Source organism: Taudactylus pleione, unplaced genomic scaffold (genome assembly GCF_031769625.1).
Source record: "Taudactylus pleione unplaced genomic scaffold, aTauple2 ptg000571l, whole genome shotgun sequence".
Classification (NCBI taxonomy): Eukaryota; Metazoa; Chordata; class Amphibia; order Anura; family Myobatrachidae; genus Taudactylus; species Taudactylus pleione.
Window position 1 is genome coordinate 821,715 of NW_028284973.1, and position 72,089 is coordinate 893,803.

Genomic DNA, 72,089 nt, shown 5'->3' on the forward strand with positions numbered 1-72,089 from the left:
GTCCCTAAAATGTTTTTTTTTTTTTCAAAATTCTTCAAAAATCCACCTGCCGCTACCACCCGCAATGAAGAAAACACCTGCCGCATACTTAGGAACCCCTCTGGAGTAAATTTTGCTATTTTAGAAGCTTGTCCCCTATTTTTTTTTTTTTTTAACCCCCAAAATTAAAGTTTTTTCGGGCGTTCTGATTTTTTTTTTTTTGAGACACATCACTTTTAGGGGACACTCCCAGGGCTGCAGGCTATATTTTTTAAGCCTGCACCCCTAAACCCCAATTCTGCACATTTTTTCGCCATGTATTACATGGAGAAAACTTATCCCCGATTTTTAACAAAGACTTTTTGCACCGACAAAAAGTATTTGCAATTGAATATGGGGATGATTGAAATAGGCGAAAATGACGTCATCGGCAATAAATTATCGGCGATAATGGACTTTTTGCCTCAAATTTAATATGGACCATTGATGGAAAAGCATAATCGAATAGTTTTTTTTTTGGGGGGGTTTACATGGTGCCTAGACAAGGAGTATAGCTCCGCCCCCGACACCTGCAATGCCACACCCCCCGGTTCTGATTGGTCCACGGGCTAGTTAGTCATAGAACAGGGATGACCATCGGTTGGTGAAACCATGGATGGTCATCCATTGCCAAGCCTTGCGACTGGGTCTGAATCATGCCCTGGGTGCCTTGGGGAACTTGCAGGGTGCCACAGGTTGGTGGGTAAGAACCAAATCAAATTATTTATGGTCCATGTGATTGGTAAAATCAGAGCTGGTGGCTGGAAATCATAAACAACATGGACAAACAGAGGGCCTGATTCAGAGGCGCTCACAAAAAGGCGCTCACAAAAAGTGAGCACTCGCTCTGAATCAGGGCGGGCGCTTGGTTTTTAAGTTGCGGCCTCTTGGCCGCTCGCATAGCTGTACGTTACCACCCACAGCTTATGCGAGAGGCCATGATGATGGTCGCGATGGTCAAGACCATCGCGACCATCGGGTTTGCGACGAGACCCTTGTGGTAGGGTCTCGTGGCCACAAGCCCCAGAGAGATTTTGGCTCTAACAGAGCCGGAAGCTCTCTCACTGACATTACTGGTGATGTCAGTGAGGCCGCCCACAAGCGGCAGGCGTTCGCTTGGGAACGCCTCCGTTTGTGAAGCCACCCCCCGGCCACGCCTACAAAAGGGGTAAAGCTGTCGATTAACATAGGCAGCCTCCCCTTTTGTAGTGAGTCCTGGTGCTTTTTGCGCTCGCTCCGGGGCTCGCACGTGCGCACTGGCCCACCATCGACCCGGTTGCCAGCGCACAGCGCTTGCGACTGGGTCTGAATCAGGCCCAGAATCCCGACCATGCCCAATTGCCCATTACCGCATGAATGAACCTAAGGATGACAGGTAAGCACAAGTTACTTATTAGTGTAATATTTTTTGCTGAGTTTCTCAATAAGAAATTTTTGGATTAGGGGTGCCATGAAAAAAATGCAGATACTCTAGGGCGCCGTGACTCAAAAAAGTATGGGAACCAATTTTATGTGGGGTATTGAAAATGTCAAATCAACAAATAAATAAAATGCAAAAAAAATAGCATGTTATTAAATTGCACAATTTGATTCCATTTAAGAATGCAAACCACACAATAAAGTACCAGAAAATGCCAGGTCTATCACACACTATGTAACAGGTGAGATAGCACAAACTACATGCTTTTAGAACAGTGGTTCCCAAACTTTCTTGAATCACGCACCCTAGGATATCACTATTTGTTTCATGGCACCTTTAGACCAAAGGTTTCTTATTGAAAAATTCTGCACAAATGATTAAATTAAGTAAACTGTGCTTACATGTCATCCTTAGGTTCAGTTATGTGGTGGAGGACAGGGTTGTGATCTTGTTTGTCCACATATTTTATGATCCTGTGTGTAAAACCTATTAAAGTGTTAACATTTAAAAAAAAGTGCCGTGGGGGCCCCTTCCTAAAAGCACAACCAGCACCAGGCTGTGTGTACCAGTCCTGGTTGTGAAAATTTTGGGGAAAAAAGATGTAGGGATCTCCCATATTTTCAACAACCAGCACCAGGCTCAATGAGCCAGTCCTGGTTGTGGAAATACGGGGGACAAAATGAGTAGAAGTCCCCCATATTATCCACAACCAGCACTGGGCTCTTTATAGCTGGGGTGTAATGCCGCAACCATGGCACACGCTTCACAAAGCATTCCGCACCCCACACAAGACAGCCAAGGCTGGGGATCCCTTGGGAGATGTGGACTCCCCAAATAAAAGGGTTCCCCCTCTCCAGGTCACCCAAAGCCTGGACTGAAGCCCGGGACTATCCCTGGCAGTCATGAGCGGTTGGTGCCGAGTTGGTAGTGTAAAAAATAATTAAACTAATATTGTCCTTTACAGGAGAACTAGAGGTCCCAGCAAGCCTCCCTGCATGCTGGTACTTGGAGCACCACAAGTACTAGCATGAGGGGCATTTAGATCACCTGCAAAAGAAATATATAAAAAAAAGACTCACACACCGAAGGTTGTAATATTTTATTACACATACACTCACTCACACTCACCTGCACTCACACTACATACTTACCTTGTCCCTAGCGTCGGTCTGTCCCCTTCTCTAGTTGAATTCACATCGGTACCTGTAAAAAAAACAAAACATACTGACCTATCCCTTGGTTCCGGTCCTCTTTGTTCCCTGTAGGCACCTACGGTCTTCTTAAGATAAAAAACGAGAAGCGCGGACCCACCGGACATAGGGCCTGATTCATTACAGGTAGCTATTGCAGACGGTCGGTTGTTGCGCACTGTGCATGCGTATGCATCGTACTGCAATCGCACAGACTACGCAGACCCATCGCAGAGTGATTGACAGGAAGTGAGCATTTGGGGGTGTTGAAGGGGGGCTGGTCGGCGAAACACAGTCCTGTCAGTATGTTTGAACGCCGTTACAGGGGCATGCATAAATTAGCCACTGCGACGGCATACGCAGCTTGTGTGAGGGGACAATATTACTCGATGTTACCGATGTATATGCAGGATTGCGAGGTTTTATGGATGTGCGAAAGCGCTAGTGGGCGTCTCCATGCTCGCTATGTGGGCGTCTCTATATTGGCTTTGCAACTGCAGTCATTAGCATATTTTTGCAATGGACCTGCGTGTGCGTAATCGCAGCTGCGATCGCAATAGCGATCTGCAATGAATCAGGCCCATAGTACCGTCCTCTAAGGACACGATTTTCAAACAAACTAACTAAGGCTATTTACTGAGTCCAAGGGGCTTATTTATCACTTAATATTTGCGGCATATTCCTCGAAAACACCAGTTTTCAAGGGGTATCCACTTTCAGCTTCGCTGGAATACAGATCGTTGCGTCTTCAGTTGCAGCATTGGTTACACCATAGAAATTTGCACCAGCCCTATGGCAGGTGAAGATTCTCCCTCCATGTATGGCGTCCTATATGAGCGGCTGAGCACCTGCGTACACAATCACTTTCACAGCTGCGCCTGCAACACTCCCATAAAACAACCATAAGATGGACCATCCCCGTACATTGTACATGTACTAAGCCATCTCCTAGTCACCGTCCAGGAACACCCATCACTTTTTGAAGACATTTATGATACCGCGCATCTCGATCGCAACAGCGCCTATGTGCACACACTCTGTGTAACACATGCACCGAAGGAGTTTTTAGGGATTTTAGTGCACTAACATCGGCATTGCATGCAGCTGAGTCAGGCCTTAAATCTCAATCTGTGCACAGAGCAGGCTGAAGTGTGATCATTAAGTGATGTGTACTATGACGCTGCCTGTTAATTATGCACGCCTCTAAAACGGCGTTGAAACACTCAGGCACGCCTGCGTTCACTCCCCCGTTACTACTGCCCTGCCCCTGTTACCACCCACAAACGGCCTCTCCTGTCACTCATTCCACTGGGCTGTCTTTGCTGGGCGAGCGAGCGCTTCCCGATCGCTCAAAGTAGTTCGCGCATGCGCACTGCGATGCATACGCATGTGCAATTGCATAACATCGGCCGCATACGTATGAGCGGCCGCTTGCGAGAGGGCCTGAATCAGGCCCTATGTCCACTGAGGTGGGGTTAGGGGAAGTGATGTGCAGTGAGGTGAGGCAGATGAGGCAGAGCCTTTCCTGTCATACTTAGTTATACTCCAGAGTTTTGACTATAAAAAAAATTATAAGAAAAATGTTACAAAAATATTATAAATATCTTCTTTGTATTAGTCTAATCATTTTTATAGTCAGAACTCTGGAGTAAAAAGTGTATGGCAGGTGAGGCACTGCCTCCCCTATCTACCTTACCACACATCCCTGATCATAACTCACCAAATTTCCAGCACTATATTCTGCTGCACCAGAGGCGTATTTATAATGGGTGTAGGGTGTGCGGGGCACATGGGCCCACACCGCACACCCTGCACCCATAAAACTTACCTCTCCGGAGTCCCACGTCGACTCCGGTGTCTCCGTCTGTAAAAACTGCTGGAAAATGGCCGCTGAGGCCATTTTCCCATCGTTTGTGTATGATCTGTACATGCGCTATAGACTCTATAAGTCTATAAGTGCGGCGCTGGCCACACACCGCTCAGTGCGCAGCTGGCCGCTAGATGGATAGGAGGGGGCCCGTGTCAGAGGGGCCCCCTCCTCTCTAGAAACACCCCTGTGCTGCACCCAGTGGCGGGCTGGGCCAGGGGGCAGGGTGCCATGTGACACAGGCTGCACTGCGTGTGTAGCACTGAACGGACGGAATTCGGTTAGCACTACACTGACTAACACACAGCCGCCGGCTCCGGCAGCTGTGTGTTTGTTTTGATCAGCAGCCAATGAGAGTCTGACAGACTCTCATTAGCTGTTGTTGCGCCCACTGCAGGAGCTGCTCCATCTTCCGGCTCCCGCAGTGGGTAATGGGAGAGGCGTCATGACGTCATATGACGTCTCTCCCATAATGCAGAGTGGGCCGACCCGGGAGGACAGACGGATGGCTGTGACAGGAGCGGGGATTCAGGTAAGTGGTTTTTTTAAATATTTTTATTACATATGTCTACTGGGGGGGACTGGCACTACAAGGGGGAGACCACTACTGGGGGCACTACAAAGGGGGGGACTACTACTACTGGGGGCACTACAAGGGGGGGACTACTACTACTGGGGCACTACAAGGGGGGGACTATTGCTACTGGGGACTACTACTACTGGGGGCACTACAAGGGGGGGACTACTGCTACTGGGGCACTACAAGGGGAGGACAACTACTACTGGGGACTACTACTACTGGGGGCACTACAAGGAGAGGACTACTACTACTGGGAGCTCTACAAGGTGGGGCTACTACTACTGGGGGCACTACAAGGGGGGGACTACTACTACTAGGGGCACTACACGGGGAGGGGACTACTACTACTAGTGGCACTACAACGGGGGGACTACTACTAGGGGCACTACAAGGGATGGGGACTACTACTAGGAGCACTGCATAGGGGGGAGGGGACTACTACTAGGGGCACTGCATAGGGTTGAGGGACTACTACTAGGGGCACTGCATAGGGGGGAGGGGACTACCACTCTGCGCACTGCATCGGGGGACCGCTACTATATAAAGGGCAATACTGGAGGTACTGCATAAGGGGGAGACTACAACTGGGGCCACTATTTAAGAGGCACTGCATAAGGGTTACCACTATTGGGGGCACTGCATGGGGGGTGGACTGCTACTGGGGGCACTATATAAGGGGCACTGCATAGGGGGTACCACTACTGGGGGCACTATATAAGGGGCTTACTACTGGGGGCACAAAGGGCACTGCATAGGGGGGATCACTACTGGGGGCACTACTGGAGGCCTGCATAAGGGGGTCCTCTCCTGGGGCACAGGGTGGCACTGCATATGGGCACTACGACAGGGGTCTGCCCCTAATCTTTATTTTTACTTTACATTAATCCCATATGGACCCGCCTCCTCCCTGGAAAACTTGAGGGAGGGTAGGGGGTCTTGCACCGTAGCACGCACATTCTTCGGGCACCCTGGCTACACGCTACTCCTCTGCCAGGGCCGCCTGCATGCATTTGCCCCCAGGTTAAAAGTTGCCAGCCAACCCCTGGCTGCACCTTTGTATAATGCCCACATGAAAATCTATAAATCTGGCTCTGATACTAACCAGAGCCTCCCCAGCCATTTACCTCACCGCACGTCACTGGTTAGGGGATAATAAGTGGGGGAAGAGATCAAAAGCTAAATTCGTACTGGGATGATACAGGGGTTTGTTAGACACACCCCCTATGATTGTTTTTGGTAGAAAATATTATTATAAACAATTTTAAAAACAATTGGCATAGTGGTCAATGTTACTGCCTCACAGACCTGAGGTCATGAGTTAAATTCCTGACAAATGCACTGTCTGTGCAGGGTTTGTATGTTCTTCCCATGCTTGCATGTGTTTCTTCCTACTTTTCAAAAACATTCTAGTAGGTTAATTGGCTTCTGAGTGCTGAAGCAGAGCAATGCGCCATGTCGAGAGGGCAGGGCCAACAGCACCAGCGTAGGGTTGGCCATTGGTGTGGTTACAAGCGATGGTTCTCATCGATAGCGATATAGCAAGTGGCCATCGATGGTTACCAACTATGCAATGGATGACCATCAATGGTTTCACCCAAAAAATTATCATCCTTGTTCTTTGATTGACTGGCCAGTGGGACAATCAGAACCTGGGGGCAGGGCTATGAACTGTGTCCCGACACCTTGTAAACAAAAAACAACAGCATTTGGTTTATGCTGTGCAATTGATGGAGGGAAACCATCTGGTTATCCCCCATTGATGGTAAAAGCATTCAACATCGGCCATACACCATCGATTATTATGAATCATTGGTGGTCCATCTTTAGTCATTGGTGTTGCTGCTCCTCAGCAGATTCTTTTGTCAATGTGACACATCCAGCGCCCCCTCACCCACAACTCTGTCTCCTCCATGGCATGCCTATATTCTGTGTGCAACTGCGCGTGTATATGCTTGCGAAATTCTACATTGCTGTGTCAGCGGATGTGACCGGGGGGGGGCACCAAATTATAACTTGCCTCTGGGCGTCTGGGGTGAACTTATGCCTCTGGTACAGGCTGCTTGCCTGTAGCACCCGTAAGACACTCGATGCAGCTCTGCAGCAGATACTGGAAGGTACCTTTAGGAAGCTACTGTGCCGCCCCCAGTGCCCAGCGACTTAAGCGGTGACACAGCTTGCACACCACTAGTTACGGCCATGCTTCTGACAATGGCCCGCATTCAATTAGGACGCGAAAAGTCCGTGCTGGACTTTTCACTCCACATCGGAGCTTTTCTGGGGATAAAGTATCGGGCACGTGCCCGCTTTATCCCTGTATTCAATTTAAAATGGGCGAAAATGGGTCCCGGCGAATTGGGATCTACGAAAAAAACTTGAATTTTCCGGAAATAATTGTAGGACCCCCCTAAAGATGTCCAGACATGGGGGATCACTATGGGTACTCACGTTTTTGCCTGCAGAAGAAAGTTGGGTTTTTAAATAGCTGCGGCAGGTGTTTTTTTCCCGACATTGAAGAAGTGTTGCAAAAGAGCACAGGGTTTTTTTTTCGTTTTTTTAAGTGGTCCCATCAAATTTGGGGTACATGAAAATGGGTACTAGCATATTTTTAAGTCCCTAAAGTCAAGCCTTTTTTTTTTTCACCCAAAATTTTTAATGCATTTTTTTGGGGTGTACCTATTTAAAAAAAAAAAACTTTCTTTGACACAGTTTATTTTTAAATGTCAATCCCAGTGCCAGTTAAGTATAAAGTGGCCATGAAGAAATTAACAAAATTGGAACATTGTATTCCCTATCCGCTTATCGATGAGAGAGGCAGCATTTGCCCAGGTTACCGCTAGAGGGCGCTAAGCAGTAGCCGGTATCATGCGTCTATATGCAAGAGAGAGAAACACCCACTTCCATTATTCTCCACCTAAGGCGAGAGGTGGGGACTGGGAGACACTGGTCACAGCTGTCGCAGGATCCCAAAGCCTCACACATTTCCCTGCTGCCAGGAACAGGACTCCACACAGCAGAGAGGGAGACTGAAAGCAGCCAAGATGGTCTGTGGTGGCTTCACCTGCTCCAAGAACTCCCTGTGCGTCCTAAACCTGCTGTATATTGTGAGTACTGGTGCAGCCTCTCCCTGCAGCAAGGCTGGGCTGCTCACCTGCTGGGGCTACTGATCAGGCTTATTGAGCATGGGCTCTATAGGGGGAGTGGGGGCTGCTTCCATGCTCTGCACCTGCCATGGTCCCATTCATCAGCTGCTGGGGACAGTGCCAGCCCGGATTGGGTTGCAGCAGTAGCAGGAAGGCTGGGTTCAGTCTCCTACTGGAAGAACAGGATCTTCTCACCACACTGGTATCTGTAGATCTGGAGCTTGGATACTGGAGATGGGGGCTCGGGTGACCCTTCTCATTTCCCAGCAGCTCTTTAATGACTTTAGGTTTCATCATATGGGAAATACTAAGTGGGCTCTACCATTAGATTGCGCTGCATACTGCAGAGTCCCACAAAGTAATATTGTGCTATTTATAGTGTGTGTATATATCTATATCTCATCTATTTTCATTGTGTTCATGTATCTGTGTAGTCCCCAAATAGCAACATCTTCCTGCAAGTGCTTTGCTGTGGATGGCATCATGGCAGGTTAAATATTGGACTTGTCTCATAGGGTCCTTTACTGGACACATTGTATCAGCTGATCGTTATAAATCATATGGACTTGTTTATTTTTTTTCTCTCTCTTCATTTTGGATACAGATATCATAGGGTTAATTTAAAGGTACCCGTGAAATAAAATAGCAGAGTAGTGATAATGAATAAGATGGGGCCCATGTGCCAGGCTGCAGTACAGCTTAGTATTAGGTACTAACGGTTAATATATCACACTTACTGTATATGGCTGCACTGCTATGAATTATAGTTCGTGTATATGGTATTTGTGATGTCATATTTAAAGGGGAAACATCTAAATAGAATCAGGATGTTGACGGCAAACAAAGGACTTTAATGGTTTGGGAAATGCTTGTGCCGATCCCAGACTTGTCCTGTCCTTTTACTGTTCCATTTACATCTACTGGAAGTACATTAATGGACCTACTGCCTCCAGGTACAGTATATCAAATGGGCCATGGTTTCTGTTCTCCCATTTATAAATACCGATCTGACCTAATACACTCTGGTGGTATTTAATGGAAAGTAAACTGCCCTATTATTATTATTATTATTATGAATATTATTATATAATGTGCTTTGGAGTGACAGCTGCGGCTGGCATTTCAGTGCTTCAAGTGTATCTGGTCAATCCCTTGATTGCGAGATAATTTCTCCATCGATGCTTGTCACTGAAGGGTTCTGTGATGTCATTAAAGGGTTGTGTGATGTCACTGAATACAACATTTATTTGAACTATTTTTTTTAATCAAATCTGTTTTGGAATTTATACCAATCTTGTTGGCTCGGTGATCCTTAATGTACAGTGGGTTCCTTTTTACAGATTTATTTTACTTTTACCAGTATGGACACTGGGAATCGCTTGGTTACTTTCTATTATGTGTGGCTGGAAATGATGTCATGAGATGTAATGATGTCATGCAAAGAAGAGGTTCTGGTATTCTTTAAAGTTACTAATCCTCCTGGTTGGCTTACTGGTCCCCCCCAGCAAATGACAAAGTGCATGGTTACGTTATGTGCTCGCATGGCTACTTTGTTTCTTGGGAGGTGCCACGACATACAGTGGGGCAAAAAAGTATTTGGACAGCCACCGATTGTGTAAGTTGTTGCACTTTAAAAGATGAGAGAGGTCTGTAATTTCCATCATAGGTACACTTCAACTGTGAGAGACAGAATCAGAACAAAAAAATCCGGAAATCACATTGTTTTGACTTTTAAACAATTTATTTGTATATTCTTGCGGGAAAAAAAATATTTGGACAATCAAAAAGTTTTACTCAATACTTTGTAAAGTAACCTCGGTTGGTAATTACAGAGGTCAAAAGTTTCCTGTAGTTCTTGACCAGGTTTCCACACACTGCAGCAGGTATTTTGGCCCACTCTTCAATGCAGATCTTCTCTAGATGTGTCATGTTTTGGGGCTGTCACCGGGCAACACAGACTTTCAACTCCCTCCACAGATTTTCTATTGGGTTGAGGTCTGGAGACTGGCTAGGCCCATCCAGGACCTTGAAATGCTTCTTACGGAGCCACTCCTTAGTTGCCCGGGCGGTGTGTTTGGGGTCATTGTCATGCTGGAAGACCTAGCCACGTTGCATCTTCAATGCTCTTACTGAGGGAAGGAGGGTTTTGCCCAAAATGTCACAATACATTGCCCCATTCATCCTCTCCGTAATATGGATCAGTCGTCCTGTCCCCTTTGCAGAAAAGCATCCCCAAAGCATGATGTTTCCACCCCCATGCTTCACAGTGGGTATGGTGTTTTGGGATGCCACTCCTCATTCTTCTCCCTCCAAACACGGTGTGTGGAGTTTATACCAAAAAGTTCTATTTTGGTCTTATTTAACCGCAAGACATTCTCCCAATCCTCCTCTGGATCATCAAGATGGTCAAAGGCACACTTTAGACGGGCCTGGACATGTGCTGACTTAAGCAGGGGGACCTTTCGGGCGCTGCAGGATTTGAATCCATGACAATGTAGTGTGTTACTAATGGTAACCTTTGTGACTGTGGTCCCAGCTCTCTTGAGTTCATTGACCAGGTCCCCCCGTGTAGTTCTGGGCTGATCCCTCACCGTTCTCAAGATCATTGATACCCCACAAGGTGAGATCTTGCATGGAGCCCCTGGTTGAGGGAGATTGTCAGTGATCTTGTATTTCTTCCATTTTTGAATAATTGCGCCAACAGTTGATCTCTTCTCACCAAGCTGCTTGCCTATTGTCGAGTAGCTCATCCCAGCCTTGTGCAGGTCTACAATTTTGTCCCTGGTGTCCTTAGACAGTTCTCTGGTCTTAGCCATGGTGGAGAGGTTGCAGTCTGACTGTTTGAGGGTGTGGACAGGTTTCTTTTATACAGTTAACCAGTTCAAACAGGTTCCATTAATACAGGTAACGAGTGGAGGATAGATGAGCTTCCTAAAGAAGAAGTAACAGGTCTGTGAAAGCCAGAATTCTTGCTGGTTGGTAGGTGTCCAAATATTTATTTTCCGCAAGAATATACAAATAAATTGTTTAAAAATCATACAATGTGATTTCCAGGATTTTTTTGTTCTGGTTCTGTCTCTCACAGTTGAAGTGTACCTAGGATGGAAATTACAGACCTCTCTCATCTTTTAAAGTGCAACAACTTGCACAATCGGTGGCTGTCCAAATATTTTTTTGCCCCACTAAGTGCAGATAGGTGGGAAAATTTGAGGAGGTTTATTTCACTGTTCAGAGCAGACTGAGGGGAGAGTTATCAAAGCTGTGTTTGAAAAATTACAGGAGCTGATTGGTTTGTACTTTATCTCTCTCCACTTTATTTCTCGACAAACTTTAATAAATCTACCCCTAAGAAATGCAGCATAATGGTCCAAATTAGGTCCGAGTAAAATAAGCTAAAACGCAGGCGTGTTGCGACCGTTTCCAGGGCGTGTCATAGCATGCGGTTGCGATCCCGTCCGCAGTAAAAATGGCTCCGGTGCCTCGGGTCCTGTTGCCAATCTGCACGACTATAGGGTTACTCAGATGGCTGATTATCGAATGACCTGCGTCCGAGGTTGCGTCTTTGTACGCAGTTGCTTGAATTGTGTAGCGTCTCAATGCAAATCCTGGGACACTTGTCACATGTTTTTGCAGAGCCGCTGTGTACAAATTTGCAACTGCGGTGGCATTAGCGTTCCGCTCTGATTCACACCCTTAATCTTAATGTATCTTCTTATCATTTATATTACACAAGCTCAGACCGCCCACTTCCTCCACCTGGCTCCATTAGCCTGTGTGATGTGGCGCTATGCCCCTAGCCGTGTTGTGAATGCCCTATATGACAGGAGTCAGCTCTGTGACACACTTATCTGTGTGTGGCATTTTTCATTCATATGGGCAGGGGTGCAGGGGGCGGGCACAAAGTCCCAGGTTTGCCATAGAGGCACAAGTGTAGCCTGCCTCCCTCCCTTCACTGGTGCTGGCGCACAGCATCTATGGATGGGGCTTCGAGTGTCCCAACCGGCGAAAGGACATGTGCGCCTGAAAGGGTCGTGACCATGAGAAAAGGGGGGTGTCTTTAAGATGTGCCCCCCTTTTCATCACTCTTTAGGGCGTGCCCAGCACTTACGGACATGCTGGGCTGCCCCCAAGCTCTCCCCTCTCTGTAAATAGATGCCATGCACATGACATCAATTCTCTGGCGGTGAGCGCTGCGCTACAATGTTGTTTTAGCGGGGCGCCGCCAAAAGGAGAGAGTGCTTTCTGCTTTTTTTAAATCGGGCAGGGCGCGGCGTCCCACTAAACCGCCTAGCGGGAATGCTACTTTTATAAATTTATTGTATTTAGTACTTTTTTGTTATGAATCTTCTACTTTGTAGTATTTTTTGGGTGGCTTCTTTTATTTATTTATTTTTTAAACCTACACCGGTGTCGCTGGTGTTTTGCCTCGATCGAGGCTTAGTCGGAGACTAAAACCATTTCAAGTATGGCAACATATGAACAAGTAGAAACGATAGTCAGACCTATATGAGCTTCTCTAATAAAACACTCCACTTTAATTAAACTTTGTAATGTATGTAAGCAGGGAAACCTTTCATTTCCAGTTCTCATACAGGGAAATATAATGACATTATCTATAAGTGTGCGGTATAACTAGTCAATAGTCAGAATGTCGAACCCAGAATATTGACAGGTTCTGAATGTAGACAGTGCGGACATGGGCCCTCATTCAGAGCCGTTCGCTATTTGCGTTCGTTCGTTCAAAAACAAGGGGTGGCTATGCAAATGATCCGTTCGCACATTGCAGTCTGTTCACACCTCTAAGTCTGAACGAGCGAGCAAAACATACGCTCGTTTATTTGATAAAAACGCCCCCTGGCCGCTCGCACCATACGTCATGTCCGCTATTTATTAGATTAATCGAGTACATCGAACAGGATATGAACTGCTCGCTATTCTTGTGGTTGGTTTTTTAAAGCGCTATTTTGCGAGCAGTTCTGAGTTTAAAAAAACCAAGTGACGTGGTCATTGACGCTGCTGTATTAATTATGCACACCCATAAAACGCCCGTTTTGACCTTTAAGCACGCCTGCGATCGGATCTCCACTCCCCGTTTTCAAGCCCCTTCCCCTGTTACCACCCACATACGCCTCATTCTGTCACTCAAAATAGCAGGCACTCGCTATATTGCGTACAAATGATTTTCGGCCGCACTGACTGGTTCGCACATGCGTACTAAAAACCGTACGCATGCGCAGATGTGCGAACATCGCTCGGAACGAGCGTACTGTCGCTAGCGAGTGGCTCTGAATGAGGGCCATGGACTGTAGGTTGATATACACTTAGGTCAACATGGTTAAAATGTCAACACATTCAGAATGTCGACATTTAACTTGTCGACTCCAAAATGTCAACATAATTTTTGCTTATTTTAGCCTTACCCTAAAAATCGTTAACCCCCCCCCCTAATGTCGTTATTCTGATGTCTCAGCATGTTGACATATTAACAATGTTGACCTGTGTGTGTGGCAACATTGGTTATTGACTTAACGTTCATGTTGACATGCTGAATGTCGACCACCTGACCGGATACCATCTGTAAAGTTAAGATGCATGAAGTCCCTTTGGACAATTCTGATTTTTATTAATTGATATATTAACACCAGTCCTGTCATCCAAAGATAAACAATTAACATTATTATTATTTATTTATATGGCGCCACAAGTGTTCCACAGCGCCTTACAAGTACATAAACAGGTTGATTTACAGTGACTTACAGTACAGTACAATAAAATACAGGACATGGATAATATACATTGCTACATTTGTGACCATAACACCCAGATAAGCAACAATGCAAACCAACCAAGTGTTAGGTGCCCTAGTAGAGAGTAAAGTTGCGTACACACACAATGATTTTTTGAACGATTTAATTATAACGACGTCGTTATCGTTCAATCGTTTAAAAAAATCGTTGTTTTTTTTTAGCCTGAACGATTATCGTTCATGCGCGTTCACTTTTGTAGTTTGTAGTTTGTCGTCCATTCTGACTGAACAACTTAACGATTTTCATTAAGGGAAAATCGTTTGTAGTTCAAAAAAATCGTTTATTTAATTTAGTAATTGAACGATTTTAGTTAACGATTTTCGTTCATTTTTCCCTTGAAAAAGTGAACGAAAATCGTTTTCTAAAATCGTTCATTTATAAAATCGTTTGTGTGTGTGTGTGTATATGCAGCTTTAGATGTAGATGAAAGTAGAGTAAGGAGAAGCACAAGAGGGTAGAGGGCCCTGCTCATGAGCTTACATTCTAAAGGGATACTATGGCGTGTGCCCTTACCTATAATGTCATTATTTTTTATTCAGAGGTTAATACATCGTGGAGCTGTGACTCAGAGCAGGTGACGTTTGCTGTTAAGGAGGAAGGGTCTATAACGCTTTGCTCTGCATTAGTCACACAGGTCTTGTTGGCTACGGATTCTGTTCCCGCTACAGAGTAAGCAGAGCTACAACGCTGCTGATTCATCTCTTTAGGCAACAGGTGATCTCTGGAGAAATGTGCAGCGCAAGGTCTCGTAAATCCTGCAAGATGGAAATCCGGTCCGTCCTGTCTGGCTGCATTGCTGCAATAACTGCTGTAATAAAACACATTGTCACCAATTTGCTTTGCAGGAAGCGCACATTTTATATTCTAAGATCTCTCTTCTGGGCTTATTTAAAAACCGGAGGGGAAAAAGCATAAAATGTGCTGTGACTTGTAGCTAATCGGATATTACCATTGATCAATCTGGTGCAAGTTACACCGGTTACAGCAAATATAGGCCCTCATTCAGAGCCGTACGCTCTGAGCAGAGCGCACGCTCTGAATGAGGGCCGTCCTCCATAACTATGGAGCGTCCTCCTGGACGATCGTATAGCTGTGGGTCACCACCCACAGCCTATACGAGCGTGCAGTTTGATGGCCGCGATGGTCTTGACCATCGCGACCATCGAAACTGCGAGCCGGAGCCTGCGGTTGAGGTTATCAACCACAAGGCCCGGAGTGATTTTGGCTCTATCAGAGCCAAAATCACTCCCACTGACATCACTAGTGATGTCAGTGGGCCGGCTTCTGACGGTAGGCGTTCCCTTAGGAACGCCCCCGTCAGGGAGACACGCCCCCGGCACGCCCACCAAAGCGGGCGTGCTGTCAATCAACATCGACAGCATGCCCCCTTTGATCAGACACAACGAGTCTGGCGCATGCGCACGACGGAGCTCCCTCCGTCGTGCGCATGCTCAGTGCAGAACATCGACCCACTTGCGAGCGGACAGCCGCTCGCGAGTGGGTCTGAATCAGGCCCATAGTTAGTTAGAATGCGCTACACGGCTTTTTAATCTTTTTTTCATTGCAAGATGTGAAGTGTCTGGGGTAACTCTCCCAGACACTGAATAAGTGGGTGAGATCCTCAGCTGTGTTTGACCTAGGCCAGAGCACCCTTTTAAATTCCGTCTTGACCTCCTACTTGTGTGGGATGTCCCCAGATTATTATTTATTTGAATCTTTGGAATGTTCACAGCTGCACAGAGCATTTCAGCAGATGAGTGTGAATATTCAGTGGAATGCAGTGACCTGGCTACTTGTGTGATTGTGTAAATCTACCCACAAGCTCTCCTATTAGCTTCAGAGCTGGGCGGCAGGATCCTGATCAAATTTTCCTATACACACAAATGATTCCCAGCTTGGCTAGGACCATAACAAGATGACTACACACATAGGACCTCATTCAGGCCCGGTCGCAAGCGCTGAGCGCTCGCAACCGGGTCGATGTTTAGGCCCTGCGCACGCCCCGGAGCGAGAGAGCGATTAGGTTAGTGTACACTTACCTTAGACGATCGGGATTTCCTCCTCTGCCGGCTTCCTGGTGTCGGGATTCCAAACGCCGGCCAGGCGACCACCGGTAATTCGTATGTATTCCTTGCTAGGACCCTCTGCCGGTGAGAGAGAGACAACCATCACAGAGGTGCAGGGCTTTCACAGGGGCACCTAACAGAGCCCCGGATTGTAAATTATAGGGCTGCTTAAATGCGTACCGCTGTAGTAAATGACGATACGGTTTGTAAAGCCGGGTACTCACCTAGGCGACCTAACAACGTGTCGGTGCGATGTGACGACCTATAACAACGCTGTACAAGCTGCACAGTCCGATAATGGTGCAATATATTGTTACATGTCTGATGTAACTATACCGCATTGTTCCATCTGATGTGCAGCACATTCGATGGGAAGATGAAACCTCCCAGGTCATCGTACAATAAATTGGGTGGTTTTCAAGGCACACACTATACGATGGCTGTTCTGATCCGTCGCGGACGATATATGGTATAGTGTGTACACAGCTTTAGTTAGCCCTGACACTTAATAGAGACCATTTTCAAATAGATAGTTTGCGTCTGCTTTGTGGATGCTTACTATTAAACTGTTACATAGAAGTGTATGGGGCACAGTACTCGATAGTATCAGTATTTCAGTCCCAAGTGCACTCTTAATCATCTCTTGTATCAATCTTTCTCACAAAATGGCTTCCACTATCTTTTGGGCTTTATTCATTATTTTAATTATCAGTATTCAAACAGACCCCGATAAGAAACATTCCAACTTGACGCAAGCATCGGAGCAATTTATCATTGCCCTGGCGCAGAGATAGCTGATCTGAAAATCAGGGGTCTCCCTGAATGTGTTCCCTGCTTCTTTTGGGGCAGTGAAACTAGTGCGCCTGAGTGACCTACAGGTCACATGTGCACAAACGCCCCGGTGTCCGGCGGAGGAAGCTGGACTGGGCCGGATTCCTCTTCGCAACACTGACTCCTTCCCTTAGGGAAAGAGCGGTAGCCGGAGCAAACTCCATCTGAAGATGGCGAATGTTCCCGCAGTTGAGCTCCAAATGATGAATTCTGTCCCCATATTAGTGTATGGGGACAGCGAGCCATTCCAGGAGAGGAAGGTAAGCAGGACATATCTGTGATATTAGTGTATGGGGACAGCGGGACATTCCGGGAGAGGAAGGTAAGCAGGAGATATCTGTGATACTAGTGTATGGGGACAGCGGGACATTCCGGGAGAGGAAGGTAAGCAGGAGATATCTGTGATATTAGTGTATGGGGAGAGTGGGCCATTCCGGGAGAGGAAGGTAAGCAGGAGATATCTGTGATACTAGTGTATGGGGACAGCGGGACATTCCGGGAGAGGAAGGTAAGCAGGAGATATCTGTGATATTAGTGTATGGGGAGAGTGGGCCATTCCGGGAGAGGAAGGTAAGCAGGAGATATCTGTGATATTAGTGTATGGGGAGAGTGGGCCATTCCGGGAGAGGAAGGTAAGCAGTAAGATATCTGTGATACTAGTGTATGGGGACAGCGGGACATTCCAGGAGAGGAAGGTAAGCAGGAGATATCTGTGATATTAGTGTATGGGGAGAGTGGGCCATTCCGGGAGAGGAAGGTAAGCAGGAGATATCTGTGATACTAGTGTATGGGGACAGCGGGACATTCCGGGAGAGGAAGGTAAGCAGGAGATATCTGTGATATTAGTGTATGGGGAGAGTGGGCCATTCCGGGAGAGGAAGGTAAGCAGGAGATATCTGTGATACTAGTGTATGGGGACAGCGGGACATTCCGGGAGAGGAAGGTAAGCAGGAGATATCTGTGATATTAGTGTATGGGGAGAGTGGGCCATTCCGGGAGAGGAAGGTAAGCAGGAGATATCTGTGATATTAGTGTATGGGGAGAGTGGACAATTCCGGGAGAGAAAGGTAAGCAGGAGATATCTGTGATACTAGTGTATGGGGACAGCGGGCCATTCTGGGAGGGGAAGGTAAGCAGGAGATATCTGTGAAACTAGTGTATGGGGACAGCGGGATATTCCGGGAGAGGAAGGTAAGCAGGAGATATCTGTGATATTAGTGTATGGGGACAGCGGGACATTGCAGGAGAGAAAGGTATGTCTGTGATATCTCCTGCATTACCTTTTTGATGAATGGCCCAAAAACTCAATTTCTATGAAAGCTGTAAGAAGAGTTGTAATATATTGACATTTGTGAACATGGCAGGAAATCCACAGCATTCTTCCCATCAGTAATCTCTTCTAAAGGGGGTTTAACTAACACCTTCTTGCACCTATCGCATACTTTGCAGTGTCTTTGTAGGTAGCTTGTGTTCCTTCGAGCCATCTATTAATATGATCAGATTTGCGGCCCAGGGATGTGACTCTAATGTGTTCAGTCTTCGGCACTGAATAAAACTGTATGTGGAAAGCCGCTCAGTATGTCCTAAGGAAAGTTTACCTAACGCTATGACATCACTGCACAGATGATAACGAAAACTATTTACTAAAAGTTGCAGGAGGACATATGCAAAACAGCAGGGACGTGCAGTGTCCCTTGTCATACTCCTGAGATTTGATATAAACATGACTAGAATAATACAAAGGAGATATTTATAACTTATAAACATCTGCTTTGATTATTGTAATTATTTTTATAGGTGACACTCACCAGCATTGTGGAGCTCCCTGGGACTGCAGGAAGATGAGAGATGAGGCAGCAACAGCTCAGCTTAGCTTCTGTATCGTCAGACACTGCTTGCAGAGCTGGGGGTGGGGCTACACCACGGTCAGTAAGCTGCACAGAAAGAGAGCTAATAGAGGCATGCCTCTGAGTATGGGGGGTGTGCCTTGTGCACTAACGGACACCTTGGATGTGTCATGTGACAAGGAAATGCACTGCAGTGTTTAGAGATTGGTGCTCAGATTGGAGACTCAATGGGCACTGAAGCTTAGTGTTACAGTGAGTGGGGGGTGAGACAGGCTCCCAGCACTCAGACCCATCTCCATGTGTGCCTCCCCAGCAAATGACTTCACCGCATGTCACTGCTAGACAGTAAAAAAAGGTTGTTTAAAGTTGGAAAACCCCTTGAAGTTGCTCAACCAGTACATGGGCAGATACAGGTGCCCAGAAGTCAGGGAGGAGGTGGTAGTGGAGGTTTCAGTATACAAAAAATTATACAGGTAACTGTGTGAAAAGCCCTTAACCCCCTGTAGTCTGAAATTACGGGGGTGTGGCCTTGCGACATGGGGTGCGGGGTCTGTCCTGGAAAATCAGGATGGTTGCGCAATGGAGGCTGTTACATGTGACAGCCTCAGCCAATAAGAATCAGTCTGATTCCTGTTGGTTATTGCTGTCATATGTGACAGACGACGGTGACATAACATCTGCGGCTTCAGCTAGTCGCGGCTTCGGAGCAGATAGCCAATAAGAATCAGTCTGGACATCCATTGCGATCTACCAGTTGATTGTCCACGGTCGATCTCGATCTACGCTTTGGCCACCACTGCTCAATATGATTGACGGACTTAACTTTGTAAGTGAAGAAATTTATCTCCAAATCACCAGTCCAGTTCATTAGGACAAATTCTAACCATCTGCAGTTTACCAGTAATTAGAGACTGTACCATGAACTAGATTGTGCAAAACTGTACAAGTGTCAAAAAGTGAAACCAGTTCAAAGGACACTGGAGTCATTATGCTGAGCCGTATGTTTTATTGCTCATTTATTCCTGGTCTGTGCCACACTTGTCACTGGCACAGACCAGACATTGGCAGTCTGATGGTGCCGTCTCTAGCTGCATATTCAGGAGGGTAAAGATCCAACCTCTTTTTAGATTTTGACTTTTTGGCTTTTTAAATTTGTTTATTAGAAATAAACTTCTGATTTCCCCAATCCAGTCAGCCAGGCTGTAGGTACTCAGTAACAATCTCCTGTCTCTGTGACTTTGTCACGAGAACAAAATGCACCTTTATATGAGCAGTGGAACCAACAAGGCAGGAGGTAATTGTGGGGCAGTTTCCATGTTGTTCGATTTAGGCAAAAAAAAAAAAGGATGTTTCTGTGGTACCACAAAAGTGAGGTTTATGCCATAATGATGAATATGCTGTTATGTGAAGGGTTATTGGCACAGCGGGATGCAGTTTATATGCTGGCGGATGGGATGCCGGCAGTCGAAATACTGACGACGGAATCCAGCCACCTGGCATGATGCCAACGTCAATACTGGTGTTGGCATCCTGAACAGTTAGCCGCGGGGGGGGGGGGGGGGGGTACCCCTGGGGGAGATTAGGGTTAGGCACCACCAGGGGGGGGGAGGTTAGGGACCACTAAGGGGGGGTTAGGGTACTTACCTGCTCCTGTTGGGATTTTGTAACATTTGGGCTTCCAGCGTCGGGATTTGAACCGGCAGCTGAACAGCATCTCATACTGATCCCGGCGCAGCTTTCTCTTGGGTACTAAATTTTAGACTATCAACTGTCCCTCTTTACAGGGAGAGCCATTTTGAAACTGTACACCCATGAACCATTATCTTTCAAAGCTGCCCCTCTTTACAGGGAGAGCCATTTTGAAACTACACCCATGAACCATTATCTTTCAAAACTGCCCCTCTTTTTGGGTTGGCTGTACAGGTGTTTAGTTAAATTCCCTTCTTTGGCCACCAAAACGTGCTTGCAAATCATGAAAGCTGCCATTGTGTACGCTGAACCAATAATTGGTTCATCAATTTACTGAGAACTAGTGAATTTGCTGAGGCATGAGGCACTAAATGCCTCATGCTTCAGTAATGTCACTAGTTCCTAGCGAATGAATGGTTTGCGATCTCCTGAACAAATCTGTTATCACCCTTTAAAAGTGTCCCATCCTAAAGAGGATGAGCCCCTTTTCCCTGACCTCCAAAGGCCAATAGGCCCTGGCTGAGGTAAGGGTCTTCGGGTCATTTTCCACAAGACATGTGGGAGAGGTACCTTTTTGTGATCAATGTGATTATCCGGCAGGACTGTGCTACACATGATCTTAGACAAACTGGACAAAAAAATAATGGTAGGATAAAAACGAATCTAGTATTCAAACTTGGAACTGTATTAATTTAATATTTTTATATAAAACCGCAGCTATATCCCAGTGCTTCCTTGCACAGTTCCCTGTTCCGTGTTTGCTAGCGTACTTTAATGGTGTGTGCAGTCATCTGACTTCTGACGGATGGAAAAACACAGAATAAGCTATCTGATAACCGGCTGGTAACGTAAACCACCTTCTGTAACGCTGCCAGGTATTGTGCTGACAATCGGGCTGCAGTATGCAGATTCTCACAAGTGCACAGGCGGATGTCATGGGATCATTATATGATGTGCTTCATGCTGCAAGCTCTGCATTGTGTGACGCTTGCCTGTAACCACATACATGCTGGTGGCACATTCTGTTCATATGGCACAAAGATCCCTATATGCTGGAGATACTTCTGATCTATAAAAAGTCATTAGAAACTTAGACACTATTTTAAATAGAAGTGCTGACTAATACCACTTTCAGCTTTAACCTGGCTTGGACCAAGGACAGTGAGCAAGGGTTGAAGCCGTGGTTTTCTGTACATACCCCTTTCACACATGGGTTATTCCTGGGTCATCACCATTCGTACCGGACCTGTGTCTTCCAGTGACCCGGGTCTTCCGGCTTTCAGTGGGCGCTAGTAGATGATGTCCTCTCAAAGCGCTACTGTCCCCTACTTTCTTTTAGGCGTGACCTAGGTCATCAAGACCTGGGTTGCACCTTTCACACATAATCCAGGTCATGAAACTGGGTTGCAAGTCCTGGGAAAAACTTGATAGCGACCAGGGTCGTGGACCCGGCACTGTCAACCTGGGTCGGACTATTCAGACATATGCCAGGCATGGGTTGTTGTGTGTTCACGTGAAAACTGTGTCTGTGTGTGTCAGTGGCACTCAGGGCAAGATGAAAAATGGAGCTGCCCCCCTCCAAGTGTGTGCGCCAAAAAAGTGGCCATGTCCACATGCCACAAGGGGTGTGACCACTGGAAAATGGGGGCTTGTCAACATGACACACCACCATTTCCCTTTACCTTGGGAAGATTTCTTTCCATTCCATATGCACCTTAATGCCCCTAGTAGCTGTGCCCCTTATGCAGTTCCCTCAGTAGTAGTGCCCCTTGTACTGTGCCCTTATGCAGGGCCCAATATATAGTGCCCCCAGTAGTGCCCAATATATAGTGCCCCCAATAGGACCCCTTATATAGTGCCCCCAGTAGTACCCAATATATAGTGCCTCCAGTAATACCCAATATATAGTGCCCTCTTATGCAGTGCCCCCAGCAGTAGTGCCCCTTATAGAGTGCTCCTTACATAATGCCCCGATGTAGTGACCAATATAGTGCCCCCAGTAGGACCCAATATATAATGCCCTTTATGCAATGCCCAATATATAGTGCCCCCAGTAGTTCCCCTTATACAATGCCCTCAGTAGTGCCACCAGTAGGACCCAATATATAGTGCCCCCTATACAGTGCCCTTTACACATAAAACACACAGACACATACAGTCAAAATTATACTTTCCAGAATCCTCGCTCCTGCATCTGCCGCTGTCCACTACTTTGGCCCGCTCAGCGCTTTGGGAGAGACATCATGACGTCTCTCCCTTCACCCAGTGCGGGAGCCGCAAGGCTCATGAGTGATCTCCACCCTGGCCCTGGGTTCAGCAGCCAATAAGAGTCTGTCTGACTCTCATTGGCTGCAGTGCTAAAACACACACACACACACCACCACCGGCATGTTTGTTTTAATGTGTAGTGCCGTGGACCACACTGCCCTGGACTGCGGCCGGCGAAGCTGCGGCCGGGTCAGACGGCACCCAGGGCACATGCCTCGCTCGACCCTCCCCTCCGCCACTGGTGTGTGTGTATATGTATATATGTGTATGTTAGACCAGCAGTCTGCAAACTGTTGCTATCTGTGTACTTAAAACCTAAAAAGTGAGCCGGTTCAATATAGATCCACTTAGCAGCGGGGTTCACCCTGCGGTAATTTGTCTGCGCTAACCGACTACCCGTGCAGCCTTAGGAGCTTGCAAGAAAAGTCTGAGTTAAAATGCGCCCTTGGGATTCAACACGCGGGAAAACCCATAGATTCCTGCAATTTACCCAAAATCTATGGGTTACCATGGGGCACCGTGCTGCGAAAATGCTAAATAATTGAATAGCTCCAGGCATGAAATCCAGAGATTTTCCCCGCGCAGCAAACACGCGCCTAATTGTATATTTCCCATTACATTTAATAAAATGTGACACTAACAAATGCGCATATTGCATAGTTTTATTTACAGTAATATGTAATGCATTTCAATCTCCACAATTATACTATTTGTAAAACAATACACATAATTTGAGATACAATATACATAAAAACCTTTCCCAGTAGTGGGGGCTGCAGCAACGGGGGGCCAGCTCCATATTAATGGCCATTGTACTGGAATGTGATGTTCAATACGCACATATTATGGTGCGTACACACGGGATGATCAATAACGATATTGTTGTTCGATCTCCCGGGTGTGCTGGACGATCGATATCGATCATCCAGCACACTATGGACCTGATTCAGAGCCGCTCGCAAGCGGCCCAATGGTATGCGTACGCTTCATTCTGCGCGTGCGCGAACTACTCTGTGCGATCGCAGCCCGCTCGCTCGGCCAGCAAAGAGACAGCCCAGTGAAATGAGTGACAGGAGAGGCCATTTGTGGGTGGTAACAGGGGCAGGACACTAATAACAGGGGAGTGGAGGTGCGAACGCAGGCGTGCCTGGGTGTTTCCACAGCGTTTTTAAGGCCTGCATAATTAACAGGCAGCGTCATAGTACATATCACATGTCTGGTTGTTACACTGAAGTCCTCGCAGTGCTTGCGGTAGGTTAAGGCAACCACAAGCGCTGCGATTGCATCCGATGGTGCTCGATGTACCAATGTTTTAATCCACTTCCTGGAGATGACGTGCGCTAGTGGCCGTCTCTACATAGGTTAGTGGGTGTCTGCATACACAGTGGGTGTGCTTATGCCTTGGCGAACGAGCGCTTCCCATGGCATCACTTTGACAAATTTGCATACGCTGGATGCGAGCGATCGCATCTAGCGAGTGGCTCTGAATCAGGTCCTATGTACCTACCAACGACCCGCAATCAGTAACTTGCTCGATATCAAGCAAGTTGACCTGCATGGTATCATCCATACATGGCCACGTGTCGTTGGTGAGTTTGTAGGGACCTAAAAATGAGCAATTAAAAAGATAGTCATCGTTCAAATCGCTCATTTATATCACTCCGTGTGTACGCACCATTAGTGTGACGTTCGGATGTCCACATACCAATTACTGTATATCGGAATCCCCATGTAGATGTTTCTACTTGCCTTAGTTATAATGTACTGCAGGAAATTCAAACTAATAAAGGCATGGGAGTAAGGATTGGTAGAGAAACATGTATTTAATATATAGAAGAAGAGATGTAAAGCTCAGTTGCCAATTCTGAAAAATGGGGACAAATCTCTAAAACCTGGAAATGTTCCTGGAAACTAGGGACATATGGGCGAGAAATCCTGAATTGATCATACGGTCCTAGCTGTCCTAACTAGGGCAGAAACACTTCCAAAATGTCCTGCCTTCATCTTTGTCGCAGCAAGCTGGCTGTGCCCCCATTCAGAGCAGCGTTGGACGTATATTTTGGTGGGTGGTGGTGGGAGGGGTTTTGGGAAAGATCCACTGTTGGTGGATTCCTCATGCAAAGCACTGCGGACCAGTTTTCCATTTTTATTTTATTCTTTGTATATTTTTTACTAATTTATTTACATTACGATGTTGAACTGAAAAGAGACGGAAGTAGTTGTAGTCCCTATTTTCCTGGTTTTCTTTTATTTTCTAATGTTTGGAAAAGGGATTGCGCTATAATATATTTGGTTGCTATGGGCAACGCCACCTAGCCTGCGCCGTTACCTGTAAAATGCTTTTGAGAGATGTCTCTGGTCTCATGTTTGACATTAATGATGATATGCCATGTAGACTGGGGTATATTTACTAAAGTGCAGGTTTTTTTTTTGTTTTTTTTTTAGAAATGGAGTTGTTGCCCATAGCAACCAATCTGATTCTACTTGACATTTATCTAGCACCTTATAGAAGATAATAGCTAGAATCTGGTTGCTATGGGCAACATCTCCACTTCTAAAAACCCGCATGTTAGTAAATATATACCCCTCTGAATAAAGATCTTGTATCCTCCTTTCTTTCTATCTCTGAGTTTTATTTATTTTCTTGGCTTTTTCCACAACAGGGACGATGACATCATCAGGTCAGACCTTCGGTGTCATCTGAGTGTGGATGCAGCGTTTCCATGGCGACAGCTTCTGCAGCCAGCCACCCATTCGCAAATCGCTCTGATGGGGGTCAAGTAGCTGGCCGTTTTTCAGATAGCGAATGGAGAGGTGGCTGGGAACAGGAATTTATATTCAGGAGACCCTGGGATACAGCACTATCTGCTCTCTCTGGTAACTCTGCTTGAATGACACCTGTGACTGCTTCCCAATAAAGGACGGTATTCAAATCGTTTTGCACCCGCAATAAAGTATTGCATGACGGACTTCTCGCCTACATCATGTATTTTAGCCGCAGAAACTTATCAGGGGCGTACCCACTATTCGCCCTATTCAATTCCAAAGACGTGAAAACGGCGACACGTGAAGTCAGAACAGCCGGAAAGTGGTGTCAGAATTGGGGAAATCATCCTGAACCCCCCAAAAAGATGCAGAAACATTGGGGCTCAATGTAGTAGTGCCCGATTAGCCATAATAAAACAGTTTGGGGGACTTAAGTTTGCACAATTGCCTCTAATTAGCGTCTTTACACAAGTGCTGAAGAATGCCATAAAACAGTATTTTTTGGAGAAAATAAGTAGTCCTGTTAAATTTGGGGTACCTGAAAATGGGTGCTAGCATCTTTTAATGTCTCTAAAGTGCAGTTTTAATAAAAGTGAAATTACGCTCTCATAAAAGCACCTGCAACCCTGAAATCACTTGACCCATTCTTAGAGCACCCCCAGAATCTTATTTCGCTAGTTTGCAAAGGTGTCCCCCCACTTTGTGCTTTTTCGCACCCAAATTCAAAGTACTTTTTTTGGGTGTTCCTCACTTTTTTTTAGGGATTTGTTGGGGGCCTGTCCCAAGGGTTCTGAGTGGTTTCCCCATCTTTGCACCCCAAAATAAAAATGTTGCACTTTTTTTTCTCCTGCTATTCAGAGGCGAATCTTTTTCGCTTATTACATTGTATTGACTGAAAAGCGGATGGAATTGAATACGGAGATAAGTTCCCGAGAGGTGAAAAGTTGCAATCGGAGATACTTTTTTGCGTATCTCAGCTTTTTGCTTCTAATAAAATACAGCCCATAGATTGGTTATTTTTATCTATATTACAGGAGTGTAGACTGTGCATTCTAATATTCCTTGAACATCAGAACCACTCTTATTTACTAGGTAAATCTTTGATGTTGCTCCCCGAACTCTGCCATATTTATGTGAAAATCCTTCCCATATCCCAACTCACTAAATTAGATAATTTGCATATATTTAGAAAGAAAAAAATAGACAATTTGAGTCTCCACTCAGCAAAAATATTAAATGATTACACAGATAAAGCTTTTATAATGCATATTGCTGCTAACTGTTCGGTTGTTTATTGATCCAAGTCAGTGACTCAGGTTATTGGACTTTCTTCTCAATGATTGTTCAACTACTGTTGAGCTGTTTGGCGAATAAAGAGCTGTGGAAGATTCTGTAATGCTCATACAGTAAACAATCCAGTCTATCAAAATGATATCTTTCAGGTTTTAATTCCTCTTGCAGCAAAGGCATTTGTTGCCGGTCAATGCCTGTGACCTTTGGGAAGGAAACCTACGGTCAGCGGCTGCAGCAGCAACGTGCTTTGTTCTTTAATTCAGGGATCAGACACTCAGAACCGTCCATTGTCCCTGTAGGAAACGTGCCATGACTGATGCTATTAGTGATAGTGGTGTGACTTCATAGGCTCGCATTAACTTATTTATTTGCTCTAAACTTTTTTTTATTTTTTATTTTGTTTTAGAGGTACATTTTCAAAGCGTGTTTTATTTTGAATAATATTGTCATTATAAATCTCCTGCTACAAGAAATAGCAGTGTTTGCAACTAAATTTACCCCTTAGTGTGTTTCATATGTATCGAAACAGTATCTTCTGTCCAGATCTATCAAATCCTAACAGATTTTGATTATTTTTTTATTTAATTTTATTTTATTTAAAGTTAATATCTTTAAATAAAGATTCACTGTTTTTTGCCTTTTAGGCATTTAGTTGAAAGATGTACCTACCCGGACCACACCACACAGCAGATGACTTGACTATTGTCATCCCAGTTATATTTGCAGACTAAAAATGCAACAGGTTTACCAACACTGCAGGATGGAACCTATTTAGGCAAAACTGTAAATATATTCCCTGGATACATAGGTGCACCAGTACAAATCCAGACATGTGACGTAGTCCGTGCCCCCTGCATTATTTGCTATATACAGTTTATCAGACTCAGCTTCACACATAATGTACCAGTCATACAGTACTTACTTTCTGCCCTCACAAATTGTTTCGGTCCTGTTCACCCACTCATGCCAGCCTGTGTTCACTGATTATTGTTACAGTAACACATTGTACCAACCAACTGCTCGATGCACCTGTGCATGATGCCATGTGCCCAGATTGTGCCAGGCTGTGCTACCATTACAATTACCAGACAATTATAGTGTGTGCACCAGCCTGTGCCCACACTATAATTGCCCTGTGTCCACCAAGCAATCTGCCTCCATAGAATGTGCACGGGTACATTGTCCTCCTCAACACTCTAGTATACTGGACCTACTCATAATGGTCACTGGGTGTCCCATGTAGCACATTCTATAATACTTTGAATGTACGGGAAATGGAATGGATACTGGGCTATCATTTAGGATATTGCCCAATATTTTTACACTTGCAAAATCAGGACAACATAATCCTTACCCACAGTCAGCCAAAAATACTCTTGTAAGCTCAACCCCTTTCCATGTAAGCTCCACCCCTTTCCATGTAAGCCCCACTCCTTTCCATGTAAGCCCCACTCCTTTTGAAGCCCAAATATTCTCTTTGCTCGGTTTGTCTGTCCTGATGACAGATTCTGATTTAAGAAAAAACTTCAGGTAACATCAGGTACAATTTATATTTTTCTGGATTTATTTTTCTTTTAATATATTTACTTAGTTTTGTTAGCGTTCATCTTATGGGCCTGGAGAAAACTCAGAAAAATCTGGAAATGGAAACACTGGGCTTGCGATCTGAGTACTGTGGTCACATGGCGCAATTCTTCGTTACTATGGAAACCTGCATTTGTCTAGTCGTGCATATCATTTTTATTTATTTTTTTCTGCTTCAAGAACCCAATTTCTCTAACTTTTAGTAAATATGAAGCTGAAGTATAAAACTGTCCTTGGCTGAGTGAAAATAAAACCTCTGCCATAGACGCCAATGTTCGGGAATGCTTTTGCTCTTTTCAATGGACCTCTAGAACTTTTTTTTTTTTTTTCTCCTTGTCTGACTGAACCTCCTGATATATCATGATGCAGTTTTCTGAGCTGCTGCGTTATTAGGCCTCACACACTGACACGTGATGATGCGAATCGCATAACGATGAAGTGGGAGACTGATTGCACAAACCACATAATCCTTTTCCCTGCTCTGCTCCCATCACAAGAAAGGAACCGGGAGGATGGACTACTCTCCTGGGTGTTTGGGAGGACCCCCTGAAATTCAGGCACCGTACCAGCTTCAGGTTTTAGATAAAGTCGGTATGGACTCATTAATGGAAGCCAGCAATTCTATGTCCTACCAAAGTCCACTCTCTGGTGGGAATATCCCTCTGGGTTATGGGTGGACAGCTTTGGGATCGCACATTCAGACAGGGCTTCCCTCCATATTGTTTATCCTGTAAGAAATCACCGGTGAGGGTAATGTGTGTAACTCTAGCCCAGGGAAATCTGAGGAGAGACACTGAGAGATGTTTAGTACAAGCTGCGAGGAAGAAAGCACTAAATGATTCATGCTGTGTGTGACATGGTGTATAATACAACCGCGTCTCCTGTGGCAACAACTTGTATACTGCTGATAAAACTAGAAGGGACGTATTCTGTACGGTGCAGTGTTCTTTCCTACTAAAATGCTGATTGGTTTACTTTTGTTTAGGACTTTAATAATTAATGTCAGTGACGGGACATTGAGACCTGTCTTTATTACATGTAACACTTTTTTTGCCCATTACTATTATTATTATTATTATAATAATAATTTTTTTTTTACAGTTCCCCATGCTCGAAGTGCGCCTATATCTTGCGGAATTGCAAATTAAATCTACAAAATGTTCCCCAAAAGCGTATCTGCCGAGGAAAAAGGTCTATATTTTATTTCGCATGCCATGGAACGCCCCTACAAATGCGCCCTCACTACCCCCTGGGATCATTTTAATAATCTTGCTCTGCAGCATGAAATCTTATTTTTTGCACAGCTCCTCCCTTTGTGCCCTCTGCCATCTTGTTGCGCAAGCAATTTCCCTGGAAATACAGGAGCGCCAGTCCCCCATCCTGGCATGTGATGCCAATAGACGGTTCTGCAATGGCCACCGATTATCTTGGGTGTTGTAAGGAAGAACTGAGAGGAAGTATTTGAAGGAAGTGGTTCAAACCACAAGACTTGGGGCTGGCCCAAGTGTCAATCACACTTTAAGATCTGTTGCCTTATTGGGCCTAAGCCTCTCTATGGGGTGGATGGCGTGCATTTTCGTTATGTGGTTTTCTTTGGGGTTGTGTTTTATGTTCTGGATGGTTTAGGTTGGCGGGTGTATGGTGGCAGTTCGCGTTGGCGGAAAGCACGATAGAAAAGCAGATCGGGTGCAAATTTTGAACCGTAAGCACAAAGTTATATTTTATTTGTTTTGTGGGCACTCGCCTTCGTGACTGTTTTGTAGCTATGCCTTTATGGGGGCAGCAAACGCCTCCCTTACGAGAAGGGTAGTCCACGTTTAGAAGGAGGTTTTGATACCCATGTTATGTTTGTATTTTGTGCACCTTGTCGGTCTTGGCTTACAATGCAGGTTCGTTTAGGTTATAATGCTTTGTAGGTGTTTGTTGTGTTCTTGACTGACCTTTCTTGGACACCATACTTACTCCCCTATTTGTACATTTATTGTTATTTAAATACATAGTTGACTGAATTTGAATCCAAACTTTGTGTCAGTGTGTTATTTTAGAATAAGTTACATCAATCTTAGTGTTAATAATTATGCGATTGACATGAGAGATCCCTATCAGCCATTAGTAGGCTTATATCTTAGCGTTCACCCTGGATCCTCAATCTTTCCACTCCAGAGAGAGGTGGAAATTCCTTTACTGAAAGGACATCCTCCCCAGTCACACATTGTGCTCTTCCATAGCCGGCACTCGCTCAGCCAGGAAGGAAACAGATACTTTGCATGATTTTCAATCTGGAAATGTTTTATTGCCTCCATCTTGCTGATTTCTGCCAATCGTTTCATAGCAGTGACTGCACTTTAGCTGGTTGCTTTAGTGCAGTCTCCTGTTATTTATCAACGATTTTTATCATTCATATGAGTGATAAAACTCGTTGTGTATGATAAATGGTGCTGCAGCCAATCAGCTCTCAACTGTCATTTTTCAAACAGATGACAGTTGGGAGCTGATTGGCCGGAGCATCATTTATCATACACAACGAGTTTTATCACTTGATGTGAATGATAAAACTTGTTGATAAATGAGGCCCTATGGGGTCTATTCATGATGTTAATTATCGGGGTCCATTTGGACCCCAATAATTAACATTCTAACTCACCGCGGATGCCGGAGCAATTCATTATTGCTCCGGCGCAGAGACTGCTGCCCTGAATTAGGGGTGCCTCTGAGGGATAGGCAGAGTCAGGCGGAAGTGTGTGTGTGTGTGTATATGTATGTATGTATGTATATATATATATATATATATATATATATATATATATAAAATATAAAACCTGTTTTGCGATGTAGCATGTACTCCTAGTTCAGAGTAGGTGGAAGTGTGCGTTGATGAAGGCGAATGCTAGGGCATGCGTACAGATAGAGGACAGGCGCGCACCACAAGATGGTTAAACATGTCGTTGCAGTAATCATGAAACTCTCATCTAGATATTGTTACTTCAATTTGGTGGATGCTGGTGTCGGGATGTTATATAATGGTACACGATAAATTTGTAGTGTTCATTCTAAAATATGCCCTCACTGATTAGGTGCAAGGTGCTAGAATGGACACTAATATATCCGATCCAATTAGCAGCAAAATATTTTCGGCTGCAAAAAACTGAGTCTTTTCGCTGATTTTTTATTTTTTTGTGTTATCCAATTAAAACACAAATTTTCGGACGTAAAAAAAACGTATTTGTATTGTATTTTCACAGCCGTGATTGGTTTTTCATGCCTGAGGCAGACCAAACAAAATCCCTGAAAAGTGCCGGCATAGGGGCTAATTGGATAGCCTCGGGTGAGGTAATTAGCCGCGGTATTTTACTGCGACTAATTGGATACCGGCCATAGGGGCCTATGTATCAGAGCTTGGAGAGAGATAAAATTGTGAGCAATAAATCACCAACCAATCAGCTTCTAACTTACATTTTATAGTCTGTGTTTGAAAAATGACAGGAGCTGATTGGTTAATACTTTTTCTCTCACAATTTTATCTCTCATCAAGCTTTGATACATATGCCCCATAGTGTTCATTCTAGCACCTAATTGTAAGGGCATATTTTAATTTTGAAAGGCAAAATTTTAGACTTGCTGTATCGTTACAGCTACAGTAGCTGTAATGATACATCACGCATAAAATTTTGCTCTTAAAAATGTAAATATGCCCTACTCACTGATTAGGTGCAGGGTGCCAGAATAAACACTGTAATATATCCTATTTTTGGAGTCTAGACCATCTACTACTACAACGGGTCTTTTCTCCCCAGATGACCTATATGGTCCTTATCTTTCATGCCATTAGTTACTCCAACTTGCTTGTGTATTTTTTCAGGTGTTTTTTTTTTGTAGTTATGCAGATGTCATTGAGGGTTATTTAATAAATAAATATATATATATATATATATATATATATATATATATATATATATAAAATCTATTGCAACATTCACAGACTGGTTTAAACCAGGACAAACATATATTTTTACAGCCCAGCTGACACATCTGTTGTCCAAAAGACACAAGTCGCTGATGGCTGATGTTGTAACAATCACTGACTCACGGCTCTCGTCATTTTGAGCAGGGGTCATTGGTGTCCTAAAGTACAAACTCTGCGATTAAAGTGCACCGTAATTCTAAACATGTTTACATCATGACTGAACACGAGTGCATAGACGTGTATTTTTATATACTGATTTTTTTCCAATTTGTTTGATACCATGTATAGCAAACTACAAGTAATGAAATAAATACATTTGATAGGTGAGATAAACATCTGGGTGTTTTTTTTTTTGGGGGGGGGGGTTGCTTTTTATATGTAATTTCTATATATAATTTTCTTTTTATTGTGTTTTTTTTTTTTTTTTTCTTTTGCTGCAGATTTTATTGGAAAAAAATAAATAGAAAACTTTATTGCTAAAGCTCTGACTCACACGAACACACACACCCTCACTCTGCCAGATTTTTGTCTAACTTGAATTTGAAGCTGATTTAAAGTACCAAGCCAACAGATGTGTCTATGAAATATTTACTATGTCCTGTCACATTGTGATTCTCTTTTCTCCTGTGTGCAGATGGTCAGCCTCCTGCTGATTGGGATCGCAGCATGGGGAATCGGATTCGGTCTCATCTCCAGTCTCCGCGTGGTTGGCGTCGCTGTTGCCGTTGGGATCCTGCTCTTCCTGATCGCCCTGGTCGGTTTAATTGGAGCAATTAGACACCATCAGGTGTTGTTGTTCTTTGTATCCTTTTTTATGACTGATTTTAAACCTTAATATATAAGAATAATAATCCTCCTTAAATATAATAGACTTATAAGAATGTCATCGCCAGTAATGTTCTCTGCTTTACACTTTTAATAGTCTTTAATGACCACAGAGTAGGTAAAACTATCGGACCTTTTTGGCGCAGGACAGTCAGTTATATGATTGGATCAGTGAATCTGATAACTGGTGTACCGTTCCAGCGCTTATAGAGTTAGTCAGCTCCTAAAGGTGAATAATGAGGATGAGCAGCGCTAGGTACCACTGTACAAATATAAATTGCATAAAAAAAGTTATTTCACTATTCACGTCATGCCACATGATTAGAGCCGATATAAGAAACGGTGACCAAAAGTGCAAATATCGCTGCAATTTATGGACCATTCCTTTAACTGTGTGGTAAATATCCCGGCTCTCTTACATCTCTTCCAAATTTGGATAACTGGATATTCATCTTTATATTAACAACTGTGAATTATAATATAATATTCCTCCGCACAAATCTCTTTTGGGTGTCAGTTTTTTGACTTGACGAATTGTTCCTTCTATTGGCTCTTAATGTGGAATGAATTATAGTTCTTTGGGTTTTATTTTTTTTTTTTTAATGCAATTCAGTTACAGCAGAGCTGAAAATAGGATTTATGTCACCTGGGGTGAGGCAGTAATTTGGCAGCCCCCCCACAAAACAAACCAACCAAACAAAAGACAAAACAAAGAGTTCTCCCTAAGTGCATGCTCCTGAAGAGAGTGCGTGGTTTTCGTGACACGGTAATGCCCCTTATACATTGTGCCACACTGGGTAATGCCCCTTACAACACATTATCATACCTCCTAACATGACCCTCTCCAGGAGGGGCACAATGCTCTGGACCTGGACTTCCCTGGTAAGAGTTGGGGCTGCAGCACAGTCCAAAATTCAAATAGGAGTCACACCAACTGTCATTTCCAACGCTGCCAAACATCACTGGCTGGGACTCACTGGCAGTTGGTGTGACTCCCCTATTTGAATTTTGGACTGTCCTGCAGCCCCACCTCTGGAGCCACCACCAATCGTAAATTACCATGGAAGTCCAGGACAGGACCAGAGCATTGTGTCCCTCCTGGAGAGGGTCATGTTGAGAGGTATTCATTATGCCACACTAGGTAATGCCCCTTACAACACATTATGCCACAGTAATGCCCCTTATGACATTATTCCACACACAGTATTGAACCTTAAACGTTATGCCCCCCTCCCAGTGTCCCTCCAGCAGCCTCTCACCTTGTCCCCCTGTGCCCTGCATCAGCAGGCATGAATTTGGAGCCACACGTCCACACTGGCAGGTAGCCGCCTGCAGCCCTTGAGAGACACAGCGCCGACATCATTAGAATCTGGCGCCGGTAGCAAGCCAATCGGAGCTCGCAGACTGGCAACTGTTGCTGATTGGCTATCGACCAGTGCCACATTAAAATGACGGCGGCGCTGTGTCTCTCAAGGGCTGCAGGCAACTGCCTGTCAGTGCAGGCATGCAGCTCCAAATCCACACCTGCAGCCACTCGGGCCCGAGGTCTTCTCAGAGCCTCCTCGAGTCCAGCTCATAGCCACCTATTGTGGAAAGTAATGTACAGCAAGCAGCATGTGGCAAGTTTAATATTTCATTTAATCTACCTAAGCAGTGTGTTCATTGTTACAGGTGAAGACTTGAGTTTGTAACCTTCGGTATGACAAAGCTGCAGCAATGAACACATTGCAGGTGGGCAGGTCCCTCAGGTGCACTGTGGAATGAATACAGTGACTAGCTACAATTACACAGTGCGGATAATGTAGTATTGTGAGCAGCCTGAGGGTGTTTGACTATGGGGAGTGGCTGGGAGTCAGCCTGTAATGTAGCGCAGTGTTTGGTTAATGGGAGCAGCTGTCGTTTCCAGGGAATATTACAGTATGTACATACAATCGTAACCATTTTGAAGAAGGTGACTTCCCCTTTTCCCATTGAGTACACCTATTTATAAGCCATTAATAGGATGTGCCGCGTTGTCCACAAGTGGACGTAGCTCCATGCAGGTTGCAGTATGATTCTTGTGCAGATTACAGTAATGAGTGCATGTGACTTGTGTGTGCTGCTGTTGTGTTTTTGGTGAGCTTACAGAATGTGACAGACACAAGATGCGGCAAGCAAACAGGCAGCTGCCTTTATAATTAAAGCCTCGAAGGAGAAAAAAAATACTATATATTAATATATATAATATAATATTTTTAAAAGATATGTATATACAGGGCCGCCGTCAGGGGTGCTCCACACAGCAGGGATGCTCCGAGCAGCACGGCACCCTGATACCCAGATTCAGGAGCAGCGACAGTGATGTCCCCTGGGCCCTAGCAGTGAATGGGGAAAGCGTTGATTGGCTGAGACATGTTGCCACGATAGAATGACAGCCTAAAGTTCTTGGTGGCCCAGTGGTCACTTACCTTGTTCCAGCGGCTCCAGTGCGACTTCCGGGTCCCGGCGGTCATTTGACAGTCACTACCGACGCCGACCTCCTGACGGAGCGGCTGTTTAGGTTATCATTTCACCCCTATTTCCTTTGCTTTGTTTCCTAAACCTATCATACTTCAGACTGTAGTGGCCATTGTAGTGGAGTCACTGAAGGTTGTTTGTTATTATTAGACCTTCTAAAGAATGGAGAAGTTGCCCATAACAACCAATCAGCTTGTAGCTAGCATTTATTGAGGACATTCTATAAAATGAGAGGAAGAAGCTGATTGGTTGCTACATCCACATGTATCAAACCCTCTAAAGAGAGGAGAAGTGGACATCTGCCCAATACTCTGTTGGTGTCTGTTTAGCTTGTGTCTCATTTGTTGACCTGAGGGACCAACGTTTTGTATTTTGCAGGCACTTTCCAACCCATGCGTAGCCGTCCCAGTTCATGTGTGCAAATCGGCAGTATGTCAATTGACAACTTATTCATTAATCATATATTTTACAATCTTTTAATTTCATGTGAATTTGTGCCGGTCAGTGAGACGACTTATTTTTGTTAGAATTTGGCAACTGCATATATAGTTAAAAAAAAAAAAAAAAATTGTCATGAAACATCCTTAACTTATTGTATATAGTATATGATTATCCTGTTTATGGTGTTTGTTGTCCAGTTCTCTGTGTCCTGCGCCTCCCTGGCACTGAACAAAGAGCAGCAGGTAGGTTTTATTACGTCATATCGCTGTGGAGGTTAGACTTTAATTTGTTGATCATTTAAAGCTTTTATAACATGCGAAATGGTGTCCTTGTAAAAAAAAAAATCACTAAATCTATATTCCATTCGAACATAGTGATCCAAACGTCAGGGCAAACAATTGTGCAGCTTGTGTGGAATAGATCCGCCATTGCAGTCACCTGCGTTCCTTGCTCTGCGGCAGCAATGGAGTTACGGCCTATGGGAAGTTGTGATGTCACTTCCTGTTATTTAATGCAGCTGGCATCCTCTGATTCAGAACCTGCTGCCTCTATGGCTGTAGCACAGGTGTAGGATTGCCAAAAGACGTGTGGAGCATCTGTAGCGTACAATCGGTACAATCTGATGCCAGAGCGCACAGTCTTTGCAGATTTTCCTTACATATGTGTCTATGGAGCATACTTATGGGTATTTGAGCATACCCTGTGGGAGATCAGAGGGGAAGGTCCAAGTCACAAGTGCAGGTGGTGTGGCGGCACAGTTTGCATCATGGCCACACACCCACAAATGTCTATGTAAATTTTAATATATACGCATAATTCCGGCTTTTAGTGTTTCAGGGGGTAGAATGTTCCATTTAATATGGATTGTATTTCCTCAATATTGTTACAGTTTAGGACAGTAGAATAATATAGGACTATATTGTAGATAAAATTTACCTCATATTCCATTATGTGATCATTGCTTTGTCCATGAACCAAGTTCCCGTTCCGAAGTGGAGGCAGCCATTTTGCATGGTGATTCTGAGCCTGCACCTCTTCATGACCATGCGGAACCGATGCGCTGAGAACTAGTGACGTAAAGCGGCCTCCTTGAATATATAACATCCCTTTCAGACAGAGCCTTCTGACCCAGGATATTGCCGACGCTTGCGGCTCGACCCAGGTCTTGGCTATGTGTGAACAGACCTGACCCAGGTTGGTCCACGACCCTGCTCAGTACCAGTGTAATTCCCAAGACCGACACCTGAAGTGTGCACGATGTGACTCTTGTCCTTAGCTGAGACACGGGTTCAAAAACTCGTGTCGGATCCCTGGCTCATGTCTGAAAGGGGTATTCATGTAGAGGTTCCCAAACGCCATCCTTGTAGTCCATGCTTGAGCACAGGTGTCTTAATTAGTACCTCAGGGCCTAATTCAGAGATGGACGGAATTGCAGAGCCGCACACAAGCCGCTGTGCAATTATGTCCATCTTAAATGCAAATGCAGCAGGAGGTGTCTATAGGAAACAGACACCTCCTTGCTGCATCTGCAATCCCGTCGCTGCGACCGAGGTCGCATCCTGGGATCACCAACTGAACAGTCACGACCATCAGTTGCGAATGTTGTCCCTTTGGCCAGGTCGCGGTAACTGAAGCTTACCACAGCCTGACCAGGTCCTGGCGGCTTGCGAGGCCAGGAAGTCTGCGTCCATGGATGCAGACAATGGCCTCAGCAGTCCCAGACAACGGGGACAACACTCCCCCATTTCTGGGAAAGCAGGCCGTCCCCATCCCCTCACTGCCCCCGAAATGCTTCTGCCTGTTAATCAGCCAGAAGCTTGGGGGAACTGAGCAGGTCCTGCGCACGAGCAAAGAAGAAAACATTGGAGATGTGCGCTAACCATCAGTGAAGTTTCGGAACCTCTGCCTTAGTGAACTGATAGGGTGTTCTCTCATTAATATAGATGTTCGAAATTGTTGCAAATGGTTTTTCAAAGCATAAATCCACCTTTTGTGGGATTTTTTTTTTTAAATTTAGACAGATTTCATAAGAAAAATACATACATTTAAAAAAATAAAATAAATAAGTAGTTTGCTGAGGATTGAACCTGCTTGGGCACACTTGTGTGTTAAACTGTGTTTAGGTTCATAAACCTTTTTTTGTAAAAGTGAATACTGACATTTTAATTTGGAACCCTGTGTTTGAATAAAAAAATTGCTAAAATAGGGTTTTGTTAGAAACATTAAAATAATGTTTACAAATACAAATTTTCCTGCAAAATGTTGAACCGCAAAGCAAGTATTGGGACAATCGAAGATTGTGCAGCAAAAACATTCGTGGCCATCAAGGCAGTGAAATTCGATCACACTTTGAACCGGTTAATGGCCCGTACATACGGGACGATCAGATATCGCTGTCTGACCATCCTGCATGTTCGATATCGAACATCCAGCACATGCAGCAACCCCCAAAACTACTATAGTAACCAGGCTAACCTGGTCGATATCGACTAGGTTGACCTGCATGCATGGGCGATGGTCGATATCGACCATCCGGGCCCGCGCATCGACCATCGTTTGGTCGTTGGAAGGGGCTGAAAACAGGACGATATAAATGATCGAACGATAAACTATATCGTTTATATCGTCGTAAATATCTGACCGTGTGTATGCACCATAAGACTTTTCAACATCTCTACACAAAATGGATGCCTTCACTATGTGTAAGGTGGCAGATGCATCTTAGCGAAAGTAACTTATTTTATTAGACTATATCAACTACCCTTAACAATGTATTCTTGAATGTGGAAGGGAGTTTATTTATTTTTTTAATTTTAAAAATGATCTTCTAGAATGAGCTCCTGGAAGTTGGGTGGAACCACACAGCAACCGCGAGGTCGGACATTGAGAAAACCTTCAATTGCTGCGGATTTCTTGTCTTTGATAAGGATGAACATTGTGAGGCGGTGAGTATTAATACTCTGTAATATCACGGCACTTTAGCCACTATTATTAATACATATCAAAGGGTGTTTATTACGGAGCTGAATAATATACAGGAAGTGACTGGAGTGTTTATACTTAATTACACAAGTTGGCAATGCCCTCTGTGGCAGGTTACCATGCTAGGGTGGAGGGGCTTCTCTAACACCCCAGATTGTGACTGACCGTTTTGCAGACTTGCTCGACCGAAATGTGGTTTGGCGGATTCATGCACTCATTAATGAGGTATGATCAGCTATGTCACAGAAGCTAAGATGACTGGGAGCTCAGCTTTTTAGTATCTATAAAATCCCAGTAAGAAAGGGTCCTAAACAAGTGGGAAGATTCTCAGTGGTCTGTAATGTACAGATGTGTCCTCATGCATCTAGCCTCGATACGCCACGCAGTGCGACATGCCTGGCGTGAGTGAGCCGCCAGGTCCTGTGCTACTCTGCTAGCATCGGGCGTCTTGTTTTGCCAAAATGTGTTTAAGTCGCAATGCAATGCTACTAGGACGCACCAGCAGCCTATGCTGTTTAATTTGATATGCGACACTTGCAGTGGCGTAAGTTCATCACAGACGCCCGGAGGCAAGTTATAATTTGGTGCCCCCCGTTACAGCCGCTGACACTGTAATGTAGCAATTTGCATGCAGACAGGCTACAGATAGACAAAGGCAGCAGCGGATGGTCTGACATGGAGCTCTCCACTAGTGAATGTTGGCTTCTCAGGTGCCGGGAATAGGTGCCATGTATTGGGCGGCTGTCACGGTACACTCCGGGTACATAGTTACAGCCCTAAGTGGGGTGAATATGTTGTGGACAATGGAGGAGGTGCCCCTTCAGAGCTGGAGCCCGGCGGCAGGTGCCTCCATTGTCTCCCATAGTTCTTCCCCGGGACACTTGTATATCTGTGTGCACCTGAGTCTGTATATTAACTACATATAAAAACTTGGAATGAAAAAAGCTGCGGCCGCTACATTGCAGCATTTCGTATAATATTCAAAGACTCAGTCGCACACAGATATATAAGTGTCACATATCATATTAATCAGCACAGTCTGTATAAAAAGCACAACGGACAATGGCGTGGAAAAAAGCCGCTATATCGTATCACTTTGTATACAGATTCAGAGACTCCGTTGCACACAGATATACAAGTGTCACAAATCAAATTAATCAGCGCAGTCTCGTGAAGAGGTTTCTCGCATCCATTTGTGATTTAAGATGCATTTTCGTGTGAAAAAACCACTAGGCGCAAGCGGAGTCAGATGGAGGGCTGTTTTGGTGCGACTGCATCAATAGTGGATGAGGACACGTCTGTAGATGATGGAGCGGTATCCAGCTATGACAGTGACAGGTGTATTTACAAGCAACCTTTATTTAGTGTTTACTAAATCCAGAGCCGGATTAACAGGGCAGCTGGGGTGGTCGTCCCCATATACTGAGAGCCCCAGCACATAGCAACATCACCAGCGTGGGGCGCTGTGGCATATGATAACTGGGTCTCTCTGTGGGATAATGTGAACTGGAGGCAATACTGTTTGTTTGAAAAAACACTTGTGGTGCTGGGAGTAGTTACACATTCTACTTTTTAATATCATAGCCAGCATATCTTATTGACAGATTTATTGGCAGGGGCCCCCACAAGTTAGTTATTGTTAGAGGCCCCCTCAATTCCTAATCTGGGCCAACTAACATCTGTGAATGTGGGAGAGCTTTGTGTGTGCAGGTGAGGGTCTCCAGGACCACCTGGCCCACTGTGGTGTAATGTACGACAACGTATCCAAGCAAAGTGGGGAAGAAATATTCAGGTGCACTGCAGCATCAGAGTTTAAAGTGGTGGCATATACAAAGTAGTATAAAAACACTACATTAATGCTGACGCTATGCCTCGGCCAGTAGTTTTAGCCTATAGATACTCATTGATCTATTGTGCTGAACGTTTTATCATTCTCGGCATGAAGAGCCTCCAAAATTGTTGCGATTTAAGTCCTTTGTTTTCAAGAGGCTGAGAGTAATTCTGTGACCCTGCCGGTGACAACGCCGGGGGATACTAGCTGTCGGTAGGTATCCTACCCCTAACCCGCTCTCCCCACACCCTCAACCTAGCCCCCCCCCCCTAGTGTCTTACCCTAACTTCCCCCCAGTGTCTAACCCTCCCCCTAACCCCAGTAATTACCGGCGGGATTCTGGCGCCAGAATTCTGAGCGCTGGCATCCCGCACGCCGGAGTTACAATTTCATCCCCTATGTTATTACACGTGGGTCTCTCTTTGCTTAAATTTATTATTCTAATTTCTAATTGAGATTAAGGATAATGTGTGGCCCTTTTTGAAGGTGCCCAAGTGTCCCCTGTTGGAATCAGGTTGCCTGTCCCTGGGCTACTGACTGGTGTGGCCCTGTGAATGTTCTGTGGCTACAGTATTTTTCTACTCTTGCTCTCTCTGAACAAGCTAGGGATCCATACAGCAGCAATCACATGGGGTAATTTCCCATTCTGCAATTGCTTGAGTAAAAATATCTGCAATGTATGGGATTCACCAATTGCCAATTCTAACCAAAAAGTGTTTGAAATTGGTAAAGTCCAACTTGTTGTGGTTCACCGATTAATCGGGGCTATAGATTGCCAGGGTATGGTAACGATCAGCCGGTTTGCTGACTGTTACTAAAACGATGAGCCATTCACAATTGGCAGATCTGTTATTTGCTGTATTGGAGAATCGTAAAATCGGGAGAAAAAACCCAGAATCTTCTTCTTTTTCTTCTGATTGCTGGTGTGTAGGTCCCACACGACCGAAGGGAAAGAAGTGAATGACTGCAATAGGCGCCCGGTCCAGTGATCCTGGATCCAGGATTTTGCAAATCTTTGAGTAGAGCAGGATCCTCTCATGGCTCACAAAGTACATTATGAATGCCGCAAGCTAACCCTGTTTTATGAACCCCTTATTCCTGCAGGCGTGCTTTGCGTCCCCTCCTTGTATAACGTGTGGATCCATCATAGAGAAGCATGCGGAGGAGGTGCTGAGGGTAGTGGGCGGAATTGGCTTCTTCTTTAGTTTCACGGAGGTGAGTCCATACTGCACGGCTTTAGATTGCAAGCTCTGTTACCCAGTATTTCCCCACACCTTTGTCTTGTTATGTTTCTGATGCTCGCCTTTAATATGGAAGCAACACTGAGTGCAGTTTATAATAATATACTATATATAATGTGCAAAATACCATGCAACAAGTATAGTAAATGCACATTTATTTTCAGAAGCCCATCAGATATTCTGCAAGATACGACCATCCCTGTTGTGTAGTTTTCATAATAGATAGATCTATAGAGAGAGAATGTGTGTGTATATGTATATATGTGTATATATATATATATGTGTGTGTGTGCGTATATATATATATATGTATATGTGTGTGTGTTCGTTCCATGTTACTCGCACGACTCGCATTACATTTCATGATAAGTTTTTAGAAGTTTAAATGCACCTCATACGAATATTAAGCTAAAATTAAACAATTTAAAAATATGACAATAATACATGGGGTAGGCCGTCATAATTAACGCATAGAACAGGGATGGGGAACCTCAGGCCCGGGGGCTGTATAAGGCCTCGGGAATCATTTGGTCTGGCCCTCTGAGCTTTTTTCTACTAGTCTCATCTGGATAGCATGGTGCCTAGAATAGTACCCTGCAGCCAGAATCTATGCTGCAGTGCCGCCTGGAGCATCCTTAGGACACTTCAGATGGTCACACAGCTGCGCTTACAGCTCCCCGGAGCATCCTCTGGATACTCCGGGCATTGCTGTAATCACCGGTGATTGTGGCCCCACCCCTATGTGACATCACACGGAGGGGGCATGGCCTACACCAGTCCCGAAAATAATATTATATATCAAAATGGCCCTCAGCAGAAAAAGGGTTTCCCACCCCTGGCTTAGAAGTACACTCTTGGTAGTTACATTTTATTGACACATGTTACAACAGAATGGACAGAGGAACTGAGGGGACTTAAATATTTATGTAAACCTGCCCTTCTAATTATTTTTACAATATGATTGTTATACTATACACTTATACAACCATAAACTTATAATTGACCCACAAACAAAAAACTGAATGTTAATTGTTAACCAAACTATACTTAAAAGAAAATATATATATATATATATATATATATATATATATATATATATATATATATATATATATATCTGTACACCTATACACACACACACACACACACACACACACACACACTACTATGGCGCCACCTACTGTACACTGGACACGTAATTCATTGTAGTAGGAAGTTTAGTTTTTTTTTAAATGGTGAGCTGTCTCACCTACACACATACTTTCTGCAAATGGTATGCATTAAATGCAAATTGAATCCAATTTTGCCTAATGCTCTGCTTTTATTAGGATTAGAGCTGTTTTCTTTAAATATAATTCTGTATATATGCATTATACACTTTTTTTTTTTTTTTTCCTTCAGATACTTGGCGTCTGGCTGACCTACAGATACAGAAACCAGAAGGACCCTCGGGCCAACCCAAGTGCGTTTCTTTGATTGAAAACCTTTTTCTAAGACTGTTACCTCTCCGTTTACCTACTGACTCCTCTACGGCTGTCCTGATTGCTGTGGTTGATTTTGTTTGAAGATCACAAAACTTCAACTAATACGCCTTTTTTTTTTTCTCTCTCTTCTCTCTTAAAAGGGACATAAAAGAAGTACCACTATTCAAGTTGAATGTTTGGACTAGAGCGTAACGCTATAATAAGTAAAGTAAAATAATAAACAAAATCCAGTCTAGCCTCTGTAACCATAGAAACACCTCCTAGAAGGTGGTTAAATATGACACCAGATCATGTATACAACATCAATAGATTTTTAAATCTCACCTAAATATCATATGGTCTGTACCCCCCTGCTGGTCCCATCTGTCTTGGGCGAGTCCCAAATTCCAGCTGACTGCTATGGCCAGTTACTGGCACTAGGGGGGCCGACAGGAGAGAAGGGTGGGTGGGGTATATATAAAATATTATGCAGCTGCTGTTTATGAATCTGTTATCCGATTAGTGTGTATATTCTTATTTCATTATGACTTGCTGTAATGCTGTTTTTAGTGCACATTTTTCCTCAATACCACGTCAAGTCCAGTATTTTCTCAGCGAATAATGTTTGTTCTATTCTGGCGTTGGGTGTATTACAGAAACACTTAGTGAGTGCACTCAGCATTCCGGGTCTATCACTCGATCTTTTCTTTCTTTTTTTTTTTTTTCATCCATCTCTTTGCTTACTCAAATGGATTACTGCTCTATATTACTGCCTGAAGAATATATTATCAAAGAAACTTTGTATACTTGTGCTGAGACTACTGGTGTTAGTAAAATCAGATGCAGGGCCCAGTTCCATGGTACTCTCAAGATTTCGTTACATTTCATTATTCGTACACATTGAGCATTAAATAACAAACGATGCTGTTCACGGGCACTGTATAAAATATTGAATGGGACCACTGCTCTCTAACATGGCGTAGTGATACTGGGGATATCAGGTGGTCTCTGGGAATCGCTGACGCTGAGAACGTTGAGGCGCTTTGCACAACCTCTATAAAAGAATCGCGTCACACAGATCCTCAATGTCGCAGCAAAAGAAGTTCACTTTTTTAAATAAGGGGTGCTAATGCTAGTCTTTTCCACCCCATGTGACTGTAGTTATATGGGTGGCGGCAACACGTAATAGGGTTTTCCAGCACCCTATAGCCACACCTACTGTAAAACTAGCACCACCCACTTTTGCAAACATGTGGGTCTGACCATAGAGGGCACAGCGAGAGGAGCAAAAGTGATTTTGCTTAACGCAGGCGCTTTCCCACCAACCAAATTGCCATTACTATGCCCGCCCGCAGTATGGGGATTGATATTCATGTTTATATACTTATACCCGGAGTTTTAAACTAATATTTATGGAAAAATAATACTTGAAATAAAAACAAAAACACTGCTACTTTCTAAGTGTCCACTGCTACCATGATACCGGTGTCTGACGTAGGTTTTCCGAAATCTCTGAATTTTTTTTTTCTTAAATGGGCCACCTTAAGGGGGGACATTATTTTCCACTTGTTTCAGAGGATTGTGACGATATAAACTTTGTCATCTGCAGCAGCTTTTAAGGTGTGTGCCCACAGACTGTCTGCCTGGACTGTGCTTAGTTCTTTTCCCCTAGCAGTGAATGGCACAGTGGTTCACCTAAGGGCGAGCTATGGGGCAGTTGCCCCAGTGCACACAAATGTTCAGAGGGGCTGCAGGATGGCATATAAAGTCTACATTTCATGTCCCCTTAAGATCCCATTTGTTTTGTCCCTGCACTCCCTACAGAGATAAGACGAGGTCCGTGTACTCCATCCAATGCCAGGTGACAAGAGTGCCACGTAGATGGTGGCGCAGTGCTTTTGGCCATGTCCATGAGCTTCAGTGAACAGTAACAGGAAATCTTCACTACTGCCGCCCCCAGCCTCTCTCCTTTAGCCATCTGGCAATATTTTATATTGTTAAATTCATTAATGTTGTTTTCTTTTCGTTGTTTATTTCAATTCTGGAACTTATTACTGGGGATTTTCTGTCCTGTCTTAATGCTGTGAAATACAGGTTGTTTTGTTCAGAAACAGAATTGATCTCAATTTGCACTGGAGTAATGATTGATAAATATAAAATAAAAACTTGGAAGAATCAAGGCTGCGTACATCGTTTTACTGGTTACTAATGGGCGTGAATGTGCTGTGACTTGAACGCAAGTGAAATTGACATAATAATGACTTGTGTATCACGTCGTCAAAATACAAAGTGTCCTAAACCGCAGTAGATTTAAGAATCAATAGAATACGTTCGTTGGGGGGCTAATGATTCCATGACAAAGGCAGTAAAGTTCCTGATACTAGAGAACAGTAGTATCGCGCTTGTAATCATTGCAAATCTGAGGATTGTGTAAAATAGCCAGAGAGACTATGAATGTGCTTATCATAAGATTATAAATAACTGACACAGCAAAGATAGGAGAGATGGGATACTTAGGCTGTGGACCTTTGTACATGCACGAAAATATGAATATTGTACTATGCAAAAACCGTCTTGTCCTGTACTATACTAACTTATTAGTGGCATGATGTATTTACCTTTTGGACCTCAAAAATGTTTTTGTGTATATGTATGTATATGTGTGTGTGTATATATATATATATATATATATATATATATATATATATATATATATATATATATATATATATATATATTAAAAATAATGGGATGTTGACAAGCTAAAGCAGAGCAGTGCTGTATTTTTTTGTTCTATTGGAGTCTCACTGAGTGCCATCCCATTCTTGTTACTATTGACATACCTTCCCAGGGAAGTGCACAGGAGCATTCAGGCCACAGAGCTTGTGCTGGTCCTCCACGAGATTATATATATATATATATATATATATATATATATATATATAATATATGAATGAATGCTGTGTCTATATGTGAGTGTTGCATACTTTTGATTCATTTTTCAATCAACATCCACCCTGTGACTGAGACTGATAACGTATCCCCACCCTGGGATGCCTCGGGACACTTGCAGGTTGGTGGTCCAGCACCAAATCAAATTATTTATGGCCAATGTAATGTAAATATGTGGACAAACAGAAGCGCAAACCTGTCCACCACCTCATAACTGACCCTAAGGATGACAGGTCGGCACAATTTACTTCACTTTACTACATTTATTTCTTAATATCAAACTTTTGGCTTAGGGGTGCTGTGAAAACAATACTGATACTCTAGGCCACTGTGATTTTAAAAGTTTGGGAACCACTGGTCTAGATCATTGGTGTGGGGGATAATTTAAACATACACTCCCATACACCTCTGTATTGTGGCCAACCTATACGTTTAATTGTACATATGAGTTGTAGAGATACCGTGTGCGGGAGCAGAAGAGAAGATTACAGTACCTACAGGCCACATTGCTTGTTCTCAGTAACGTACGTACCCCCGGAACTTGTATAACTTATGTGGTCCTTATTAGGCTGCGTCACGTGAACCTTTTTTTAAAATCCATTTAAAGCACTATCCTACACAGGAAGGCATCTCCGTATTGGGTGGACCTGGCCATATTTCCTCCATACCATTCGGTGTAAGGTTGTCTCATGTGGGATCTCTTGAACGCTGCACTTTTCTAGCAACAAAATAGCAACAATTATAATGCATTTATCTCGGCAATGGGGACATGTGAAAAACAGAAAAGAAATGATCAGAAAGCAAAATAACCAATGTGCCTGTAATCATAAATGGTCAGATGCACTCAGTATTATTTAAAAAATATCAAAGACACTGGGACAGATGTACTAAGCTCTGGAAAGTGATTAATTGGAGAGCGATAAACTACCAACCAATCGGCTGTTGTCATTTTTCAAACACAGCCTGTAACGTGACAGTTGGGAGCTGAGTGGCTGGTAATTTATCACTTTCCACAGCTTAGTACATCCCCCCCCTTCTTAAAAGGCAAGAGAAAAATACAAAACGCATCTACTAGATAAGAATTAAATATATAGTTACCCATATTACCGGTGGTAACTTGGGTAAATGTAATGATACCATATAGCTACTCTAATAAACTGAGTATAAACAATTCATAGGGACCTCCAAGTCTAAAATCCAGGTATATGATTAATATAAAATTTCTGTAATATCAGCAGATAATAGCAAGTCCCCGTCCTTTGGATCAGATGGAATATGTCCCAGATGTGGCGCGGGTGATAAATTACAAATACATAGCAGATTTGATAGATAAAGGAAGCCCATTTCCAGGTACTAACAGGCAGGAGCTCCGGTTGCCGGTCATGCTGTATTATTGGTTACAGGACTTGATCTGCACATGCGCAGTCCGGCTCCTGCGAAAATAAAAATGGATTATTTACATAAATATTGAATTTATGTAAATATTCAACCAGGCCAAAGTGAGGTGTTCCCAATATCTGTTACAGTAAACCACAGCAGCTCCACCACATGGTGGCGCTGCTCTGCTTTAATTCACTTGATATCTGGAAAACCTCTCCAGGACACCTTTTCCATAGAGTGGTCCCAGTGATGTATGGATTTATGACCAGAGGGTTCAAATGTGCGGCCATCGATACAAGTATCAGGGAAGGATCCTTCTTCATGGATTTTTGCAAAAACAGTCCATACACTTCTATAGACAACAGATTGCGTTAGTTAGCGGACACAAACTCCAGAAAGTTGCTCTAGGATTGTATGGGGCTGCATAGCTATCCAGGTTGCTCCAGAGCAGGGGTGGGCAATAAGCGTCCCTCCAGCTGTTGTTGAACTACACATCCCAGCATGCCTTGCAACAGTTTTAGCATGGCCAAATAGCAAAACTGTGGCAAGGCGTGCTGGGATGTGTAGTTTTTACAACAGCTGGGGGGCTGCTAATTGCCTACTCCAGAGGATAGTATGGCGGCTACATAACATTCCAGGCTGCTCAAGGGGATTGTATGGTTCTGCGTAACTCTCCAATATCTGCTGTGGACCTTTTTTTAATACATATGGGGATCCTTATATATTGCAGTTCATTTGAGAATAACTGCAGTTTTTGGAGCATTTGCTGCATTTTTTTTCTTTGATATATCCCGGCCTTACAGGATGTATTTTCCTATTTATTTATATTTTTAGAATCTGGCTTTTTGCTGTTTTTTCTTTTTTTTGAAAAGGTGGATTAATGCCTGAAGAAAGAATCACAAAGTATTTATGGTGTTTTACAGCATAAAAAACATACATTTGCTTTTACTTCATTTTCTTGTCATTTCAATGAATAAAAATTCCCCCCCTTTTTTTTTTTTTTTTGGCCATTTTGTGTAAATGTGATTTGCCATAGGCCAGTGCGAAGGTGCTTGGACAAAATCCAACTCCTGGGGAAAAAAAAGGTACTGGAGAAGAGAAAATATGTTGGCGTGGCCAGTGCCAAAATTTGCAGTCCTCAAATTCTCATGCACGTTACAGACTCATCGGCTGCTGTCCCCACTGCTGGTGCAGGAGGCGGTGGTCACGACTCGGGCCGGATTTCCCGCTAGGCATCCTAGGCGCTCGCCTAGGGCCCGTCGGGACCCAAGGGGCCCGTGGACGGGGCCCCTTTCCATAAAGAAATCACCAGATTACAGCGTTCCCAGAGGAGCACTGCGCAACATCATGACGTCACGCGCTCCCACCTCCACTGCCAGAGAGTCCAGCACGGCTGTCGGTGCTCTCTAGAATGGGGAATGAGTGTGCGCAGCTGGTCATCTGCGCGCGGCATGAGGGAAGGGTAACTCACCGGGGACCCGCTGCCCTGTCCCTCCCAGCTGATCCATCATCTTCATCCAGCTAGCCCCGCCGCGGGCCTGCCCCAGCAGCCACTCTGCCAGCCTTCCAATTAATTACCCTGATGAGTTGCCATATACACACTATAAATTATATATATATATATATATATATATAATGTGCATCTATCTCAATGGGAATAATTATATACAGTATGTGTGTGTGTGTGTGTATATATATATATATATATATATATATATATATATATATACACACACACACATATATGTATATATATTATATATATATATATATATATATATATATAGTATACACACATTATTTTTGCACAGTGTTTTCATTTTCCATTATAGGGCCGTATTCAATTATAAGCGAAAAGTCCGTTTCGGCGTTACTTTTTTGCCGGTTTCAACTTATCCACGTTTTCAATTGTAGCGTCTTTTCGCCGGCGTGATAACGCAATACAATGTAATAAGCAAAAAAGTTTAGCCTATGAATACCCGGCAGAATTGGGGTTTTGGGGTGCAATGTTGCGGGAACAATCCTGCACCCTGTGGACACCTCCCCTTGACGCTAACTCCAAATGGTCGAAAAAAATCAAAGTGGGGGTACAAATTCAAAAACTAGCGAAACAGCCTTTGGGGGGATCTGCAAGTATGGGGGAGGTGTATTTTTGATTCCAGGTGTTTGCTGAAGGTGCATTTTTGCCATTTTATTTTAATGCTGGACTTTAGCAACTTAAAATATGCTAGCACCCACTTTCATGTACCCCAAATTCGATGGGAATACTTACTTAACAAAAAAAATTGCTAAATGCTATTCTTCACCCCTGTCCCAAAGACGCTAAATAGCTCCTATTGAGACCGTTCAAAGACCCCAAATACCTTCAGCGGGGGTACCCATAGTGAACCCTCATGTCAGAGCATCTGTCAGGCTGATTTCCCCAAAAACGACAGGACTTTTCGCCTGTTTGAGTTTCGCCGGGTCCCGTTTTCGCTGATTTGGAATTGAATACGGGGATACGCTTGCGAAACTTTTTCGCACCTAAAACCAGCGATGATGGCGAAAAGTCCGGTAACTGACTTTTTGCTTCTAATTAAATATGTTTAATGTCCGTAATGTTTAAAGCATTAAAGAGTTGAATATAAGGAGGGAAAACAAAAAAGTTACGTAAGGGCATGAATCAGGAACTCACATATAGTGCTATGGATTGTTTGAGGGAGGGGGGCCCCAAACTGGTATCTTGCCTAGGGCCCTATGAGGTCTAAACCTGGCTCTGGTCATGACATCCGCTATGGTTCCGCCCTGAACTCTGGCCATGGTGCATCGGGCCCATCATGCTCGTTGGGCAGGAATTCACAGTCGTCCCACTTACAAATGCTCTTAGCTGGAATATCTTGCCTCTGGCAGGTCCTACATTCTGCTGGCGGTATTCAAGCGTCGGAGCCTCCTGTGGGGGCGCCCCCTCCTAGTCCGGCGTCTCAGCTGGCACTCGGTGTTAGTTGTGACTAGGATTGTTCCCAGTCCGTCATTGACCCTCTTGAGCTAACTACCCCTGCGACCCTAGCCCTATTGCGCCAGCTGTGGCCTGGTGCAGTGTCCCCTATTTTATGTTGCAGCATGTTCCCTTTTACCAGGGTTCAGGGTCTACTCTGGATTGGGTGATGCCACCAGCATGGGGTCACCTTCTGGCAGTGCTCTCAACATTTCTTTTCTTTTTAGATTCACCAGTTCCTCCCTGATCTGGCTTGGTGCAGTGTAGACCTGGTTTGGTTAGACTATCATCTCCACGTCCTTCTGGGCCTGGTATTGTGGCTCTGATGAGCTATGAATCCCAGTCTGGGATGTATAAATGATTATAAAGCTTCATGTGGCACTTGTATGACAACCAGGATCGCAGGACTGCCGGCAAATCGCAGATTTCGGCTCCAAGGAAGTGGAAGTTTGGCTAGAGGTGACGTAGTCACACAGCACCATCCTGAGCGCCTGCCAGGGAGAAGGGTGCCGCTTTAGTCTCTTCGCTCCTCTATCAGGACTCCTGCGCATGCTTGGGGGGCTGCGCCTGCCGTCGGAATCTGCTGAGGTCCCTCCATAGTACATTTGGGGGATGATTAATATTTGCGGGTATCCCCCAAAAGCTGCTGTTTTCATGGGAATATCCCACACATTTTACTTGATAAATAGGCCACTTTGGATTTTTTTCTTTTAAATATAAAGGATAAGGGTTCCCAATATACGTTATATACTCCTTATGTAATACCCCACTATACGAGGTATTATGTTTGACTCTTTGAGTGACAGCAGGAGCTGCACTGCTAATGCGCTGAATCGCTGACAGAGGAAAGAGAGAGGAGAAACTCTTCATTGTGAGTACTATTGGAGGATATTCCCCTTACCTTCATTCTGCAGCATTGACTAGCTCTTACGCTCCCAACTGACTAGAGCAGCGATTAACAGAGACACGAGAATAGTTATTTAAGGAAAAGCAAGCTAAAGTTCTTCTATAGTAACAGAGACACTTTTTTAATGTAGTCTCCTATTTCACCCAATAGAAGTCTTGCAGTTCACAAAACGCTTTAATAGTAGTCATTGAACAAAGCCAGGATATCCATCGTATTGAGTTTAACCAGCTTCTCATTAATTGGAGGCATACAATCCTACCCTCCCGGTTTTCGCAGGAGGCTCCCAATATTTCGGGTAATCCCCCCCGCACCCCCGGAAGGGTAGGTACTTCTCTCGCATTCTGCCCACTTCATAATGAATTGGGCAGAATGGGGAGAACTTCGGCGATCGCACTTCCCCGTGTAGGGAGTGGGGCTTGATGCGATTCTACATGAATCGCGTCATTTAGCCCCGCCCTTTATTTAAATGTGCGGCAATTTGCCACAGAGCGGCGGGGCTTACTCCCGTGAATCGTCAGGTCCCACCCCCGTCGCGACCCAGCTGCTTCTCCTCCCCTGGGAGGAGATTGACAAGGTAGGCAAGTATGGTGGAGGACAGATGACACTGTGCACCCACTTCTTTGCAGGAGAGAACTATTTTACAGTACAGCGCAGATAACAGGTAACCACACTCTGTAAGCATAATAAATATATTGCTTCTTCTGAAACTGTATCCATACAGCCTATTATAATATATAGAGATTAATTGTTAGACGACCAGCTTCAGGAGATCGAAGGTTAGATACAGTTAATGTAATACCCATTACATTTTTCGAAAGGATTTAGAGAGATCAGCTGAAGTCAGGATTGCTACCCACAATATAATCTGTCAGAAAGCTATAATTTAAATAGACTCTTTATTCCAACAAACTAGTCATTACATCTAATGTATACCACCGACAGTAACTTGGCCAAGAATTGTAGACTTTAAGGGGAAACTAATTTAGTCCGGACTAAAGTTTAGAGTTTAATAATAGATTGGGCTAAAGATGTTCATTGTTTTCTTCAATAAGAGAAAGTTAGCAATTTAGTTGAAGGTTAAAATATTGAAACGATATGTACTGTTATTGTTAATTTTTCCAAATATTAACTTTTTAACCTTACCTAAAGTGTATTAAAGTTACCTAATTCACCAGCCAGTTCATCTTTAGTTAGTTTATTCCGTAATATGCACCGACGAAGGCCTGGGCAGGTAGGACTGCCAGGATTAGCCTGGGTATAGTGTATAAATAATTATTTGTATGCATACTGATGAGTAGAGTTAAGCTAGTCTCTATGGTTATTTAATGTGTGCAATTGAATGTTCTAATACACTGTAAGCCTTATATAATTCTATTTCAGGGGTATTAATAGTAGCAAAGTGTAGAGTTAGTGTATAGATATAGGAAGCATGGTTACCGTTTCTTAAAGCATTCATAATCATAAGTTAGTGTTGCACTTTAATGGAAAGTCATTTCATATCTGTTAGACTAGACATTTAATTGATCATTTTAATTCACAATTCCCGGAAATGTACATATGTGATGTATGTGTATCCTAAGTGTTACTTAAAGACATATTCAGGTAAGGAGATAAAAGGAAAACCCTCACTGTTGAGGAGTTCCTATGTAATAAAGCGATTGTGACTTTACACTGTGTCAATTGCTGTGTTGGGGGTGGGGACCACCTGCCTCTCTGCTGTGGCGCAGGAAAGAAGGAAGCCCAGGAACAACTTAACATCTAAAAATTCCATACTACAGATCCTAACCACGCTTGGGTATTACATTGGTAAAACGTTGCGTAAGTATAAAATGGTGGTTGGCGACGCCTTTCCTTAACATGCTTCATTCTGAGCAGTTAAGGTAACATCTGACGCATGAGTCTGTAAGGTCACCTGATCCTAAAACGCTAGCTGCTGCATATAATGAGTTGACGTCTATCGATGTTTATGCGGACTGTACTGATATAGCCTCAGTGTGTGTGGGCTGCTGCTGTGAATGAGTCTCCCTCTCCTGAGATAACACTGGAGCTCAGCACTGCTTCCTGTACCATAGCCCTCAGGTATTTCCTGCCACGGTCAGTTGAGCTGATTGCTTACTTGTCCATCCACTACACGATTTTAGCAGGCGATTGAATGATAACGACGTCATTATCGTTCAATCGTTTAAAAATTCGTTTATAAATCGTGCAGTGTTTGGTCGTTAACGATCAACGATGCGCGCTCCCGCTGGTCGTTTGATTGTCTTGTCAGTCGACTGAACATGCAGGTCAATTTCACTTGATCTATTAAAGATAGTTTGCAAATCGTTCAGACGGAAAGATAAAATTTCAAGGGAAAAAAATCAAGGGAAAATCGTTTAGAGATTGGACAGGGAGTAGATCGTCTAGTGGATGTGCCTCTTTAGCCTCTGGTTCAGTAACATTTTATGTTGCACCTAGGGGCCCTTAGGTAGCTTCTTGGATCAGTTCCCTTTAGTCTCTATTTTCTCACATAATCAATAGTTCTGTCACTATAGAGGTAAATGTGCTCTGCCACTAAGACACACTGCAGAGGGGAACAGTAGGTACTATACTCACAGAGCTACACTTCTTCAGTGACAGCTCCAGCGGTCAGTCCTCATAAGCTGCGGCCTATCCTTCCCTCTGCTGGCTGAAGGGCTGGTCCACTAAGCAACTGCCCACCTTCTGGGGCAATCTACTGCCTCAGCTCCCACAGCCGCGTGTTCCTGTCAGGAGCCCTTTACCACCATCTGCAGCGCCCTGTTCTCCGAACATTACCTCAGGCACTAACTGATCAACTACTGCTCGCTTCCAACCAGGGCCGGACTGGGTCTGAAAATAGGCCCTGGCATTTTAAAGCACACAGGCCCATCTTGGGGGTCAATCCTATTAGTCGTGATGATCTCGCTGGCGCAAGTCATAGTGGCAGTGGGCGCACTGTACGGCAGCCTGGATTCGCCTAGTATTGCCCGCAGCCCCATAGGGATTCCAGCAAAATTATACAAATCCTGGCTTGGGTAGTGAAGGGTGCGAGCTGCGGTGACGTTGGCAGCGTTTAAACGCCGTTGCAACGGCACATCGCACACTTCGCACCTAATAGGATTGACCCCTAGGTGTCAGCATCTGGTTCCTGTCACAGACTACTCCCCTTGCTATTCCTGACTCCTCCCACTGCTTAGTCCATGCTCTTACACATATAATTAATATTAGAACAACATTAAGGGCTGGGACACAGGGGGGTTACAGGGGTGTGGGTCTGGAACACTGATTTGGGGTTACTGGGGGGGTGAGGGCTGGGACACGGATTTGGGGTTATAGGGAGGGTGAGGGCTGGGACACTGATTTGGGGTTACAGGGAGGGTGAGGGAAGGGACACTAAATGGGGGTTAAAGGGAGGGTGATGGGGACACTGCAAGGAGTTACAGAGAGGGTAAGGGCTGGGACATTGAGGAGGGGGTTTCAGGGAGGGTGGGGGCTGGGACACTGGGGGTTAAAGGGAGGATGAGGGCTGGAACACTGATTAGGGTTACAGGGAAGGTGAGGGCTGGGACACTGGGGGTTAAAGGGAGGGTGAGGATGGGGACAATGAGGGGGAGATACAGGGAGGGTGACGGTGAGGGCTCAGACACTGATGGGGGGTTAAAGGGAGGGTGGGGGATGGGACACTGAATGGGGGTTACAGGGAGGGTGGGGGCTGGGACACTGAGGGGGGTTACAGGGAGAGTGAGGGCTGAGACACTAATTGTGGGTTACAGAGAGGGTGGGGGCTGGGACACTGATTGGAAGGTACAGGTAGGATGAGGCCTGGGATACTGAGGGGGAGATACAGTGAATATACATATAAAGCTGTCTGTCATTAGGGTAAAGAGCAACAGTTTTAAAAAGAAAATAAGGTGCACAATAGTGTTTGGTAGTGCCCCCTCTCCTCTTCACCAGGAGATGCAGCTGTCGCATTGGGTCTCCTCCTGCACTGCTCCTCTTCCACTTCCAGTTCTTCACATAAAACAGGCAGGGGAGGCGTGTCAGACAGTACTTGTTACTAGAGGTCCCGCTGGTCCTCTAGTGTCCTCTGGCAGAACATGGCCAGTGGGCACTAGAGGACTAGCGGGACCTCTAGTATCATTACTGTTCTTTTTGTGAAATAAAGATCTTCTTTTAGGCGGTGGCCATTTTGGGAAAGACATTTTGTATAGCATCCAAACAGATGGCCAGACCGGCCCACTAGACCATCGGCCCTTCTGGCATATGCCAGAAGTGCCCGAGGGCCGGTCTGGCCCTGCTTCCAACTGTCATATGTATGACCACCTGACACTGGTCATGTGACCTGCTGCTGACCTCTTCAGCAGCTGAAGAGATTGCTGGGTGTCTGCCTATGTAATGACTAGAGATGAGCGGGTTCGGATCTCAGAGATCCGAACCCACCCGAATTTTGAGATACAGGGCGAGAACCGAACATTCATTCGGTTCCTCCGCCGGCCCCGGATCTCAAGCCCATAAACCCAAAACCATAGAGACGTACATCTCGCGGCTCGCGTGCTTTCCTCTCTATGATCCATGCAGTATATAGGGACCATGCGGCGGACGCCATTTCACTCCGGCTGTGGAGACTGAGCAGGGAGGGTGGGTAGTGTAGGGCTGGGAGAGTTTCTGGTGCTGTGCTGTCTGCTGTGTCCTGGGCTGGTGCTGATCCATTCTGGCCCGGGCTGGTACTGTGCGGTCTGCTGTGTCCATCTGGGCTGGTGCTGATCCATCTGGGCTGGTGGTGCTGTGCTGTCTGCAGCGTCCATCTGGGCCCAAGTTCTGGACCCCCACCAAAAAAATACATATATATTGTCAATTTATTATCTGTGTGTGTGTGCGTGTTAGGCTTAACCGCACAAGATACAGCAAGTCAGCAACGCAACCTAGTGCTGCCCGACTCCAGTCATCATCAATCTGTGCTCTGGGCCCAAGTTCTGGACCTGAAAAATATGTAATTGTAATTTTTTTTTTTTAATATTTGTCTGTGTGTGCGTGTTAGGTTTAACCGCACAAGTTACAGCAAGTCGGCAACGCAACCTAGTGCTGCCCGACTCCAGTCATCATCAATCTGTGCTCTGGGCCCAAGTTCTATCTGGAGCTGAAAAACAAAGAATCAGTGTCTTTTTTTTTTTTTTCTAATATTTTTGTGCGTGCGCACGACTGCAAGTGTGTGAATTTTGTAACCGCACCTTGGCTACACTATTGGTGCTTGTGACACTGCTTCAAGACCGTAGAAAATATGGAGGGCTGACAGGAGAGCAAGGCCAAGAATCACATGTTGTAGCTGTCGCCAGCAGTGCAAGGCCATCAACTTCCTCGTCCTTTATGAAGGCCCATGCCCCAGGGCTTAAGTCACGCCATCAATATGGTTAAGCTACTTTAACTGATGTTAAGAAAAAAAAAAATTAAAGGAAATTTGCCATTAGATAGACAAAAAATTGGCAATATGCCATTCATTACACGAAGTGGCAAGGAAAGGATAAGGCCTTGGCCTTTCTTTATGAAGACTGCTGATTCTGATAGCACTTCTGGTTGTAGTAGTGGTGGTGGTACCAGTAAAAAAATTAAAGTTGTTCAAATGAGTAAGCCAGCTCCGGAAAAAACAACTGTGTGCCCTGAGAAATCGAAATCACAAATCCCGGAGGAGAGTGCAAGTGTGTCCATGGTTGCCATGTGTGAGCCAGACCTAAATACTAGTGTACTGGAGGATCCTCCAAGTTCCAACATTTGTATGCCCTCTGTAAATGTGGGTAAGGGCAGTCAACATCTTGCAGACGTAGTCAGTGAAGATGCTTCTGTGGAATTGCACATGGAGGAGGAGGATATTTTGGTAGTTGAAGGCGCTAAGGATAATGAGGATGTTGATGATGAAGATGCTCGTGATGAGGATGTTGAAGTCCTTTGTGTAAGTAAGGCAACAGCTGTTGCCCATGGATTGAAAAGCCAAAGCCCATTGTTGTCATGGCAAAAAAATCCACTTCTCACGTGTGGAATTATTTCCACCCCAATCTGGACAACAGTTGTCAAGCCATATGTAACCATTGCCCAGCAAGAGTGAGTAGAGGGAGGGACCTAAACCACCTGGGAATCTCCTCCTTGTTACATCACTTGGAGCGCATTCATCAAATATCAAAGTGTATGTCGCCAAGTTCCAAAACTCAAAACGTAACAAGTCCAGTGTCACCTACTTGCTCCCTCTCTGTGAGATACAAGCTACTTCGATCTCCAACACCTGCACCATCAACATCCTCATTCATCATCGGGAGTAGTCCTGCTGCATCCAATGTTGTTATTCGAAGCATAATTGACTCCTCTCCTATCCGTGATTCCTCAGAAGGATACTTGATGACTGCGCCTGTTGCTGTCAGTGGATCTTCATCCCAGAAGGGGACCAGGAGGAAGACTACTTGTAGTGTATCCTCCAAAAAACAATTAACTGTCAAACAATCTTTTGCAAGGGCAAACAAGTATAACAGCAATCACACAGTTGCACAGCGGATTACTGATGCCATAACAGCTATGCTTGTATTAGATGTGCGTCCAGTATCCGCCATTACCGCAGTGGAGTTTCAATAGTTAATTGAGGTCATGTGTCCTCGCTACCAGATCCGTTCTAGATTCCACTTCGCTAGAACAGCGATTCCAAACCTGTACAAGGACATTAAAAAAAACCTTATTAATGTCCTCAGAAATGCCGTTGTACCCACTGTCCACTTGACCACTGATATGTGGACAAGTGGGACAGGGCAACTAAGGATTACATGACTGTGACAGCCCACTGGGTAGGTGTATTGCCTACAACAGCAACTGCAGCAGCAACATCTCCCAAAAGACAGCTGATACAGAGGCAGACTACTCTTTGTATAACTGGTTTCACTAAGTGGCATACCGCTGAGATCCTCTTAGAAAAACTCAGGGAAATCATTGCTAAATGGCTTACCCCACTTGCACTCTCCTTGGGATTTGGGATTTCTGACAATGCCACCAATATTGTGAGAGCATTACATGTGGGTGAATTCCAACATGTCCCATGTTTTGCTCACACAATTAATTTGGTGGTGCAACATTTTTTAAAAATGACAGGAGCATGCAGGAGATGCTCTCGGTGGCACACAAAATATCCGGACATTTTAGACATTCGGCAAACACTTGTCAAAGATTGCATGACGAGCAGGTACTGTTAAATTTGCCCTGCCATCAGCTGAAGCAAGAGGTAGTAACTCAGTGGAATTCTACCCTCTATATGCTTCAGCGGATGGAGGAACAGCAAAAGACCATCCAGGGCTATACAACGGCCTATGAAATAGGGGGAATACACCTTACTCAAGTGCAGTGGAGAATAATTTCCGTGTTGTGCAAGGTTCTCAAACCCTTTGAACTTGCCACACTTGAAGTTAGTTCAGACACTGCCAGCTTGAGTCGGGTCATTCCGCTCATCAGACTTTTGCAAAAACAGCTAGAGAAACTGAAGGAGAAGGTGAAGCAGAGCGATTGCGCAAAGTATGTTGGACTGGTGGATCAAGCCCTTGATCCACTTCACCAGGATCAAAGAGTCGTCAATCTATTGAAATCTGAAAAATATATTTTGGCGACCATTCTGAATCCTAAGTTTAAGTCCTACCTTATGAGTTTTTTCCAACAGACCGAAATCTAAAACTGTGCAAAGAGCTGTTGGTAAAAAAAAATTGTCAGCTTCAGCCGCATGTGAAACGCCATCATCTCCTCCTTCAGTTTCTGCAGATGCAAGGAAAATACTCAATTTTCCTTACAGAATGCCTGCTGGTCATGCAGATAGTTCACCAAAAAATTACATCTGGTCGGGCCTGAAAGAACTGCCGACTAGTGACATGTCTTCTACTACGACTATGTGTGATACGGTCTCCATTTGCAGAATGGTGGAGGACTATTTCAGAGATAACATCATAATAGGCATTTAAATAGAAAATATTATCCTGCACCGGATATTTAGTAACCAGATAGATACATATAGAAACCAGCAATCAAAGCAAACAGATATCAACAGTTGCTCAAACACACATTATGTACTGTTCAAATTAGTAATAGCTGGAGGTGCTCCCAGGAATACAATAGCAAGTACTGAAAAAAACAAATAATTAGCCTAGGCTAATTAGAAAGCAAGAATTCCTTTGTGGAGCACACTTTTATATCATAATAATGTTTACTATAGAAAAAAAAATTAAATATAACTTTTATTGTTCCTGCCTAAAAAAAATGGGTATACTGACTCACATGAACCATGAAATAACAGAGTCACCCATATTGCAATGCACAAAACATAGTATATATACATAAAATACACAAAACATTTTACATATACATGAAATAAAATAAATGATTATAAATATAGAGTAATTTATTAAGGTGGTGAAAATATACTATCGATTCCTACCTACCTATACCTTCTAAAATTTTCGCTATTTAGCGATATGAGTCGCACAAGAAATAAATGCTTTCAGACTTTGAGTGTGGTTCCAAAGCACAAAAAGTTATTATTCAATATAAAAACAGATGGTTACATGCTGTGATCTAAATACAATTAGCGCAAATAAATCATACAGACCCAAGGTACAGTTGTTACATACGCACGCGCTCTGGACCCAGATACCGGCATCAATATAGAAACCTCCGTCAACAGCAAGGAAAGAAGACTGGGATAGAAGTTTAGAGAGCCCACATATATACACTAGCAGAGATAGGCAATACAATGGAACAGTTTGGCATGATTCCACTGGTCTCCTCCCGGCTGCAGGAGGGAGCCATACACGGCAGTACTATTTGCCAACAATACCTCCTATATTGGTATCTCAGGTATTTCACCTCCGGTGTGCAGCGACCGTTCCCGGCGGCCCATTTGACCAATGAATTGTTTTTTATTTAATTTATTATCAATTTTACAGCCAGGGGCTGCACCAATGAATTTAGTTTTATTATTAATTATTCAGCCAGGGGCTGCACCAATGAATTGATTTTAAATTAATTTATTATCAATTTTACAGCCAGGGGCTGCACCAACTATCAACTATCAATTCTTAAATCCTCAAGGGTATCCCAACCATCATCTTTGCACAGTCCTCAACTCTATTAATAATTATATCAATCAGTTTTGAGCCAGCAAGCTGGCTCAAAACCTTTTGGCCCTTTAACTAGATGAAATAAATCAATATTGTGAGCTGTGAGGTGGTCAAAATTGACTGGAAACAAGTGGAAATTAGTGTTATTGAGGTTATTAATACTGTAGGAAACAAAAAGGAACATTTTATGTGATTTTAGCTGTATTTTTTTTTTTAAGAAAAAATCCAGATCCAAAACCAAAACCAAAACACAAAAACACGGAGGTGAGGTTTTGGCAAACCCAATCCAGATCCAAAACCAGGGGAGATCCAGATCCAAAACCAAAACCAAGACACAGGGGTCGGCGCACATCTCTAGTAATGACTGACATGCACTATAGTGCAATGCACAGAGTCAGACATAATACCTCGTGTAGTGGGGTATTATATTTACACTGAATAAGGAGTCCTTAGTCAGTAAAATTTGTACATAAAGTATATCGGGGACCCTTATCCTATTATATCAGAGTATATATATTGTATAAAATTATTGCATACTGGTGTACACATGGGTCGCTGTATACAAGAAAGAACATGGACGCACAGATATATAATCTTTAATATGTAGTTTAACTTGTACTACATAGTAAAGCTTTTCTTTGTGCAGACATCTTCTCTCCATTTAAACATAGACCCAAATTTAATAGTAGCAGTCAGCTATTTTTTAATATAGAATGCCGTATCCTGATAAAGCTAAAAAAAATAAATCTATTTACCTATCTTTCAATCTATCGCAGTGGTTCTCAAACTCAGGACCTGATTCAGACCCTTTCATTAGATGCGTTCGCTCACTCCCTGCGTGTGCATATCCAGTGCACGCCCAGCAAGGCAGACGATCGCATGCCAAGACATCAGCACACCTACAATGTCTTGGCGTGCGATCACTATGTGTATGCAGACGCCAACCAGCCATTCTTAAGATGACCACTTGCGCACATGGACTATTGGTTGGGATATTGGCCCTCATTCAGAGCCGTTCGCTATTTGTGGTCGCTCGTTTAAAAACAAGGGGTGGCTATTCAAATGATCCGTACGCACATTGCAGTCTGTTCACACCTCTAAGTCTGAACGAGCGAGCAAAACATACGCTCGTTTATTTGTTAAAAACGCCCCCTGGCCGCTCGCATCCTACGTCATGTCCGCTATTTATTAGATTAATCGAGTACATCGACCAGCGTATGAACTGCTCGCTATTCTTGTGGTTGGTGTTTGCTACCACAAATTTGCGAGCAGTTCTGGCTATAAAATAACCCAGTGACGTGGTCACTGACGCTGCTGTTTTAATTATGCACACCCATAAAACGCCCGTTTTGACCTTTAAGCACGCCTGCGTTCGGATCTCCACTCCCCATTTTCAAGCACCTTCCCCTGTTACCACCCACATACGCCTCATTCTGTCACTCAAAATAGCAGGCACTCGCTATATTGCGTACCAACGATTTTCGGCCGCACTGACTGGTTCGCGCATGCGTACTAAAAACCGTACGCATGCGCAGATGTGCAAACATCGCTCGGAACGAGCGTACTGCCGCTAACGAGCGGCTCTGAATGAGGGCCATTATCCCTTATAAACTTATGGCAGCCCAAGGTCCACAGACGGAGCAACAGTGCATCATAGGGATGGCCATCGATGGTTACCAACTATGCAATGGATGATCATCAATGATTTCTCAACAGATGGTCATCCCTGTTCTTTGCCTGACTGGCATCAGAACCTGGAGGCATGGCTTCACAGGTGACAGGGAAGGATCTCTGCTCTGTGTCCCAGCACCTTGTTAAAAAAAAATTAATTTGGTTATGCTGTACCATCGATGGAGGGAAACCATCTGGTTCTGCCCCATAGATGGTAAAAGTATTCGACATAAACCATCGATGATTATGAATTATCGATGGTCAATGGCCATCAGTAGTGCATCACCTTATTCCTCTCTCCTCCCCAAAAGGGGTAGATGTTAACCCCTTCCAGCTAGCCCAGACTATTGAGGCTCGTGGCAAGGATCTGTTAATAGGACAAATTGCAGGGGGGGAAACTTTATTTACATGGTGAGTCCGCGGGGCTGAAAGTGCGTGGCTGTGGTGGGTAGAAGGCAGGAGGGAGGTTATAAAGCAGACCCTCCAACATGACCTGTTCCATTACTTACAAAATGCTGTGCTCCTGGACTTCCTTCTTATTGATGATTGCAGCCACCTGTGCTGAAACACCTGTCTCATCAATCACCTAGTTCAGCACAGGTGGCTGCAATCAATAATTAGGTAGTAAGTCCAGGAGCAGAGCATTCTGAACCTAATGGAACGGGTCATGTTGGAGGATATGTAAAAAGGAACCTTACTCTGGACTGTTAGGGAAGTCCTGAGGCGACGTTTGGAGAGGAGAGACCTGTATGGAGGGACTGAACTGGTTGCCGTCAGCGCGGTGTTTACGGAGACGGCAGCATAGCGGTATTGCTGAGAGAGAGACCTTGGGAGTGTGAGTGACAGCGGCCTGTGAAGGAGGAGTTGGAGGCGGACCGGAGACAGCAGTGTAATCCTCCCAACAGTAAAGGAGACAGTCCGAGAGACCGCAACTCTCCTGAAGTGGGGAGAGATGAGGACGGACAGGAGGAAACCAGCGTCTGCCTTCCCTGTATACTCCTTGGAGCAGGTGTGAAGTCCGGTGACAGGAGGGAGGCGGATCCCAGCACACTTCTCTTCAGGAGGCTGGTAAGCAGGCGATCCCCCTCTCAGAGATGCCCACCTAGAATGCTTTAGTGAAGAAAATGTGTGGATAGGTGGCTCACAGTACTTTACGCTCACTGGACCTGATTAATCACAGATCACAACTGCAACAGCGTACTCAGATCGGCCGATGGTGCGTACTGTGCATGCGTATGCACTGCGGTGCGCCGACCAGTATTGCGATCGCACTGCGATCACGTACGCAGAGCCATTGCAGAGTGAGTGATGGGACTTCAACGTTTGGGGGTGGTGACGGGGGAGTGGTCAGAGAAACTAAGGCGTGCTTGTGCATTTGAACGCCGTTTGCTGGGCATGCATAAATTAGCCACTGCGATGGCAATACGCAGTTTCTGTACTCATTGCTTGCAACGAGATTTGGAATTTCTGAGACCGGTCAGACCTGCTGTAATTCTGCATGAGGGACCGATGTAATGGTGCATACACACGATCAGATTTTTCCTTCAGATATGAACGATAACGATTTAAAAATCGTTCAGTCGTTCATATCTGAAGGAAAATCGTTCATATCTGACATGCCTGAACGATGGACGATCAACGATGCGCGTTCCCGTTTGTCAGATAACGATATCTGACATCTGATGGGTTTGCAGTCAGACTTGGACGATTCCATTCATTTTAATGCAGTCAAAAATCGTTCAATCGTTCAAATCGTTCAAAACTTTGGTGAAATCGTTCAAATCGTTCAAATCGTTCAATCGTTCAGTCGTTCATCTGACAAATCTGACAAGTCTGACAAATCTGACCGTGTGTATGCTCCATTACCGAGGTCTAACGGATGTGTGAAGGCGGTAGTGGGCGTCTCTGTGCCGTGTGAGCAGTTACAAACAGCATATTTTCTCAGCAGAACTGCGTGCCTAATCGCAGCTGCAATCCGTAATGAAGCAGGCCTACTGTACTTATACCCTCTGAAATGCAATTAGGGCACAGGGTATTCCTCATCCCCACCCCCCACTGTAGCATCTTTATAAAGGAACTGATCACTGCATGCCGTCATAGACTGAATTGCAGTGAAAAGCATTTATTAATTACAGGATTAAATTGCCTTAGCTGATTATCAGGATCCATGCACTAATCACCGCAGCATTCAGAGTAAGTTTTATTACATATAATTGTGATATGTTGTTCAAATATCCTCTATGCTATTGTATTATTTTTATCATTTGTACTTTGATTAACTGATTACTTCACAGTTCATCGAGGAACGGTGACATTTCGGAGATCCAGCTTAATAAAATATCTTTAGAGCTGAAGCGTAAGTTATTGGTTTAGGTGTGTAAGTTGCATCATTTCTGCATCTGTTGAAACGTTGCAATAAATCTGCTTGTTTGTGAAAGCATGCTTTGAATAAACTCACATTGTTATTTGAAGTGAATTTTGTGCACATTTATGCCTGTATCTACCTTCCTACCTAATAATCAAAAAGAACCAGGAGCTCCAAGTAGGTTCTAGAAAAGTGTCAGAGCATTACGGTACACCTGTGAATGTCGTTTAGGGGAGCATTACATATGGTCGCAAATTTATGTAAGCATATATAAACCGTGGGTCGGTCAGAATCCCGACGCCGTCATCCCGACCAGGTTAAGTAAGCCGAACCTATCCTCCCGCTAGTGCCTAACCGCTTACCCGAACTCTCCCTTAACCCTAGTGGTTGCCTTAGTGATTCCGGCGGTCGGGTTGCCTGCGCCGGTATTCTGATGAGTGTCGGGATTCCGGAATTGCCATTCTGACCGCCGGAATCCCAATGGTCGGCATTCTGAACGCATCCCATTAACCAGGTCACTTTGTTTTTATTTTACAGTGATGTGTGTGAGGGGATGTAAAAATGGGTAGGAGCAGGTGGTAGACTGACGTTTTGCCTAGGGCTCCAAGAAACCTTGCATCTCAATAAGGGTCCCTCCCCTGTTGATCTGGATGCTATGCCCAAGCGGCTAGCATGGTATCCTGATTGGAAGTCTGCCACATTTTTTGCAGAGGGGCATAATTTAGAGATAAGCCATTCAGGTTTGCAGAAAGCTGAAGAAACACCCAAACTTGGAGTTTCCGAGTAGAACTGAGTCCCAGCTCAGGCATTCCCTCCAAGTTTGGATCTGAAAACGAGGCAAAACATAATTTTCCGGGAAATTGCGGCACTCATGTATTTTGATTTGCATATAAGAATCCCTTCCTCATGATCAGACTCCATTTCACAGAGCAGAGTGGAAGGAAAGGATGTGGGATGTAGTTGTCCTTCAAATAGACTTCATTATAAAATACTGTGCTGTGTCTGAGTGAGCTGCAACCTAAAGAAGAGCTCTTTTCGTGTTTTATAATTCAATTAATTTGTGAGGCAGCGTATATTAGTTTACTTAATGGGTGTGGTTGTGTCCCTGTCAGCTGCACCTCAAAATAATAATTGCTAAAAAAAAAAAAAAAAAAAAACTTTTGAGATTTTATTTTTTACACCAAAAAACAAAAGACAAAAAAAGTATTTGAATAAAACTAGTTCTGGTGATCATAGTACCTCTTCAACATCTACTTTAAAGAAGGTCCAGGTTTAAGAAAGGACACTCCAAATCTACACAATGTTAACAATCTTTAAGAAAAAAACATCACCACTAACTATGAAGGGAAGAGTTACTGCCAAAAACGTAAAATTGCCATACACCACATGCAGTGGCACCATATCCTTGTAATGCACTTAAGATAATAACCACAATTATAAATAACCACAGCTTGTTTTTATTTTTTAAAAAAGGTCAAAAGGCAAGAGCCTGAACATATTAAAAACAAAAACAGGAAAAAATACAACTTTCGTTCACATACTAATTTTGTATGTTAGGACTTAAATATTTTATGTCAGACACATCCACAATATGAATATTTAATATATCTATAGTATACACATAGAAATGTTTTCTACAGCTCGGTCTTGAGCAGTTTCATGGACTTCTTCATGTTCTCGAACACTAAGGAGAAAAATAAAAAGCAACAAAAATCAATGTATTACAAAGTAATGTTAGGAATTAAAAAATATGCATATAAGCAAATATCCTAGCAACGTATGGAGCGCCTCCAAGGTTTCTAGAGGGAAAGTCATAACACTGTGGGCAGTGCTGGATTAACAACAGCGCAGCAGGGGTTGTCGCCCAGGGGTCAACCCCCCCTTACCCCCACACATAGCTACAACACCAGTGACATAGTGTGAACTGGGGTTTCTCTGTGGTATAATGTGAACTGGGGGCACTACAGTGTGTCCAACACATTTGCGGTTGCTAGGAGTAACTATTACACACTATATTATTAAATAAAATTGCCAGTATATATAATTTTTATGTTTTTATTGGTGGGGGCCCCCAAAACCTGTAATCCTGCCCTGTCTGTAGCTGTCTCACTAAACTGGTGATACCCCTTTAGTACTGTAGCAATAAGAATCCAGATTAGTTTCATCTTCTGAATTTGAACTGTGGTTATTGAGGAGTGGTTGATAAACCTAAAAATCATACTTACCTATCCTCCCGGAAGTGTCGGGAGGCTCCCAAATTGTCGGGGAGCCCCACGCACCCCCGGAAGAGTATTCACATCTCCCGCATCCCGCCCCCTCCCTAGTGAAGTGGGCAGGATGGGGAGATAAATGCGGCCCTATATGGAGGGGGCGGGGCTACATTTTTCAAACACATAATTTAGCCCTGCCCCCTCATCACGCTCCCGCCATTTGTAGTAAGCTGGCCCCACCCCCCTAAGCAGTCATCAATGTCTGCTCCCCGGGCATCTCCTGGGAAGCAGATAAATAAAGTGGGTAAGTATGCCTAAAATATACCCATCAGGGGCATTTTAAGAGAGGAGGGAGCCTGTGTGCAGACTCAGTGTGGGTCCCCTCCTCTCTTCGGCAGTCCCGCAGTCCAGCACTGGCAGTAGATTCTGGCTCAGTGCCAGAATCTACTGCGCATGTGCGGGTCTCCGGGAAAATGTCCGCCGCCATTTTACCAGTGATTTTTGGAGAGCAGCACTATGGACAGGTAAGTATAAGACATATATATATATATATATATATATATATATATATATATATATATATAATCATACTCATTTTTCACACCTTCTAAACGCTCAGGGGTATATATATTGGAGGTCGATTATAATCAATTTTGATCAATTTAAAATCGATGAAAATTGATCAACATTGATATGTTTCTGGTGTTAAATTGCACATTTACTAATACTAAAAAACAAATTTACTAAAACCAAATCAAAAATTGCTTGTTAATAAATGTGTGATTTAGCCCCAGAAACACAACATCGATGTTGATTGATTTTCATTTATTATAACTGGATCAAAATCGACCTTCAGTATATCCACTAATAGGCTGAGTTATTTTTCTTAATCTCATTTAAGGAAAAAATGGGGTGAATTTTAGGTGTGTAATTGAATTGTCCAAGTCATTTAACTATAGTAAGAAAAACAGAGTTTGTCTAAACGTAGCTTTTTTTTTTTTTTTTTTTTTTTAAACACAATTCGTTTTATAGTTGTGAATTAACAAAAAAATAATAATTAGGAAATCGATTTTAAATGAGATCAATTTAGAAATGCTTAAATATTTTTCCTTTTATTTTCTAATTCATTCTTTCAGGGTACCACGAAGAGTTTTGTCATTGTGATTAGCATACTGTATATTTAGCGGGATTGATGCATTTTACAACTAGTTTCATTATGGCAGAATAGACTGTTTAACCCGATGACTGTGCTGTTGCTCTTAGGGAGATTTACTGTACACGTGTGTATAGATATCAAGGTGGTGGATTTAAGTGTTTTACTTGAATGGTGAAACATACGATTTTATTTTTCTACTCATCTAGGGGCCTATTTACCACAATCCGCATTTAAAATGCGGTTGCTGTGCGAGTTTAGGAAATATCACATTAATTTATTAAAATTGACATGCAGGGACAGAGCTTGCGAGAAAGATCTGTCCCTGCAAATTCCCTCCCCACACTTCTCAGGGTATTTTTTTTCATGAGCTGCTGGCTTCTAACTTTTGTTTGGACTGTGATCAGCCTGTGGTCTATCAGACAAACAGGCTGATCACAGAAGCCTTCTCCGGGCTCTGCTTTACCTGTCAGCAGGCAGAGAAGGCTGAGCTGGAGAAGGTGAAACGAGGGGGGCAGCGTGCATACAGCCATCCACAGATAACGTTATTATCGTTTTCACATTTTAGTAAAAAAAAAAAAAAAAGGGATTGATAAATAGTTTCCTAGGAGGTTTCCATATAATAATTCTGTAAGGTCTGTCCTGTCTCCAACATCATCAACAGCATTTGCAGTGGGAGCTGGGGCCACCTGAACGGGATAAGTACAGGGGTGGGTGGGTTGGTTTGGGGGCATACAGGGCAGGGGACTTGGTGGAGCTGGGGTAAGACTGAGATGCCCCAGCACACACTGGGGCCCTTTACTAGCATTACTATAGTTTTACAACTTTGACACTAGAGAAGACTGACTTGTTACTTACTAGGCAGCTAAAGTTCTCCATGGAACTAATATCTTGTAGGAACAGTTACTGCCTCCTTCCTCCTTTCCCTAATACTGGAAAGTAGACATGGTGGCCTCCAGAAATATAGCTGGATATATTACGTTAACCATGTTGCTCAGATACTTCACGTTGCCTACATGACATAAGAGGGACATGCATCACTTTTCAACTTACACAGATCGATGTCTTCTGGCTCATATGTGTACCGGTGGTTGGAGTATTTCCCGGGAAGATCTGCTCTGACCACAAGGGAGGGATCTGTGAGAGACAAACATCATATCATTTATTACTGTATGTAACGTAGACAATGACATTGTTAGTTCATTACACAGGGGATATTGTGATACTTTCTTATCGTCCAAATCTGCATTTATAACATATATATATATATATATATATTTATTAGGGGTGAGCGGGTTCGGATTTCTGAAATCCGAACCCCCCCGAGCCCCCCCGATCCGAGTCCGATCCGAATCAGGCTCGACTTTTCCCGCCTGACTCGGATCTGAAATCGAGGCAAAACGTCATCATCCCGCCTTCCGAGTCTCGCGGGTTTTGGATCCTATATAAGGTACCCACGTCGGCGCCATTTTCTCACTCGGCTGTGGACAGTGAAGAGGGAGGGTGGGAGTTAGGGCTGTGTAGTGTAGTGTAGTGTAGTGCTGCTGTTGTCCACTACTTCAAAGTCCATAGGGGCTGGCTGTGTTGTGCTGTGCTGCTGTTGTTAATAGGGGCTGTGTCCACTACTTCAAAGTCCATAGGGGCTGGCTGGACTGTGTTGTGCAGTCAGTTCTCCATAGGGGCTGTGTCCACTCCAAAGTCCTGTGCAGTGTCCCAGTCCTAAAGGAGTGCTGCAGTGTTGTCCAGGGGGTGCTCTGTCCATCAGGGGTGCTCCCCCCAAGTGCTAAAAAAATAATATATTTTCTGTGTTTGTGAATTGTGTGCGCAGTAGCCGCACGTGCATCAACAAAGTAGTGCCAAGCGTGCGCCTGTGTCATAAGTAAAGGGCCGGCTGGCTTGACCGTTAAGGGTGCTGTAACCCCCGAAAGTACACTCCAGTCCAAACCCAAAAAAAAATTATTTTCTGTGTTTGTGAATTGTGTGCGCAGTAGCCGCACGTGCATCAACAAAGTAGTGCCAAGCGTGCGCCTGTGTCATAAGTAAAGGGCCAGCTGGCTTGACCGTTTAGGGTGCTGTAACCCCCGAAAGAACACTCCAGTCCAAACCAAAAAAAAAATTATTTTCTGTGTTTGTGAATTGTGTGCGCAGTAGCCGCACGTGCATCAACAAAGTAGTGCCAAGCGTGCGCCTGTGTCATAAGTAAAGGGCCGGCTGGCTTGACAATTAAAGGGTGCTGTAACCCCCGAAAGTACACTCCAGTCCAAACCAAAAAAAAAATTATTTTCTGTGTTTGTGAATTGTGTGCGCAGTAGCCGCACGTGCATCAACAAAGTAGTGCCAAGAGTGCGCCTGTGTCATAAGGGCCGGCTGGCTTGACCGTTAAAGGGTGCTGTAACCCCCAAAGTACACTCCAGTCCAAACCAAAAAAAAAATTATTTTCTGTGTTTAGCCGCACGTATATATCAAATCGATATAACATAAATGGAGGACCAAACTTTCTCCGATAAAAATAAAATAGAGAAAGATCAAGAACCACTTCCTCCTAGTGCTGAAGCTGCTGCCACTAGTCATGACATAGACGATAACATGCCATCAACGTCGTCTGCCAAGGCCGATGCCCAATGTCATAGTAGAGGGCACATACAATCCCAAATGGCAAAGTTCAGGAAAATGACCTTGAAAAAGACATTTAAATCAGCTGAAGAGAAACGTAAACTTGCCAATATGCCATTTACGACACGGAGTGGCAAGGAACGGCTAAGGTCGATCCCTAGTATGTTCATGACTAGTGGTTCAGCTTCACATGACGATGGAAGCCCTCCTCCCACTAAAAAAATCAAAAGAGTTAAGCTGGCAAAAGCACAGCGAAGAACTGTGCTTTCTAAGAAGATATCACAAATCCCCAAGGAGAGTCCAAGTGTGGTGGTGGTTGCGATGCCTGACCTTCCCAGCACTGGACGGGAAGAGGTGGCTCTTTCCACCATTTGCACGCCCCCTGCAAGTGCTGAAAGGAGCACCCACAGTCCACTTGCTGATATGCAAATTGAAGATGTCACTGTTGAAGTACAACAGGATGAGGATACTGGTGTAGCTGGCGCTGAGGAGGAAGTTGGCGAGGAGGATTCTGATGGTGATGTGGTTTGTTTAAATCAGGCTCCGGGGGAGACAGTTGTTGTCCGTGGGATGAAAAAGCCCATCACGGTCATGCCTGGGCAGAAGACCAAACATTCCACCTCTTTGGTCTGGCAATATTTCTATCCAAATCCGGACAACAACTGTCTTGCCATATGTACCATATGTAAAGGTGAAATAAGTAGGGGTAGGGACGTCAACCACCTAGGAACATCCTCCCTTATACGGCACCTGCAGCGCGTTCATAAAAAGTTACTGTCAAGTTCAGAAACTTTGGCTAAGACCGTAAGCAGTCCAGGGACACCTAAATCCCGTTGTCCTGTTGTATCCAAGCGCCTGCAAACCACACCGTCAACTCCCTCCTCGTCAATTTCCTCCTTAGTCAGGATCGGAAGTAGTCCTGCAGGCCATGTCACTGGCATGACTGACTCTCCTATCCGGGATTCCTCTGGAGGATCCTGCATTGCTACGCCTACTGCTGCCGCTGCTGCTGTTGCTGCTGCTGGGAGTCGTTCATCATCCCAGAGAGGAAGTAGGAGCACCACTACTTTTACTAAACAATTGACCCTCCAACAGTCCTTAGCGAGGAGGATGAAGTACGACAG

The 72,089-nt window shown here is 44.2% G+C and overlaps 2 protein-coding genes across 4 annotated transcripts in view; one reads left to right on the forward strand and one right to left on the reverse strand.

Annotated features, from left to right (window-relative positions):
• The first annotated feature begins 7,963 nt into the window (after positions 1-7,963).
• Positions 7,964-45,788, forward strand: TSPAN13 (tetraspanin 13). Of its 3 annotated transcripts, XM_088453090.1 has the most exons (7): positions 7,964-8,176; positions 32,965-33,132; positions 36,254-36,334; positions 38,924-39,037; positions 42,010-42,120; positions 43,548-43,608; positions 43,771-45,788. In XM_088453090.1, the coding sequence occupies exons 1-7, from the start codon at positions 8,114-8,116 to the stop codon at positions 43,776-43,778; spliced, it is 606 nt and encodes a 201-aa protein (XP_088309216.1). In that variant the 5' UTR covers positions 7,964-8,113; the 3' UTR covers positions 43,779-45,788. The 3 variants fall into 3 exon arrangements, with proteins under 3 accessions (XP_088309216.1, XP_088309215.1, XP_088309217.1); XM_088453089.1 differs by having other exon boundaries at positions 43,548-45,788; XM_088453091.1 differs by lacking the exon at positions 7,964-8,176 and adding an exon at positions 25,401-25,600 and having other exon boundaries at positions 43,548-45,788.
• A 20,642-nt stretch (positions 45,789-66,430) lies between these two features.
• LOC148481622 (anterior gradient protein 2-A-like) overlaps positions 66,431-72,089 on the reverse strand; it is an 18,520-nt gene continuing 12,861 nt past the window's right edge. Inside the window, exons 7-8 of the mRNA XM_088453136.1 lie at positions 69,406-69,489; positions 66,431-66,673 (exon numbers count right to left, since the gene is read on the reverse strand). Of these exons, the coding sequence (XP_088309262.1) occupies positions 66,624-66,673; positions 69,406-69,489 (134 nt within the window). The 3' untranslated portion in view covers positions 66,431-66,623. The remainder of the gene's footprint in view (positions 66,674-69,405; positions 69,490-72,089) is intronic.

Coding starts and splice junctions, on each gene's coding strand:
- TSPAN13 (XM_088453089.1), top strand. CDS start 8,114: ATGGTCTGTGGTGGCTTCACCTGCTCCAAGAACTCCCTGTGCGTCCTA. Junction 33,133..36,253: donor ATCAGGTGTTGTTGTTCTTT/GTATCCTTTTTT, acceptor TATTGTATATAG/TATATGATTATCCTGTTTAT. Junction 36,335..38,923: donor CACTGAACAAAGAGCAGCAG/GTAGGTTTTATT, acceptor ATGATCTTCTAG/AATGAGCTCCTGGAAGTTGG.